General features: G+C 34.5%; 1 protein-coding gene across 1 annotated transcript; it reads left to right on the forward strand.

Annotated features, from left to right (window-relative positions):
* Nucleotides 1-2,096: 2,096 nt before the first annotated feature.
* LOC129951937 (semaphorin-2A-like) lies at nt 2,097-23,578 on the forward strand (the record flags this gene model as incomplete). Its single annotated transcript, XM_056064305.1, has 7 exons — nt 2,097-2,362; nt 2,652-2,988; nt 3,206-3,369; nt 14,190-14,342; nt 15,092-15,200; nt 20,399-20,477; nt 20,954-23,578. Coding segments are annotated over 6 exons (1,101 nt in total), but the record flags the coding sequence as incomplete, so codon positions are not given.
* Between the last annotated feature and the right edge of the window lie 48,511 nt (nt 23,579-72,089).

Consider the following 72,089-nt stretch of genomic DNA (forward strand, 5'->3'; position numbering starts at 1 on the left):
AGCTTTGCTTACCTCCGTATGTTTATACAAAACTATTTTTTGAAGAAACAAACTTTTTTGATGGAAGCAAAACTAAGAATATTTTAAAATGCTTTGCGAAAAAAGACAATGCAACACACGTCTACTTCAATAAAAAAAATTTTTTCGAAAAATTTTAAAATACTCAACAAAGCCGAAAAAGCCTTTAAACAGATAATTTGTATTTCATAGCCTACTTTTAAATGCACATAAAGGAACTGCATTTTGCTGTACTCTAAAAAGGATAGTGGGGGAGAATGGGTTAACAAACAAAACTGTACTAGAACACTATTAAAAATAAGAGATGGGCGGTTTAACACCGATGCTGAGGGAATCTGTGATGGACTTAGAACACAGCACTTCATACCCAGTAGTATTTTTTAACTCACTTGAAATGAGGTGTACCAGTTAAACTTTTAGAAATTTAAATGTCCTTCGATTAAGACTTAATGCCACACAACTTTATCGAAACATTTTTAGCGCTAATATATGAACCTTCGGTGTTAGAAAGGATGATATTTTAAATCCCAATAAATTCTACAGATTTACCAATTCAATTCAAAAACTTCAATGTCCTATTAAGGTTAGTTCCCTAAGGTATATGGGCAAACACTAAAAAAAAAGTGGGTTGAACTTTGAAAAGCGGTGTTTTATCATTTAAGCAATAGACATCGTTACTTTTGGTTAAAGTTTGTTCCTTTTAACTGTGAAAAGCTTAACAACTAGTTCACTCATACTTGTCCCTAGAATATCTCTGTCTGAAGTTTTCATTTTCTTATATCACTCAAGCAAAGCTGCGGGTATCAGCTAATTGTTTCCATTAATGTATGGTCCTGGTCTTAAAAAACTTCAAACTATGAAAACGATAAAAGGTGTCCAACATTTGGATATAAGATAACTAAAAGTAATGAACAATGATTGAGCTGCTTTTCAGTACTTTCACTAAAAATATCCAATATTAAGTGACGCTGAAGTCAATGAAGACTTATTCGTCGATCCTCAGATAAAACATTTAGTTAAAGATGATAACTATGACGCACTTCTAGAAGGTAATGACAGCAAAGCGTTGAATGAATTTTGACATGTCGCAAAAAACCTGGACACTTCGGAAGTTTGCTACCATCATTCTAAAAACTGGGTTGCTTTTTGTCCTTAAAAGTCATCACAGCACACATTCCCACTTCTACTAACTTTCCGAATCGTTACGGTTCTTTTGGCAATGATAATGCTTCCATCAGGATATCGCAAACTTGGAAAAACGTTGTCAGGGACATGGAATAAAATAAAAAAAGCTACTTTTCATAAGGAATCGTTTTTTCAAGTCAACATTTTAGACTCATTCCGATCACAAACCAATATCATCTGTTTGAGCATCCTAAGGTTATAAGCGCACTTATCTAGCTTTCAATTTCAAAAAATATTCTAGAAATAACTTACTGAGCCGACTTCCTTTAACTCGTGTGAGCGAGGTGACGGATAATGGTCTGCTGATGGGTTTAACATAGATTGCGTACAATTTGTCATTGCGTTTTCTTGCGTCTTTCTTCACGTACAGTTTGTAGAATCTTTAAGACCCTCAAGGCTTCATTCCATACATATGTCAATCATTTTTTCTTAAAATACCAACTTAAAGGTTGCGATAATGTTTCTGTGATACTTCTCCTCAAGTTCTTTCATCGCTTCCTGATTATTTGACCAACTTTATATGTTTTTTTTGTGTTGGATTTTAATACGTACCCTCAATCTTGATGAAATATATGTTATAACTTGGCGAAGACATTTCTAAACAAATAACATCAACCACTCAGAACTCATACCAAAAGAAATAAATCGCTTAAACATTTTTCCCATCATAAATCTCTCAAGCTAAAAACAAACTTTACATCTTTCAAAAAACCCAACCTACCGAATCTACCACAAACCTCATCTACTAAATGAAACCATAAATATATTATCTTCCCGTTGCATCTCCTCCCATCAGGACCTTTGCCAAATAAAAACCATACCAACCAACTTACATTTCGAATAAATTAATTTTAAATTTCAAACCAAACCAAAAAAAAATAAATAAATTAAATTACAACAAAATAACAAACATCTTTTTATATTTTGCAGGAAAATTCAAAGAACAAGCCACATCTAATTCCGCATGGTTGCCTGTGTTGAACTCAAAAGTTCCTGATCCACGTCCTGGCACATGTATCAACGACACTTCAGCCCTTCCGGACTCGGTGTTGAACTTTATACGAAAACATCCGCTAATGGATAAAGCTGTGGATCATGAGTTTGCCAATCCAGTCTTTTTCAAACGTGATATTATCCTTACCAAATTGGTGGTCGACAAGTAAGTTATAAGTCTTGGCACATGTATCCTCACAGCAGGACTATGTACTATCGCTTAAGTGTTTTCTCTTTTCGTCCTCCATCATCCTTGTACTCTAGAAAATAGAATTTAATAAAGAAAAAAAAAATTAGAAACAAATGGAAGAAAAAAGAAAACCTTAAGGATAACGTGTTCCTCGTGTGTCGATAGGGCTCTAGAAACTTTAAACTGATAGTGCACACGTCAAATAATCGTTTTTCATAACAAACAATCCTTTTTTCTGTTCTGTTTCATTTTTAATTTTTTAAAGGATTCGAATAGAAAAACTGAATCAAGAATATCTGGTATATTTCGCTGGCACGAATACGGGTAGCATTTATAAAATCGTGCAATTCATTAAGTACGGACAACGCCATTCCAATTTGCTCGATATCCTGGAGATAGCGAAAAATGAGCCCATTAGAGAGATGGATCTAAGCCAAAAGACCGGCTCTCTTTATATAGCGACAGCGCACAGTGTGAAACAAATCGACTTGGCAATGTGCAATCGACGGTATGACAGTTGCTTCCGTTGCATCACAGATCCGTATTGCGGCTGGGACAAGGATGTGGGTGCTTGTCGTCCATATCAGTTAGGATTGCTTCAGGTGCGTTTAAATGAAAATACAAAAATTCAAAGACTAAGATAAAATACACTTAGCTATAGACAAAAATATAGCTATCAGAGAAAGGTGGTCCTTTCTGATGCTCTATCTGGTCTCTGTCGATTTGTCAGGACCGCTAAATGTTCACTAAACGTTTTCAATCTCTATAACGTAGTATTTTTTTTGTTCTTCTTCTTTATTTCTATTTTTCCTGCTGCAGGACGTGGGCAATGAAACATCAGGCATTTGCGATACGAGTGTCCTGAAGAAAAGGATAACAGCCTCGTATGGACAAACATTGCATTTGTCGTGTTTTGTTCGTTTGCCGGAAGTTCTGCGACAGAAAGCGATACGATGGTATCACCATTCAACGGAAAAGGGAAGGTAAGTGAAAACTGATATTCTATATACATATACCTACGCTATAAACAAAGATACAAAATAATACACGAAAGAGCTTTTCATACTGTTGTTTTGATAATTTGGTGGTTTTTCAAAAGAAAATTGTTGGTCTTGTTTTATTTTTACCAGAAATCGAATGTCACATTGTTTCTTATTTTGTCTTTTTCGAAACCGGAGAACAATCAGATTTTTAACTTTTCAAATGCAACAATACAATAAGAGTACTTCTCGAGACAATTTAATCGTAAAGAGATAAATTTAATGAAAAGTGCAAACGTTGGAAGAAGTTTAACTTTCTCAGATATTAAGATATTATCATAGACTAACTAATAATAAAGACGGGACACTTCATAGAAAGAAAAAGAAACCAATTTCAGATTGCCTCCACCGAGATTGCCTCCACAGCATACATGTTTTGTTCGAAGAGCGATAATTTGTTTGTTGTTATGATTAAAAGTTGCAAGTTGCAATGAATGATCGAACCACACACAAGTCAAAATAAAAAGAACACAGCGCAGACGCAGATACATACATATTCACTTTCACAGTTCGATCCGTCAACTTCACAACAACAAAAACACACGCAACGAGCTCTGTTTTCTGCATCTATTTCATTGTGCTATCACAGCGCAGACGCAGATACAGACATATTCACAGAGTGATGTACTCGTAGGTATCAACTTCACAAAAAAAAACACACGCAGTTTTTTTTTCAGTTTTAATTTTTGTTGTGTCTTTTTTTCAAGATTGCGATATGCCTTTTTATTTGTTTTATTATTCATTAGAATTTCGTTTTCAATTAATACAAAATAATTTATTAGAAAACGAATTTGGGAATTTTAAATTCCATTCGTTAGCTGTAAAGGTTCTCTTCAAAATAATAAAAAATGGGCACGACTGGATCGCACAAACTTGCTCTCGTAGCTAACAACTTTAACGCAGCTAGAATTTGATGATGATATTAATTTGTTCAAAAATATTGTGACATTATTAAAAAAAAATAAGAAACAAAATTAGATAAATTGATTAAGTTATTTTAATGGCTAAAACCTTAGAGCTAAAAATAAAGAAATCCATCTGATGTGTTTGATAAATATGAATTTAAGAAAAAATAATTTCAAAAATTGTTGAATACAATTTTACATACAATACAAAAAAATATTCATTGGCCCCTTTCCAAGAAATTGAATTTTCACAAAAAAAAATTCAATATTTTTGAAAAATCCAAAATTTTTTTGAAAATTTGTATATGCAAAATTGTTTAAATGGTAAAGGAGAACTCGCATAAGATTTTTGGTTGAAATGAGTTGACGAGAAATTTGAAAACCAAAAAATCGGTTTATATGACAGGTCCCGTAGTAATCGTTATTGATATTTTTTTTATAAAAATATTAACAAAAACTTTAAAAATAAAAATACTTCTTTTTATAAAAATTCTTGGAGGCATTTTTGAGGAGGTACCGTTATTTTTGGTCCTAAAAAAAAATTTAAAAAACGCCTGGGCATATTAGACAAACAACATTATATACCAAATTTGAAGAAAATCCCTTCAGCCTTCTTATGCTTCTAATATTTTTAGCTTCCGGTGTTGCTTCAGCTCCTTTTTAGACGTTGTAGGCTTTGCACTCTCCCAAACACTAAACTTTTTAAGCATACAAAGAATTATATAATCTAGAATTAAAATGTGGTGAGAGCTGCAAACGTTTTGGAATCCTATTAGTTTCTAGAATACACATTTCTGTAATTGTGGATTTAATTTTTTTTATATGTGGAGTGCTGCTGATGACTTTTTAAAAAAACTTGTACATGAACCTTAGAGATTTCAAAGAAAAGATCAGTTGGAGCAGTTATGCTACCGAAATCTGATGTTTTTAAGAAATTTTTGTGGAACAAAAATGTTTCAGAAGACTTTTTTATTTTAATAGATTCCCCACATCTTTTCATATCAGTTGGGCATAATTTACAAGATATTTTTTTAGTCATCTTCAAAATTGCGGCACCGATGAAATACCTTAGAGAAAGGTCCTCTATCAAAATATCCTCCTCTATAATATTAAATTCTGGAAGGTCAACATCTTCATCTTCACCTTCTTCTATGACTTCTCCAGGCAAATTTGGATTTTCTCTATCATTTTGATAACTACTATCAAGATTTGATTGGGAAAATACATCTTCTGATAAAAATTAATCGGTTTTTTTATAATTCAATAAAACTGAAAAAAAAAATTTGTCACCTCTAAAATTTTACGACTGAAATATGATTTCATCTCTAAAACAATTTTGTGCAACGAAGAATAATGTTTTTGGCATCTGATAAAATTTTGAGACAGTTTTTTTTATAAGAAATAAAAATTAAAAAAAAAACATTAAGTTCGTAAAAATTGAATATCGATTCAAATATCTTTTAAAAAACTTGAAATTTGGGCTTCAATATTATTTTATCTTATAAGAAATATTGTTTTCAACATTTTGAAAAATGTTGAGAAAAATCGAACTTACAGTTTTTTTTACAAAAAAAATAAAAACTAAAAAAAAATTAACAAAAGTTGGTAAAAAATGATTTTCGACTCAAATATCTTTAAAAAACTTTGAGGTAATAGCTTGTAATTAATTTTTTCTTATAAGGAATATTGTTTTCAACATTAGGAAACATTTTGAGAAAAATCGAATTGACAGTTTTTTTACAAAAAAATAAAAACCTAAAAAAATGTATAAAAGTTGGTTAAAATTGATTTTCGACTCAAATATATTTTCAAAAATTTTAAATATTGGCTTCAAACTAATTTTATCTTATAAAAAATATTGTTTTCAACATTCAGTAAAATTTTGAAAAAAATCGAATTGTTAGTTTTTTTACAAAAAATAAAACTCTAAAAAAAAATACTAAAACTTGGTAAAAATTTACTTTCGACTCAAATAGCTTTTCAAAAATTAAAAATATTGGCTTCAAACTTATTTTATTTCACAAAAAATATTGTTTTCAATATTCAGTAATTTTTATATAAAAATCCAACAGTCCGTTTTTAAAAAATAAAATCTACAGAAAATAGTACGCAAATTTGGTAAAAATTGATACGAGTACATATAGACAAACTTTTAAGCAAGACAAATCAAGACGGGATGGGAAGTTATCAGTGTGGGTCGCATCCCAGCCTCTTTTTTTAATAATGTATTGCGTACACTTTTAATGAGATGACAAGAGTCATACAACGCGAAAATTCCTTGACAGTTGTGATAAAAGATCGGCTTTTCTAGTCTTATATCTAGAAAATTGAAGCACCTTCTATTATTCGAACCTTGATCGCATGTTAAACTTCTGACCCGTAGCCCAATGTCTTGACAATAATTAAGATTGTTTATCAGATATGTTTGTAATTTCTTACCACTTATATAAATAAAAATAATACAAAATTATTTTGTATTAATTGAAAACGAATTTCTAATGAATAATAAAACAAATAAAAAGGCATATCGCAATCTTGAAAAAAAGACACAACAAAAATTAAAACTGAAAAAAAAACTGCGTGTGTTTTTTTTTGTGAAGTTGATACCTACGAGTACATCACTCTGTGAATATGTCTGTATCTGCGTCTGCGCTGTGATAGCACAATGAAATAGATGCAGAAAACAGAGCTCGTTGCGTGTGTTTTTGTTGTTGTGAAGTTGACGGATCGAACTGTGAAAGTGAATATGTATGTATCTGCGTCTGCGCTGTGTTCTTTTTATTTTGACTTGTGTGTGGTTCGATCATTCATTGCAACTTGCAACTTTTAATCATAACAACAAACAAATTATCGCTCTTCGAACAAAACATGTATGCTGTGGAGGCAATCTCGGTGGAGGCAATCTGAAATTGGTTTCTTTTTCTTTCTATGAAGTGTCCCGTCTTTATTATTAGTTAGTCTATGATATTATCCATTACATTCGAAAACATGGGATAAACGACCTCCAAAACAAGAATTACATAAACTGTAGATTGATATTGAATGTGTGGAGAGAAAAGGTTAACATTCCGTTGGTTTTTTAATAAAATGTTGCGAAACAATGATTAAGGCTCTTTCTGATAAAAAAGCAGTTCGAAAATAAGTAACTCGAAAAAACTAATAACAGACATTCAGCTTTTCGAAAATGTAGTTTTATTTAATTCTGGTATTTGAAATAGAGTTTTCAGGAATTCTGGTTATCTGACAGTTTCAATTTAGAAGAATTGATAAAAACACCTTAATTTAAAAATTGAAGCACAATTTAGAAGAAACTAAAAGCAATAACATAATAGCGAAAATAAAAAACGGGAGCTTTTTAAAACAATGTTTTAGAAGCTTTAACTTGAAAATAAGTTTTTAAAAACAAATTTTGAACAAAAACTTGAAACAGTAACAATTATTTTGTACTATATGTGATTTATAATAACTTTAACATTTCTCGAAGATCTTCCTTCGATATTGATTTCCGGTTTGCCTATGCCCAGGTTTGTTAATTATTTCCAGAAAAAAATCTCTAAAAATTCTGTAAAAGGATATGACTGTTTAAAAACATGCACTTGGTACATTTGGATCCCGTGACGTAAAAGAGGGTTTAGAATAGTCTTATATAGAGGCCGACAAATAATTTTTTTTTCATAATGCTATACAAATATCGAGCATAGCTTCAACTGTATGGCACGTAACGTCGTCCTGTTGAAACCAAACATTTCCAATATCTTCCTGCTCATTTCATGAACAAAAATTCGTTCAACATGTCATAACGATGGCCATTGACACTCCTTGCCCCAAATGAAACAATTTGCTTGTTTGAGCTTCATCTGAAAAGATGAAGCGTTTGAACATATGTTTGAGAATGTGAGGAGATTTGTAACGGTTGATTTTTTTTCACAAAACAATTTTTCTGTTCGAAAATGAGATTTTTACTAAAAAATGCTACACTTTCACAAACAACCTGTTCAAACAATTTGGGAATGCAAGAAAGCTTTGCAATGGGCCTGTAAATGTTTATATCCCACTTGTTACCTTTCTTGAAAATTGGTGTTAGAAATGACTTCTTCCATTTACTGGGAAATTTGCCTGTTTTTAAAGAAAATTTGAATAAGAACGTTAGAGGTTCAACTAAAGTATTACTACAATTTTTTAGTACTATGGGGAAATACCATCGGGACCGGCTGAGCAGTCATCATTCAACGCAGATAAAAGATCAAGGACGGTACTCTGTAGCACAGGGATATGACTACAGCTAGGTTGCGAAAAGGAATGACGATTATGAAAATATACTTTATCAACTTCTTGAGGGCTATTAAAAAATGACTAGCCGAAATTTGTTGCGAAAGCGTTACAGATATCAACAGTTTTATCTATCGAAAGGTTCTTGTAAATGAAGTTAACTGGAAAGCCATCTGTTTTTTTCTTTGAGTTTACAAGTTTCCAAATTTTTTTAGGATTCTCTTTCAAAAAGGTGCTCATATCAGTAACATAACAAGCGTATAAAAAACTAGAAAGAGACTTAAATTCATTAAAAAATTCAACATAAACAGAGAAGTTGATTGGAGACAGAGTTTTGAAATACGTTTTTCATGCCTTATTTCTTTTGTTTCGATGTAAACGCAATTCTTCGTGTACCAAAGGCATTATATCTTGACTTCTTAAATGTAGATTTTTTTCCAAACAATTATTAAGGAATTATTGGCGGACCTATATTTAAACTGATCAATAATGTTATTAAGAAGTTGTAAGCAGTTGAATCAATTTATCCACCAAAATTAATTTTTATCAGAATACTTGAAGCATGTCGCTTACAAAATTCTAAGAATTGTACAATCGGTGGTTCAACTTGACCCTTTTAGCTTTTCTATTCGTTGTAAAACTTAATTATGAAATTAGATGAATGAAGTACACTGTCGATTCTTAAGACTTCTTTATCAATTATAGATTTGCCTATCGATGCTGTCAGTTTTTGACATGACATGATCCCATATAATCTAAACGTACCTACATAGTTTTGTGTTCTGTTGATTTCTATTGACTACGACCATGCCTCTCCTGGGATCATTAAATCTTTAAAGGAATACAAAGTGGAGAACCCTAATAAAATGCATAATACGATTAGGTCGAATTTTCTGCGCTTTTGAATTAAGACCATTTTTCCACCAGTTTTGCCCTCAAGAAGAAGAAGTGCCAATAGTTAATTGTAATGAAATGTTTTATGCCTTTTTGAAATGAGTCAATGATACTAATAAACAAAAGAATTTTTTGAATTCACGTATTAAAACCTATGTAGGTATGTGTATTTTAAGACTGATTTTTTCATTACAATTTTTGAGTAAAACATTTGAATGCCATAATAGGGGCGAATATCTAATTTTCCTAGACTCTTATACACATTAAGAGTGGTACATATTTCATAACTTGAATAATGTTGATTTTGAATTCGCCTAGAGTACCGTTATTATTTACATAACCACGGTCTTTCACGTAGCCCTCCCGAATAAAATCTAACTAAGCCAAGTGATCTTGGCGGAGAAAATGTAAAATAACCAAATATGAGTCCTGTTTAGTGCCTTTAGTTGGAACCACTTATCGTATCGTCCAAGTAATATTATTCAATCACTGACCAATTGAGAAAAATATGACACGATCAGGTGCTCCAAACGTCCGTCCGTTGAGATAACTGATAACTTACCATCCCGTCTGTCGATTTGTCTTACTTAAAAGGTTTGTAAGAAGTACTTCTTAAAAATTTGTGTTTCTTCTATAAACAAATACAAATTGGATAAATGGAATTAATTTGAAGTCAATATATTCTATTATTATGATGAGTATTTTTGGTGTGTTTTAATCTAATATATAAAATTCTACTGTCATAGTGTTAGTTGCCATACTCCTCCGAAACGGCTTAACCGATTTCAATAAAATTTTGAATAAACATTCGGAAGATCTGAGAATAGGTTTTCATCTATTTTTTATATTCCTAAGTGATTTTGTTTAATAGCATCAACATCGTAAACGGTGAAACGATCTTACGATAGTATTCAGTGACGCTATGTTCAATGAAGCATTGATTGCTATTGAGGATTTCTGCATTATCATTGCCAACTTACCACTCAGTCATTTCGGTAGGCATTCACCAAATCGAAATCTTATTTAATAGACACTAAATGGAATCGTGAACTTTAATAAAATACTGAAGAAAAGGCAGCGATTGTCGCTCGCAATGTAATGAATAAAGAACAAAGAACCATTTATGACCACATCATGCTCACAGTTTCTGCATTTTTTTTGCACCTGGTGGAACTGACAAAACATTCCTTATTTCTCTTATTCTTGCTAAAATACGATGAAATAATGATATCGCATTGGCTGTTGCATCTTCTGGCATTGCGGCCACTTATTGGATGGAGGCAGAACAGCTCATTCAATATTTCAACTGTCACTAAATATTCAAAATAAAATCATCGCCACTGTGGCGTAATGTCGAAAACTTACAACTGAAATGAAACATATTTGTTCAAATGCTTCAAGATCCATCCGCTGAAACATTCTCAAAACAATTGTTAGATATAGGCGACGGAAAAGTTAGTACAGGTGAAACTGGATGCATAAAATTACCGGTCAATTTCTGCAAGATTATTGATTCACAAGATGATCTTATTGACCAGATATTTCGCCATGGAAACAGGCAATATACAAATCATGAGTGGCCGGCAGATTGCAAAAGCAATTTTGGCAGTTAAAAATGTGGATGTCAACTAATTAAATCTCAAGATGCAACATTTGCTACCAGTAGACTTGATGTCAAATATATTGATACAGTTTGTGATACTATCGAAGCTGTAAATTATCCAACTGAGTTTAGTTTTTCAATCATTGGATTTACCAGACATGCCACCGCATAATTTACAACTCAAGGTTGGATTTCCGGCAATCTTGTCTCGTAATTTGAACCCACCACTGTTGTGCAACGACACGCAATTAGTAATACAAAAATTAATGAAAAATGTTATCGAAGCCATAACTCTAAATGGCAAGTTCCGAGATGAAAATATATTATAACCGCGAATTTTTATTATACCCACAGATGTGCCAATTCAATTCAAACGCCTTCAATTTTTAAATCAGATTGGCATTTGCAATGACTATCAATAAGTCTCAAAGCCACACGATGCCTGTCTCGAGTGGACAAACCATCCAGTTTGTTTATATTGGGGAAAAATTGGGATCACAAAAAACATTATACACTCTGTTGCATTAAGGGATTGATATTTTTCTTTTGTGGCACAGTCACAATTTTAAATTTAAAAAAAAAATATTATCTAGAAATTATTTATATGACAAAACAACGTGTGTCGGGTCAGCTAGTTTTTTTTTATAAAAAAACTGTTGGATATTAAAAAAAAAATTTCGGAATGTCCAAACCAATATTTTCTGTGAGATTAAAGTATTATTTATTTTTGAAAAGACATTTGAGTCAAAAATAAATTTTTACCAAATTTCAGTAATGTTTCGATTAGGTTTTTGTTTTTTTTTTTTTAACTTTTAATTCGATTTTTATCAATATTTGACTGAATGGTGAAAACAATATTTTTTATAAAATAAAATTAATTTAAAGCCAATATCTCAAACTTAAAAAAAATTTGTCGAAAATCAATTTTTACCAACTCTTAGAAAGGTTTTTTTTTTAGGTTTTTATTTTTACCAGATGTCAACAACGTTATTTTTCACTGCACAAAATTATTTTGAAAACAAAATCAGTTTTTGTTCGTTTAAATTCAAGGTGACAATATTTGTTTCAGTTATTTCGATATAAAATTTAATTCAAATCCCTACCATTATTGGTTCGTGAGATATTTTGTTTTTTAAATTGCTATGGTCAACAAAAAAAAACACCCTCCTGTCATAGTGTTAGTTGCCATACTCCTCCGAAACGGCTTAACCGATTTCAATGAAATTTTGAATATACATTCGGAAGATCTGAGAATAGGTTTTTATCTATTTTTTATATTCCTAAACACCCTGAGCCCTGTCTGCATCTGCATCTGGTAGCCAAAATTGAGCACTTTGCTTGAAAATTTTCATTAGTTCCTTAGCAGGCATAGCGTCGTAATCTTGTTGACAGTTTGAAACTCAATAAAATCACTAATCTGAATGAAGGTAAAAGGATCTCTAAAATTAATGTTAAGCAAGATACACAAACGAATCACTGCTAGTTTCGGGTGCAGATTATCTAAAAAGGTGAGAAGAACACTTTCTCAATTCTAAATCGCATTTTAATCATTGACAGAATTCCTATGCCTAATAGATCACTCAAAGTTACAATCTACATATATGGACTTTGCAATCACACCTCAACATATCGAGGAAAGCAGGAATCGCGAAGCTAAAGGCTAAATCTATTAAAAATAAAAGGATTGGACTAAATTAACTTCCTTTTGAATCAAAGTCAATAATTTAATGGAAGAACACCCTGAGCCCTGTCTGCATCTTTCTGCATCATTATCGTATAACAAAATGTATTTAAAGTTGATATCTCTACTGTTTCTTAAGCTATAGACAACAAAAAACTTCGAGAACAGCTTTTAACTCATATTTTAGCGCTTAAAATGACAGCTTATTTTGAAAGATGCCAATTGCCAGAAACAGCAATTAGAACCATCAAATAATTTACACTTTATTAATTATTAAATTTGTCAAAGAGTCAAACAATTACATTGTAGGTTATTTGTTTTCATTATTTGAAGAAAAATAATGTTACAATTTTATGACAGTTTAAAAAAAATAAAAATAAATAAAAATATATTGAAAATATAATTTGTATGCAGATTAAAAGTGCTTGATGCAGTTAAAACTCACCCTTCTACAATTATTAATCCTGTCTCTAATCACTTCCCTGCCAACCTACATTTTTCATAACAATTATTTCCCTTAAAAATTTATTATTTATTCCTTGACAAAAGACCACCCTAATTGGGTGACTAATAAACCAGTTATTCAAATCAAAATTCTAAAGAATGAACACATTCAAAAATGTACCTTACCAACATTACTCTTGATAAAAATATAAGCAATTTTAAGTCATTCCAATAAAAATAAAAAAAACATGCAACAACCCCCACGAAGTAGGTAGGTAAAAGTTCCTTCCTAAGCAAGAACTCTATAAAACACTCAATTTTTGAAGTAAGGAACGTTATTATATATTTGCGAGCCCTTTTTTCAAAATTAAAATATATATCATTCAAAAACATCTGTTGTCTCCATGGAATCGAAGGTAGCTTGGTTTAGTATAGTCGAATAGTAAGGAAGGCGATGTTTTTACAGGAGTTACAAAATATACCACCCACCCTATCTTCCTTCTATTCAAAACACATAGGTACTCGTATATACAACCCCTTATAGAAAAGTGGAAAACATTTTTGAGGTGTGAAATTGGAAGTTGTGTATATGGCGTAACAACTTTTACCCTTCGTCCTGATTTGGAATAAAATAAGAAACAATGTGTTTTTTTTTTTCTGTTATGTTGTTTTCCCAGAAAAATATCCCTACATGAACCATTTTCAATTTGAAAAATCATCCCCCAACGGGGGTTGGTTTGCTGTGCCAAACCATAAGAGAGAAAGAGTGTGGGCGAAAGAGCTCTCTATAAACTTTTTTGAATGTCGGCGAAAAAACTAATTAAAATCCGATGTTTATTTTTGTTTATTTTACCCTCACCACCTCCCCTCTGCACCGGCACTTACACATATTACGAACATCGGTTTTAATATCTTTTTTTTGTATTTTATTTTTAATTTCATTTCTTTTCTTCTATTTTATGCTTAGATACGAAATCACTTATACACCATCGAAGTATATTGAAACGTCAGAGGGTGGCTTGGTCCTGATATCGATAAACGAGGGCGACAGCGGTCGTTATGACAGTTATTTGGATGGCACGCTCCTTTGCAGCTATAGCGTGAATGTCGATGCGCACAGGTGAGTTTTTTGAATATCCTGTTTTCGAGCTTCTTTTTTTTGTTGCTTGTTTTTTGAATTCTTATCCACATACACATCTAGGATGGAGATATCCTTTTTTTTTTGTTGTGTATATGTGAAGTCCTTGTCTATTTTTCGTACATATATATTTTTTAGGGTATAGACAAACTTTTTTGGCAGTTTTCCTATGGGTTTTCCAGCTTGGGCAATTGAGATAATTTGAAAGTTCATTCATTTTGTCACAGTTTTTGTTTTTTTTTTTGTAAATTGTTTTAACTGTAACTTGACTTTTAGAGAGATTAGAGGTCGTTAAAGGTAGATATTCAGTGTTAGTTTTTTTTTTTAAATTTTAATCCTAGACCTAGATGGGGTCCTTAAAATTGTCAATTCTCGTTTTTCAATTAAATCGAATGACCATGGTGATTAAATTGATTGCCAGCTCTAACGTTGCGTATAAGAGTGCTAGAGCTAGGGCTGTAATTAAATTCCATTTTTCATCTCGTTAGCTGATACATATATATGTTCATATAACCTGAAGAGGACAGGTGTTTTATTATATAGACGAATAATATATACCTACACATTCTTTTGTTCAATACCAAAATTGTATCAGCTTTCACCTCTGCCATTTCTATATTGATTTTTATTTTATTCCGTTTTTATTCACAAAAAAAGATTTTGATTTGTTTTATAAATTAAATTTTGTAACTTTAAATTTAAATTGTTTTGTTTTTTTTTGTTTTTTTAAGGTGTACACCGCCATCGAAAAAGAATGATTACCAGAAAATTTATTCACATTGGTGCAACGAGTTTGAAAAATACAAGTCTGCGATGAAACAATGGCAAGCGACGCAGGAGGTAAGTTTTCTGTAGAAAATAATTGTCCTTAACTTTTTTTTAAAAGAATTTTATTTTCCAATAAGAAGTTTCATTTTGAAGACGGCGATTATTTGAGATCTTTAAGGCTTTTAATAGATTGTCGAGCTTTAATATAGAACTTGTCTTTCACTTGGTCTTAAATTAAATTTGAGATGTATTAAACTACCAGATGTACATAAGTAGCCAAAATTGAGCACTTTGCTTGAAAATTTTCATTAGTTCCTTAGCAGGCATACCGTTGTAAGCTTGTTGACAGTTTGAAACTCAATAGAATCACTAATCTGAATGAAGGTAAAAGGAGCTCTAAAATAAATGTTTAGCAAGATACACAACCGAATCACTGCTAGTTTCGGATGCAGATTATCTCAAAAGGTGAGAAGAACACTTTCTCAATTCTAAATCGCATTTTCATCATTGACAGAATTCCTATGCCAAATAGATCACTCAAAGTTACAATATATATGGACTTTGCAATCACACCTGAAACATATGGAGGGGAGCAGGAATCGCGAAGCCAAAGGCTAAATCTATTCAAATTAAAAGGATTGGACTAAATTAACTTCCTTTTCAATCAAAGTCAATAATTTAATGGAAGAAGATGGGAGAAGTTTTCCAATACTTTGGAAGTGTTGTCTTTATGCGTTGCAAAACTAAATTGGACACAAGGACCCGTATCTTTAGAAAAGCATATGAGCTGCATTCGAAATACTTTGTAATTAGGAAGGGAGGAAAGGATTTGAAAGGAGATACCGATGCACATTGATTTTGAATGCCGGCACATTGTAATGAGTGGGAAATTTTGAGTCTGGTAAAGAATTCCACATTCGTGCAGTGCGACTAAAAAAAGAATCTCTGTACTTTACAGTACGACCGAAATTGGGCTCAAGGGTAAACTGATTTAGATTCCTAAAAGAACGAGCATAACGGTTGCATTGTTTGAGGGGAGAAATGCAACTGGTTATTTCATTAGAGCATTGCTTATGGAAGTAGCGGTAAAGTAATGAGAGATATGAAACCTTACGACGACGGTGCTCGAAAGATGCAAAAGATTCAGTTAGACAACAGTCACCTATCATTTTTAAAGCTCACTTTTCTATTCTGTCCAAGGACTCAAGTGGGTTATAGGAGCACCTACCCAAATATTTGAAATGCACTCAAGTTTTGGACGAATATAGGCTTTATAAATTATAGCCAGATCAAAAGGGGTAAAAAACTTCTTGCATCGTCCGAGAAAACCTAAACACTTAGCAGCATTTTTGGCGATGTCAAATATGTGATCACTCCACAACAAGTGGTTTCTAATGCACATACCTAGGACTGATAGCTGTTCAGTCTCCTCGATGCAAGTACCACTCACGTCACCACGCTTAAACGACAGGAGACAGCATTGAGTTTTCGAAGCATTAAATTCTACACAGTTTTTGATTCCCCATTGTACAGTGATCTCGAGATCAGAATTTAATGAGCTTATCATACGCTGCCGTTGAAGTTCCACATCCGAAGAACAAGGATGAGAATCTTAAAACGAATATGAAAATCAGGGGTACTGTCATCCGCGAAACAGTTTAGTGGGTTATTAGAAGTTTCAGGATGATCATTTATAAAAATAAGAAAGAATGTGTGAGACAAAACGGAGCCCTGGGGCACACTAGCGTTTATTTTGTGAATGTCAGATTTGAACCCGTGCAATACCAATGGAATTAAACTGTCTAAAAGGTAATTTCCAACCCAACGAAGAAGAGATTTATCAACACCAAATGCACGCATTTTAGATAAGAGAGATTAATGCCAAACCCTATCAAATGATTTGGAAATATCAAGTGCAATAATCTTACTTTCTCCAAAACGATGTAAAGATTTGTTCCACTGTTTGGTGAGATGAACCATGAGGTCACCAGTGGACCTATTTCAACGAAAGCCATACTGCCGGTCATTAAGAAGCTTCCGTTCATCAAGATATTTCTTAAGCTGAATATTGATAAGCGTTTCCATGACCTTGGAAAGAAGGGATGTAAGTGCAATTGCACGATAGTTTGAGGGGGAGGAGGATTCGCCTTTTTTAGGGACAGGCTGGACAAATGCAGTTTTCCATCCACTTGGAAAGCGACTAGTAGAATATTAAAAAGATGGAAAAGCTTACGCAGTGGTTTTGCCAGCGTTAAAATACACCTCTTTAAAACAATAGCGGAGATATTATCTGGGCCAGTGGATTTGTGAATGTCTAAATTTTTAAGTACTCTAGTAACTGAACGAGTGCGAAAGAAGATTCGTCCCATAGAATTGTTTATACTTTCAAGTACAGGCGGATTCATGTCACTCACTGGTAGAATCGAATTAACAGCAAACTGTGCTGCAAGCAAATTGGCTTTATCAATCGAGGGAGTGTCATTTGAAACGAGCGTCGGAACCGACGAAGACTCTTTTTTTACAAATGACACCACATTTTTACTACCAAAACTTGCTAACAGTCCAAAATAAAAAAAAAGATAGTTGCAAATGTTTGTTGATAACGTCTTTGAAACATCTTATGAATTTTCTTACCCAACCACAATGCTACAATGCTAAGCTGCATGTGAGAACGGGTTTGGAACCCATGGACTCTAATAAACTAAGACGAAAGTGACAGTGGATTGGCGATACGCTTTAAAAAACAACAGACTTTTTGCGGGCCAAGAAGTGATACCTAAATATGGCGTGTAGGAGTAGTAGACGGCCTATGCTTCACAGACGTAATAAAGTTTGGTTAAATTTTAAGGGCTGATGTTAACCTAACCTAAATGTCAAGTTGTTTTTCGGTGTTTGATTTGACATTTCTCAACTTCAAACTTACTCAATAAGAACGATGTAAAGATTCACAGTTGAGCAACGTGTAAAAGTTGTTCAGGCTTATTATGAAAAATACATTCCAATCAAAATGCATACCTTGCATTTCGTGTCAAGAAATAAAAATAGGAGATGATCATTTTTTGAAGAAAATCATCTTCATTGATGAGGCATATTTTCAAGTCATTTGATGCGAAAAATTAAATGGCCGTGTTATAGCAAGTGGTGGCGATGTCAAAAGGCCACCAAGATCATTTGGTTATTAAAAAGATAAAGTGAACATAGTTAATCCAGCAACAATTCAAATACTAAATTATTAATTATAATTCCTTAAAAAGCATGTGTTTTATTCAAAATCAACTTCAGCTCTTAAAATTCGACCAACTGTGACCACCTCTTTTTTTTTGAAAATTGAGATTGTTTAGTTGCTTGTGTGGCACGTACCCTCATCCTCGTTTTATTGACAATCTTTTACAGAATCAGAGGTCTTAACAAACCCAGTAAAAGATACAGACGAATCCATGCAAGTTTCAGATGAGAACAAGCTCAAAAACCAGAAAAAATGGTGGCTTTTTGCCAGTGGAGTGAACACTTAACTTGATGTACCTACATATAAATCTATCCTATAAAGAAGAAATCACATTAAACTGAAGAGCAACAAAGTGGTTGGGCTTAATCGTATTCCTCCAGAACTCTTTTGAGCTGCCCCTACAACATAGACAAGCTCCTGCACTCTTCTTTTCAAGAAAGTTTAATAAAGGTACAATTATCAAACTTCCCCAAAAGGAAATCTAACGCGGTGCGATAAAATGAGGACACTATGCGATTTTCCTACTTAAACCAAGAAAGAAACGCGGCAAAAAAAAAACTTAAAAGGTCAGCCCTGAAACTTTCTTATGAATTCAAGTCAATATTTTTTGATAACCGGTAAAAATTGTAGTTGGTTTCCAAAATATCCGAGTTTCGTTGCTTTCAGTCACATCAAAATAACTGCGTTTGTAATGCTGTGGAAAATATGGAGAAACAACGTTTAATAATAGATGCGTTTGAAACATCTTAGAATTTGTTAGCCTAAATGTTATTCCAATGCTAAAGCTTCATGCGAGAAGAGGTCAGGAAACAACGTTTAATAATAGATGCGTTTGAAACATCTTAGAATTTGTTATCCTAAATGTTATTCCAATGCTAAAGCTTTATGCGAGAAGAGGTCAGGAAGCCTTTATTCTACGGAAACGAAAGTAGCAGTTAATTGGCCATAGGTTTAAAAAGTCGATGGGTTTATTGCGGGCTAGGTGATGGAGTCTAACCCATTCAAAGAGGTGGGCAAATAAGTGATTGGACTGTGCACGGCTGTGTAATTAAAGCTGATACACGATGACGCGTAGTTCTTGTTAATACCCAATGCCTCGATAAGGGAATTTCAAGGGCGGTAAAGGTCCACGTACTTAAGCAATCAAGTAAGCGAAGTCGAATCACACCACCATCTAAACCAAACAATGACACGTTGAGGATAGTAGACTTTTCAAAAATCATTTTTGCGCCAACTAAGCATAATATATAAACGTCTAAAACCCATCGTCAACAACCTGATCTTTTCATCGATTTCAAGGCCGTATATGACAGCATCTACAGGGACGAGCTGTATAGAGCCATGTCTAGTTTTGGCATCCCTGCCAAACTTGTCCGTCTGTGCAGGATGATCATGGAGAATTCACGTTGTCCATAGAGGTTTCAAAAAAGGTTTTAGACAAGGTGATGCGTTGTCATGTGAAGATGGAACGAAGAGCTGTACCGGGCTGTACAGTGACGTAGACTTAGCCAGAAGGGTAAAAGTGCAACGACTAAAGTGGCTGGGTCTTGTAGAGCGCATGGAAACTAATGCTCCGGCCTGGAAAGTCTTCGAATCCACACCCACAGGACATCGTAGTAGAGGTAGACCGCGGATCAGGTGGCGCGCAAAAGTTGAAAGTGACCTCACCCAACTTGGAGCTCGAAACTGGAGACATCTAGATAGGGACCGAGCTAGATAAAGAAGTTTGTTGGGTGAGCCCCTAGTTCACACAATACTGTAGTGCCACCTTAAGTAAGTAAGTAAGCATACTAACGTAAGGTTCAAATCATTAAGCACTTTAAGAATGCAGTTAGCGAAAAAAAGACGTTTCTAGTGATCAACCGGTTTCTGTTTTTTGGTTAAAGCCTTTATCACTTTTTTTTTAGTATTGGCGTATAGTTCTTTCTTATAAAATGTCGAAATATAACAGTTATGAAATATCTAATTGGAAAACTTTGTTCATCAAGAAGCCTTAAGGGCTGTCTAAAATATATTTATTTAAATTATTTAATATTTCTTTCAGCAATGCAACGCCAAGGAGAAGAAAAATAGCAAACACATAAACGATGTACTCAGTGACGAGGCAACAGTCTGACCTCCTGGTAAGTTTTTTACGCTCTTAATTGAAATTCATGTTTCTTTAGTCATTAGTAATAGTGCCATGAAATAAGTCCAAGGGAAATAAAACCAACTTCCAAAACTTGGCCCTATTGCAATTTACAAAAGTGAAATACGGCCAATTTTCAGCTATTTGCCATAATGCATTCAATAATGTGAAATAAGGCCAAACTATTTTGAGAAATAAGACCAACTTACCTTTACTGTACTGCTTAGGCACACTTTAGGATTTGGGGTGCGAGGTTCATGGTATCCAAAAACCACACTGTTAAAAGTGTTCGTTTTATTTAAATGAAATAAGACCATATGTTAAAAATTGGCGTTCTTGAAAGTTGGCCTTATTTCCCTGGGCTTTATTTTAAGGAATGTTAGTAATGACTTTTTATGCCACTATTAAAAAAAAAACAATTCCATTCAATATAATTAATCAATATAAACAAATTTTGTTTTATGTTTTCAGGCAGTATAACAACAAACAAAAGACTGACGTTTTAGCTTTTGAGAGACAATATTACAATTTTATTTTCGCAAAAAAAAAATTAATTTAAAAAAATGAAAAAAAATAAATTTAACGAATTCAGTGTAAACTATCATAAAAAAAAAATAAAAAAAACTTCACACTCAATCACAACAACAAAATAAAAATAACACAATCCACACACAGAAAACATTACATAACGCAAAAACGAAACAACCAAAATATAACTAAAAAAATAAAAAAAAACAACAAGAAAACAAAACAATTCCTGCCAATATTTCTCTATATACTTCGATATAAAACAAAGGATTATTTTGCCAACTTGCCTACAGCCTATATTATTACAACAAAAACTCAAAAAAACAAAATATATTACAAAAATACAAACTCTCTTAAAAAAACAACAAACAAACTCAATTGACCCACTGCGCATATAAATAAATTAACAACAATTGAAAAAACCACATCGGAACAGGAAGCACCACCTTATAAAATAAAAAAACCTACAAAAACGTTTTCAAAACATCAAAAGTTTAAAAACAACAAAAACCTAAAACCCAAAAGCTGCATCTTCACACAATATGATCATCCAACAACAACAACCACAACAAAAATCTACATAAAAATCAGAGAAAAATATGATAAAAAAAAGAATTTATTTTTAAAATTAACCTGTAAGTATATTTAAGTTTTTTATTTAGATATTTTTGCAAAATAAAATTTAAAAATTAAAAAAAAATTAAAATAATAAAAACAACAAAATGTATAAAAACAAAAGTGGACCCTAAGCACACGAACAACAGAAAAACAAATATTTCTTTTCTTTTGTTTTTTTTTTTAATTTGTTATAAACTTTTAAGAGAAATCTCAATGTAAATAGAATAATTTTATTTTTAACATTAACTCTTAAGCTTAGCAATAAATAATTAAAAACAAACAAGAACTTATAAATGTTGTTGCGAATTTTTCATTTAAAAATTTATTTTACAATTTTATTTTTTTGATTGTACAGATTTTTCAAAAATAAAAAAAAAAACATAAATAAACGCGCAATAAAAATTTTAAAAATAGCAAAATGAAACAGAGAGAGATTATGGAAAATAGAAAGTGACACAAAAAATCTATATATATATTATTATTATTATAAAACAAATCTAAGACATAAGAAAGCATTTAAAAAATATTTTTGTGAGTTAATTTGTATAATGTTATCTCGTTCATGTACAATTGCTGGCAAATGGTTATTCAATACTTTGGTGGATCGACTTTTAAAATTAAATAAAATTACAAATCCAGGATAAAATTTTGCTCAGTTTTACGAAAAAAAAAACAAAAAATTTAAAAATTTACATAAAATATAATTTTGAAATGAGATAATTGAAACAACAAACAAAAACAAATCAAGATTAACCTCCGTCAAAGTGATGGATGATTCCTTTGCATACGATGGCAATGTAATGTTTATGATAAGCAATAATAAATTAAATAAATTTCATGAAGCTTTTATGAGTAAAAAATATATATGAATAAAAATATATGTGTAAAATACAATTTTTTCAAAAAAATAGTTACTAGCAAAACCTGTTATTGTAAATTTGCCAAAAACAATAGAAAATATTTTTTAAAAAATCGAATGAGGTTTTCACTTATTTCATTTATTTAAAGTAAAATATTTATCGTCCTTAAATTTTGTTTTAAAAAACCTATTCTCACTTTTTTTAAAAACCTACAATTTAAAGTCTATCATCTCATGTAAAGTATTATAACAATATTTATTTTAAATTAATTTCTTAAAAATTAAATTTATATTTCTTAATAAATTTTGTTTTCATCATGAACCTCATTCCATCCAAAAAGAATCTAATTTTTCGAAAAACCTTCAATAAAACAATATATAAAAAAATACAAGAAATCCGTACTAGAACTAAATAAAAGATTTAAATTTAAAAAATTTAAAAAAATGATTTTTGTACTTAAATATAAAAAACAAAAAATAAAAACTTACTTCATAAATTAAAATAAATCTTAATATAAAAAATCTTACATATAAGTACATACATATTAAAAAAATAAATAAAAAGTAAATATTTTTTTCTAGGCGCTTTAAAATGTGTATAAATAATAAAACAAAAAATTTAAGTATTCAGATATAAATTTAAAAAAAAAAAATACTGCTAAAATTTATTAATTAAGTTTTTATTCTGTGGATGTTTTAGTCTTGGTACGAATGAAATGAATTAAAAAAAAAATAATTATGATGTGAGCGGCCTTTTGAATGAGTGTAGTAAATGGAAATTAAAAAATAAAAATTATATGTATGTATAAAAATTATATATATATATAAAATTGTATAATATTAAATCTATTGTGAAATGTTTTGTATGACAATCACATGATGGAAAGTTTTCTAAGAAAAAAAAAAATAATTGAAATTAATATTAAAAATAACATGAAAAAAGTGGAAAAATAAAATTATATAGTTAAACATAATAAAACTGAAGAAATATAAACAGAAACAAAACAAACACCTAACAAAAATATAACAAAAACCAACAAATAACACAAAACAAAACAAAAAAAAACCGAGAAAGTTTCATGAAAACGGGGGGGGTAAAAAACAAATTTTAAGAATTAAATAAGAAAATTAACAAAACACAAAAACAAAACAAGATGAAAGATGGAATATGAGTAAGAGTAAAAAATAAAAAATGCAAAATCAAATTAAAAACAAAAACAAAAAACACTTTTAAACTAAAAAAAAATGTCAATAAATGTGATAAGATTCCTTAAAAAAAGTTCGTTGGTGTTTTATTTCAAAGTTTTTGAAGATTTTACTAAATATTTCAGGTTTAGGGGAGAAGACTGTTGTCGTTGATTGCTTACATTTTAAAAACCGATGGAAAAAGTCCATCGCACACAATTTACTACTTGAATACTAAAAGTGAAGGTGGTGGGAGCTGCTTTCCAGCAAAGGTGAATGTTAGCATTCGAACCAACCACGACCTGGAAAACAGAGCCCTACTTTATCACTTTTACCTTCGAAATGATGTGACACAATGGCGATGTGAGAACCGCGGTTTCATGCGGTACAATGACGATTCCTTGGCAAATGCCATAATCGCCGAGCAAACGGGACCAAGTCCCTTGTTAGTGACGAAGGTCGAGCTTCAGTTCATTTTCAATTCAATAAAAAACAAAAAGTCAGCAGGTGTCGATGGTATAACGTTGTACTAAGACATTTACCGATGGAGGCAATTGACATTTACACCACACTCTTCGTCTTCAACAATGCACTTAATAATGGATATTATCCAGTGCATTGGAAGGCCGCTGTGGTTCATCCTCTCCCGAAAAAGGGAAAGGACAGGTGCTGTTCTGGTTGATTTAGAAAATACCTTTGACACCGTATAGTTAGAGGGTCATTACCTAAAACAGAGCAGGCTTGGCATAATCAAGCCATTGTTGTATATACTGTAGGATATGCTTAACGGTAGAAAGTTTGTTGTCAAAAGTGGCAATGCGACTTCTACCACAAAATTCTCAATTAAACATGGTCTTCATCAGGGAGCGGTGAGTTCGCCGATTCTCTTCAGCATTTACACCAGTGATCTGATAGGTAGTCTTACAAAGGCAATTGCGTACAGAACGGCCCGAAAGGTTGAGGTTATTAGAATTCTCTTGCAGCGGGATTTCGACAAGATTCAGCGATATTGCGACGACTGGAAACTGAAAATAAATGTGCCGAAGTCTGAAGAAGTCGTTGGCTAGGGCCACGAGGGATACGTGCAAGAATTGGCGTAAGATGGTCATCGTTGATCTTCACGGGCAGCCATAAGCGAGCAAAAGTGTAGTGAAGTACCTCGGTATCTGGTAAGATCAGTATTTATATTTCGACAGACATTTAAATGCTGCTCTGACCAGGTCCAGAGGAGAGCCTTTTCTCTGACGAAACGACTGTTTTACAGCAGTCGGCTTGACCCTAGAGTGAAGGTAATTTGCTACATGGCCCTTAAACGGCCGATGATCGTTTATGGTTGTCCTGTGTGGTTCAATGATGCCCCTTCCCAGATGGAGAAATTTCGGGTGTTCGAGCGGCAGTGTTGACGACGCTGTACTGGCTTATATCGAACAGCCGGTTCTTCCAACAAGGTCCTATACAACAGGCTCGAATCAGCAGAATTGACAATTTCGTGATAAAACACGTTCGAGGTCACATTGCAAGAGCTATGTCTTCGACCAACAATTTAATTTTAGGGGCGTTCTATCCGAACGACGAGTATTTTGAGAGTGCACGCTTCAGCGGCTTTATTCCACCAGAGGCATTCCTCTTTTTAGATAGATGCGGTCTGATACAGTATAGATTGGCAGTTCCACTAATCTACCACGTCAGTCGACGAACCGTGGATAGGCGTCTCCTATACAATCGGGACGTCATGGCTCAAGTCGGAGCAGAGCTCCTTCGAGAACCAGTTTTGGTGGCTTCAATCGGCACTTGATAGTGGGTAGTCGTGATAAAGTTTTAAGCCTTGGCCGGCTTACATGCTTGTTTTATAGTTTTAGGGTTTAGTTTTAAGTAGAATAGGCATGGTGGCACAAAAAGAAATAGACAAAAAAAAATAACAAAACAAAAGACAACAAAATATGAAAAATAAAATACGTTAGACAGTTAGATTTTCTGCTGCGATTGTTCCAGTTTTTAGGTAGAATAGGTAGTTTAAGTTAGCTTTAAGTTTTATGTTAAGGACCTTATTTTAAGTAGTTTTTAAGTATAAATAAAAAAGGATCTTGATATTAGTTTTTTTCAAAATTTTCTAATAAATACAAAAATAAATAAAATTTAAATTGAAGTAAAATAGATCTTAGGGCCGAAAGGCTTTAGTAGTTAGTGTTATAGTTTAACTTAGAGTGTCCGTACGGGACCATTAAGTTAGTTGTAAGTTGTGGATAATTAGACTAGTTTTATGAATTTTTGTCCCGACCACGCGTTGCTGTGACTAACTTTTTTTTAATATAACATTAACATAATATAACTATTTAAGGGGAATAGTAGGAGAACATCAGATATGGGATGGGCATCTTTATGACTGATTTTCTATCACCGTATTGTATAGAAATGTATTGGGTTGGGATATAAAGGTGTTGGACAATACACATAATTGATACAAATTTTCGCACAGTTGATGTAAAGCAAAAATCAATAAAAAAGAGGCTGGGTTGCGACCAACACTGATAATTTCCCACCCCGTCTGTTGATTTGTCTAACTTAAAAGTTTGTAGGTTTTCGTGTTAGCTTAAAAAAGTTGTCCGTTCAATTATTCCTAAAAAAATTTAAAATTTCCAACATTATTTTTCGTATAAATAAATCGTTTAGTTTGAAAATCTAGTTTTGTTAAATAGATTTTTAGTCGAAAACAAATTTTTACCAATGAAATTAATTACAGAGATATCGAGAATCGAACATCAGTTTTTAACAAATTTGCGTACTAGTTTTTTGTAGGTCTTAAGTTTTTATGAAAAAAACGGATTTTGGAATCTTATAAGAAAATTACTGAATGTCGAAAACAACATTTTTTGTGAGCTACAAATTATTTAAAGGCAATATCTTAAAGTTTTAAAAAAATAGTAAAATCGAAAATCAATTTTCAACAACTTTAAATAATTTTTTTGTTTAGCTTTTTATTTTTTGTAAGAAAGAAAACTGTCAATTGTTGAAAATAGTATTTCTTATAAGTAAAAATTAATTAGAAGCCATAATCTCAAATTTTTGAAAAGATACTTGTGTCGAAAATTATGATTTTTACCAACCTTTGCTTAATTTTCTATTAAGTTTTTATTTTTTGTAAGAAAAACTGTCAATTTGATTTTTCTCAAAATTTAACCAGAAGTTAACAACATTATTTTTCGTTGCACAAAATTATTTTGGAGATAAAATATTTTTTTTTTTCGTAAAATGTTCGGGGTGACACAATTTTTTTTAGTTTTTTGATTTATAAAAAACCCTAAATTGGAATTTTTTTCAAAAATATGTATGTTTAGTATCACGTTACAGTATAAAATATAAAATTTAATTCAAGTTTCTAACGTCATTGGTTCGTGAGATATTTAGGGTTAGCCAAAATGTTCTACTTTTTTTTAAACTGCTATGTGGAAAAAAAACCACCCACACAATTCCCTTAAAAGCCCTTTCTGCATTATTATCTGTATAACAATGTGTCAATTGAAGCTGAAGCAGGTTTATCTGTATAGGCATAAAATTCAACATACATAGCTCCATAAAAAATAGTCTAAAGGCATTAAATCGCACGATCTAGGCAGCCAATTGGACGGTCCCGAAAGTGAAATAAATGTTCACCGAACTCGCCTCTCAATAAGTCCATTGTTGCGTGTGCTGTGTGGCATGTAGCAACGTCTTGTTGAAACCATATGACATGTAAGGCAAGCTCTTGCATTTTGGGCAGCAAAAATTGGATATCATCTCCCTGTAGCGCCCACCATTGAAGAAGTACGGTCAAATGATGCCACTGTGACCTTTTTTTGATGCATTGGTAGCTCTTGCAATGCTTCTGGCTGATATTCACTCCAAAATCGGCAATTTTTCTTGTTTACTTAAATCAACCAACATGCGTCTCCAGCCAGCTCAGTCCCTAGCTAGCTGTCTCCAGTTTCGCACGCCAAGTTGGTTGAGGTCCTCTCCCACACGGGTGCGCCACGTGAGTTGCGGTCTTCTTCTACTGCGCCGTCCCTCGGGATTTAATTCGAAGACCTTCCGGGCTGGAGCGTTGATGTCCATACTTTCTACATGACCTAGTCATCTAAGCCGTTGGACTTTAATTCTGCTAACTAGGTCGCTGTACAACCCGTACAGTTCGTCGTTATATCTTCTCCTCCATTCTCCATCTATGCGTACGGGACCAAAAATCACCCGAAGAATTTTTCTCTCAAAGCATCCTAAGACGCTCTCATCTTTCTTTGACAGGGTCCAGGCCTCAGCGCCATAAATGAGAACCGGGATGATGAGTGTCTTATAGATGGTGATTTTAGATGCTCGAGAGAGGACTTTACTTCTCAATTGCCTTCTAAGTCCAAAGAAGCAGCGATTTGCAAGAGTTATTCTTCGTTTGATAAGATCTTTTCCGACCTTGATAGAGCAGCGTGCATTCTCCATCGTCATTCTGCACAAATGGATAAGTTTGATATTGATGCCAAAACTAGACATTTCTCGGTAGAGCTTTTCTCTATAGATGTTGTCATACGCGGCTTTAAAATCGACAAAGAGATGGTGGGTATCGATTTGAAGATTCTGGGTTTTTTTCCAAGATCTGCCGTAGTGTGAATATTTGGTCGACACTGATAAGGACCAATCAGGTTTTTGACGAATGGCTTCAGACGTTCACATAACACGGCAAAGAGGATCTTATACGCAAAGTTAAAGAGGCTGATGCCTCTGTAGTTGGGGCTGTTTAGAGGGTCTCCTTTCTTATGTATCAGGCACACTATGCTGAGATTACCCTCATCGTGCATGCTTTCTTCTGGCCATATTTTGCAGATGAGTTGGTGCATGCTCCCTACCAAGTCATCGTCTGGTGCTTTGAATAGTTCGGCAGCGATGCCGTCAGCTCCAGCAGGTTGAGGTCGCCAAGGTTGAGTGGTTCTATCTCCCCTACAGCGAAATTCGGTTCGTCATCGCCGTTATATAGTTTGGAGAAGTGATCTTTCCATATTCTCAGCATCGACTGCGGTTCCACTACGATGTTCCCATGATCGTCTTTATAAGCTTAGGTTCGTGGCTGGTACCCTTGGGAGGTTTTTTTTACCTTTTGGTTAAATTAACGAACCTCATTCCTGTTGTGACATCCCTCTATCTAGTCGATCGCGCGCTTCTCATGTTCTTTTTTTCCATCTAAGAAGCCGGTATTCCTCTCTCCTCTTCTGCTCGTAGAGCTCACGAGCAGCTCTAGTCCTTTTGTGCAGCGTCGTTTTGTATGCCTCTTGTTTCACTGCGTGCGCTTGCCGGCATTCGTCGTTAAAACCAGGAGTTTCGCTGTGGTGGCCGTGTGAAACCTAGCACTCGCTCGCTCCCGCCGTTGAAACTCAAGACTTTTTGCCTCTAGTTCCAAAAACAAATCCACACCCAAATAGAAACTGTCTTTGTTCTCGGTAGCAGTCACCGTAGACATATATATCGCAGTCTTTTAGTTTGCGTTTGCCCGGTCCATCCCATCGCACTTCTTGGATGGCTTTTATATCTGCCTTGCAGAAGTTAAGGGCTTCCGCTAATTGTTCGGCTGCACGTGGTCTGTTAAGGGACCTAACATTTCACGTACATATCCGAAGTTCGTTGTCCTTATTTCGTTTGCGTGGGTTGTCAACAATTTTTCGGTGAAAAAGTGGATCTTTGGCCAAATTTCCAAGAGCCCGTTCACCAAAAATTGTACGTTGCAGTAGGTCGTTCGGCTTCAAATCTTGCACCATTTGTATTTTGAAAGGCATCACACCTAAATCCTTCCTCAAAATCTTCCACGTTGTTGAGTAACACAACCGCCATCGATTCATAATTGATGGTCATCTTTTACACTGGCCGATACAGCTGCGATATTTTCTTCAGTTCGCACTCTACGTAAGCGTCTTGGTGGTTTATTTCCCAACAATGTAAATTTATTGCAAAATTGAGTCGCATTAGCCGGAATAGGTCAATTAAACTGACCATAAAATGGAAGAAGCGCGCGCTGAACTTTCTTAACACAGCACGCATTTCGATAATAACATTCAATATTTTGCAAGCGTTGTTTGTTTGTAAGATAATTCACAATAGACCAATCTGAAGATGTTTGACATTGAAACAAAACAGGAAACGTGCGGCAGTTGTTTAAACCAGTGTTGCCAAAAAGCTTAAAAATAATCTAAAAGTTCATTGTTTTTTACAGTTATTTTAACGGTTTATGTTCTATAGAAATAGCTTAATGCGTTCATGCTCTAAAGCAGTTCAAGCGTGATCTCGAAATCATGTTATCCTCGAGCCCAATTTCAAACACTCTCTCCTTTTCCTAATGCTCACACAGTGCCTCTTCATATTACAAGAAAAAAAGTGTACTAATGCAAAATGGACTGAGTCGAATGGACGTTAGCATTACTATTTCAGCACCATCTTCATTTCACTTTTAAGGCATGGAACCAATTGTAAGACATTAGCATAGACCTTATCTCAAGTGGCCCAAAACAACCTTTAAAAAGGCGTTCAATCACAAGGTTTCAGTCAGAAAACTGTTTTTTCAAAGCTGCCCAAATAGTTTCTCAAAATTGGAAACCTGTAAACATATCTTCCCTTCAAAATTATACTTAAATTTAAACACATAAAGCCTATAAATAATACTTAAATTTTTCAAAATTTTGAAAGCTGTTTGAAATGTCATTCTTTCCACAAGTTATTTTAAACAATAAAGTTGCAATTAATTGCATCGTTATATTTTCAAATATCCTTGATTTATGCCTGGATTCACCGTGTCAATTTGGTAAAACAATTTTTGTGTCTTTTTATTTCCAGATTTCAAAAAAAATTACTCTCTTTGAATCAACACCAATTTATATTCAAAATTAAAATTACTTTTATAATTTTTGTTTGATTTTAGAAAATAAAAATAATTTTTAATTTTTTTTTTAAAACACAATAACACATTTTATCTCAGGCAGAATCCACTTAAGATAAAGTTACCTTCGCTTTAATGATAGACTTAAATTTGTATGGCGGGCATCCAAAATGGTCACTCGATTTAATTGCTTCAGTGAGAGATGTTAAATTTTTCGGGCATCTTAAGATGGAATAGTAAAATTTCGACTTAGTCACCACTAAACATTGAGTCTTCACAATTGGCCTAATTTTTTGAGTTAAACTTTTTTGCCTTAGCATGACTAAAAAAATAAAAAATCTTATGAGATTAATTTTCAATTTTATCTTAATTTTGTTAATACAAACATCAGAAGTCTATCATAAGTAGGAAAGAATAATTATTTTAGGTTTAAGGGCTTTTACTGAAAAAATAGTCTTTAGCATAACAAAGAGCAGCAGCTAAGGATTCGTTCAAGAACAATAAAAAAAAGATATATGTTAACAATAAACTGTTACAAGTTAGGTATCAAATTATCATTAATCCCGGAACATCCTTAATATCCTAACCAAACAGTTTCGAATAAAATATTAACTCTATTTGAAACACTATACAAATAAGAAACTATAAAGCCCTTCTACGTCCAAAAATCCATATTTGGCCAGGTTTCCCAATAACCTATTTTAGTCTCATGGACAGTAAATAAAATTGGTCTTTTAAAATCATAGTCGACATTAACATTTAACATTTCCTACTTTCTAGTCTGCTATTTATGTTTTACTTGTACTTCTAAAAATCCCCATCGGTTTATTCTTGGGCTCAATTTTAAACGTATATTCAAGACAGAGAATCTTTTTAAGCCGCACTACACGAATGTGCAATGCTCTTTCACTGACTATAATGTACAGGCTTTTATGTATACTATATAATTTAGGTGTTATTTCGATACTGTTGTTTATGAAAATGATTTTCACTATATCACTATTTTGTTTGATGAAAATTCTCAAAAAATCTGAAACGTGAGAAGATGCATAGTATTGTCTTTGATATAAAATTTTCGAAATTAAGTAGGTTCTTTAAAAAATCCGTAAAAAGGACATGAAAGAATTTGCTTAATTTCTTATGGAAACATTACTCTTACTTTTGCGGTTAACCATCTTATTCAAAACTTTACCCCAGTAGTAAGAAATACACACTAGAATGTATATTCAATTTATCCGTCCAACTATAAACACAAGTTGTTTAAACTTGCATCACTTAAACATTTTAGCGTTTTGGTTAAACTTTGCTCCTGATGTAAATTGCTAACAACTTATGTTTTTCTCAGAAACATAAAAACATTTTTCAATCATTATTATCTTTCTTCTAATTGCAGTTTTTGTTGTTAAATCAGGAAAGTAAACAAAACAAATTTTAAAAAATGAGCGAGACTCTGTGTCCTGTGAGATTTATTTTCAGTTTTGGCAGCAATAATGAGGCAGTTAAAAAGTTTTCCATAATACACTTTTTTGTGTTGCGCTTGCTGTTTTTTTTTGTGTTCCTTATTTTCTATTTTTGTTTTTATTATTTCAACAAAAGTTTATAAAAGGGTAAATTGCAGTAAATATATACATAAGTTGAATGGACTTAAAGTTTTTTGGACTATACGCCGAACAAATCCAATTACTCATAATTATTTGGTACACAAACTGAGGCAGTAAGCCAACAAACCAACATCACTTCTGAACCAGACAGAAACTAAAAGGGAGTATGAAGAGGGTGGTAACTACTATGTTCTTACTATATATAGTTAATACTCTTTAGTCGGTTATTATGCTGACGATGCGATGATGATGATGATGATGCAATGTAAACTTTCCAGCCCCATCATTTTAGGATTCCAAATTCCGGAAGCTATTTGTGTGTCATTAGTGCCTTCGATGGTTTTATAAACGAGTCCGCTAGCAGCTAAAGCGGTTTTGGTATAAAAGTTTTTTTTTGGAAATGAATTAAGTTGAAATTGTTGTGGGCTTTTAAGTTTCTATATGTGTGTGTCTACTTTTAAAATTGGGGAAAAAATCGTCTGGTAAAATTAATTTGTTGCTGCCAGATGCGAGGAAAAATCAATTTTCCAAATTTATAAGCGATTTTAATTAGGCTTGTTACAATTTAAGAGTTGTCAATAGTTACAAATTACCTATAGATTTTTTTTGGAACAGGATTACCACAACAATGAGGCAACCCTAATTATGGCCGAAAAACTGAATTGTTTTTCATATACCTTCTTGCTTAAGACTTAAGGTTTGAACATAGGTACTTTGTTATTAAGTTTTTACTTTCCAATAATTGGTTTCGTTTTGATTTCCTCTGTACAGAGGATTTTCAGTGATAATTTTGGATTTTCCAAACCTCAAATGCAACATTTCTGTTTTTTTGTTTCTAAAATTGTTAAGCGACGTTCTATTTTTGTTAAGCGACGGTTTAAAACTTCTTAATTTTTTCGGAATCCGACTTCAAAAGTTTCAACATTTTTCAATTTTAATTCGTTGAGTATTTTTCACGCACTTTTTAGTAATGCCGCAGATTTTACTTGTTAAATGTCGTACTATGACAATTATCTCATCCTTTAGCTCTTTCGTTGTTACTAGCTTATCCACGATCAACTTTTTCTCTCTTAACTTTTTCTCTCAAATAACATTTGGACGATAAAATTGACTGAGAAAATCACGAAGTGCACAATATGCATTTTGATTTGAAAGCAGACTTTCACAACAGGCCTTAATAAATTACGCCTGGATAGATAAGTAATTTATATTATAGTATCGCCGATATACTAAAAAATATATTCTATCTGTTCTCCACCGGAGAACAGAAAATAAAAGACAAAGATTTTTATTTAAAAATCATTACTTTATTCAATTCTGAAGCCTCAGATCCCTTACCGCTGGTGGGGGGAAATCTTTAGCTTATACGACGAGATGTCAACAAGATCTGACTCTGTTTAAGATCGAACGATCCCTTTTTATACGACTTACTTGCTAACGCAGCAAATCTTAGTTTGTCTGCGGATGATGCAATAATTAAAAGAATATTTTTTATTATATACAAAGAATAATATTCTTGGTTAGGCCAAGAAGTGTTGATACTGCATCATCTCTTAATAGTTCTCATCCCTTTTTTGTTTACATTATTTGTACGGAGATACACAAGTGTGTTCTCATATTAGTTAAGATTTATGGGGACGCACAAGTGTGCTCTGATATAACTAGTATATGTGTTATCTAGTTAACCAGGGGCGGATCAGTATACAGATTTTCACTAAGGCATAACATTAGTGGAAATCTGATATTAAAAAGTTCAAATTGTCTTATAGGTAATTGTCCGCACTATGTTTCGTAATTTTTGAATATTGGAATGTTTGGTGAATTCAGAATGGATTTCAGCAACATTCGTGGTCTTAGCAAATATTTCTATGCGACATTATGTCCACACTGAGACACACAGGCAAGCCGTTTTGGCATTAAGTGAAACTCAGAAAGGTGAATACTCCGATCATATGTAATTTAAACTAAATGGGAATAGATAGTGTATAGCTTAGTGCCATTATTGTTTTTCCACCATTTAATTTTTTTTACACTAAACGCACACTCAAGGGGATAATACTACCCTTATTATGTCGACACAGTGTGAGCACTAGGAAAGGGAGAGAGGGGTTCGAATCTCTGTACTTGACAGTACGACCGAAGTTGGGCTCGAGGGTATATTGATGATTATTCCTAGAAGCGCGAGTATTACGGTTGAACAGTTTAAGGGGAGGAATGCAGCTGGCAATTTTCTAGAGCATGAACCATTAAAATAACGGTAAAAGAGGGGGAGACAAGAAACATTTCGACGATGTTCAAGTAACGTAAATGATCTTATGATGGTAATATCATTAATCAATCTAAATGCTCTACGTTCAATACTATCCAAGAGGCTTAAGTAAGTTGCAGGAGCACCAGCCCAGATATGGGAGTTATACTCAAGCTTTGGACGTATATATAAGTCTTGTAACAGCCATATCAGAAGTGGAGAAAAACTTCTTGCATCGCCTTAGAAAACCCAAACATCTTGCGGAATTTTTGGCGACATCGCGTATTTGATCGTTCCACAAAAGGTGGTTGGTGATACACATACCGAGAATATCGAGATGTTCAGTGTCCTCGATGCAAGTGCCATTTATGGATAATGGCAAGGGGGTATATTTCGCTTTAACAATACAAGACACCATTGTGTTTTCGAAGCATTAAATTCCACGCGGTTTCTTATTCCCCATTGTAAAATGCTGTTTAGGTCGGAATATAATGAGCTTATCATCTTTTGTCGTTGCATTTCCACATCCGAAGAAGAGGGGTGTGAATCTGAAAAGCTTAGAGTACTATGGTCAGCGAAACAATGTATTGGATTAAGAGTTGCAGACAGGAGATCATTAATACTTACTTACTTAAGGTGGCGCTTCAGTCCTGTGTGAACTAGGGCCTCACCCAACAAACTTCTCCATCTAGCTCGGTCAGTAGCTAGATGTCTCCAGTTTCGCGCTCCAAGTTGGGTGAGGTCACCTTCCACTTTTGCGCGCCACCTGATCCGCGGTCTTCCTCTACTGCGCTGTCCTGTGGGTGCGGATTCGAAGACTATCCGGGCCGGAGCATTGGTTTCCATGCGCTCTACGTGACCCAGCCATCTTAGTCGTTGGACTTTTACTCTTCTTGCTAAGTCTACGTCGCTGTACAGCCCGTACAGTTCGTCGTTCCATCTTCTCCTCCACTCCCCTTCGATGCATACGGGACCGTAGATCATACGAAGAACTTTTCTCTCGAAGCGACCCAAGGTGCTTTCATCCGCTTTTGTCATGGTCCATGCTTCTGCACCGTATAGCAGGACGGGGATGATAAGGGTCTTATATAGCAACACTTTGGTCAATCGAGAGAGGACATTACTACTCAATTGCTTTCTTAGTCCAAAGAAACAGCGGTTAGCAAGAGTTATTCTGCGTTTGATCTCAGCGCTGGTGTTGTTTTCTGCGTTTACAGCGGAGCCTAGGTAGACGAAGTCCTTGACTACCTCAAAGGTACGTCTGTCGATTGTGACGTTTTGACCAAAACGTCGGTGTTGTATGTCCTTTCTAGACGACAGCATGTACTTTGTTTTGCCCTCATTAACCGTTAAACCCATTTTTGCCGCCTCTGCCTCAATACTCGCAATAGCCCCATTGACATCACGCTGAGTTCTTCCGATTATGTCAATGTCATCAGCATATGCCAGTAATTGGACAGACTTTTGAAAGATAGTGCCTCTAGTGTTGACGTGTGAGCTCTGCACTATTCTTTCAAGCACGATGTTAAAAAAATCGCATGACAGCGCATCACCTTGTCTAAAACCTTTTTTGACATCAAAAGGTTCTGTTAAGTTGTTTCCAACCTTTATGGAGCAGCGTGAATTCTCCATGGTCATCCTGCACAAACGGACGAGTTTGGCAGGGATGCCAATACTAGACATGGCTCTATACAGCTCGTCCCTGTAGTTGCTGTCATATGCGGCCTTGAATTCGATGAAAAGATGGTGGGTGTCGATTTGGTGCTCTTGAGTTTTTTCCAGGATCTGCCGTAATGTTAATATTTGATGAACTGTGGACTTTCCTGGTCTAAAACCACACTGATAAGGACCTATCAGGTTGTTGACGATGGGCTTTAGACGTTCACATATTATGGCAGAGAAGATTTTATAGGCGATGTTAAGTAGACTTATTCCTCTATAGTTGGTGCAGTTTAGAGGGTCTCCTTTTTTCAGGATCGGGCAAACAATACTGAGGTTCCATTCATCGGGCATGTTTTCTTCCGACCATATCTTACAGATAAGTTGGTGCATGCTCCTAACCAACTTATCTCCAGCTGCTTTAAAGAGCTCTGCATTCAAGCCATCTGCTCCAGCGGCTTTATTAGACTTCAACTTAGATATGGCAATCTTTACTTCGTCTAAGTCGGGAGGACGGGATTGTTGGCTTTCGTCGTCTATATCGAATGGGTCATCCTGCTTGACAGCGGGATTCAGTTCTTCGTCGCCGTTATGCCGGAGATCATTAATAAAAATGAGAAATAGTGTTGGAGACAAAACAGAGCCCTGAGGCACACCAGCATTTATTTTGTGGTTTTCAGACTTGAATCCATCCAATACCACTTGTATTGAACGATTCGAAAGGTATTTACTAATCCAATGAAGAAGGGATTCATGAAAACCGAAAGCACACATTTTCGATAAGAGACCCTGATGCCAAACCCTATCAAATGCTTTTGAAATATCAAGTGCAATAATCTTACTTTCTTCAAAACGATTTAAAAATTTGCTCCACTGTTCGGTGAGATGAACCATGAGATAACCAGTGGACCTATTGCTACGAAAGCCGTATTGTCGGTCATTAAGGAGCTTTCGATCTTCGAGATATTTCTTGAGCTGATAATTAATCAGCGTTTCCATGACCTTGGAAAGAAGGGACGTAAGTGCAATCGGTCGGTAACTAGACGGTGAGTAAGATTCGCCTTTTTTGGGAATAGGATGTTACTTCATGTGGTTAAAATTCACGGTAAAAAAGCACATCATCCAAGCATGTTTTTTATATCGATGTCTAAATCTGGACAAAAATTCAACTTTTAACGAATTTGATGCTCTGCCTGACTCCATTCAAAGAATTGTTGCCAATTATCCTCACACTAAAATCATCATTGCGGGTGATTTTAATGTACACAATTCTTCTTGAATTCGTTATTTTGGCCAGTCAACCCCGGAAGGAAGGTATGTTGAGATCTTTTCTGAGTTAAATCAATTAACTTAGCTTGTCGATGAGCAAACTCAATGCTCTGACGTTGCAGAACTGTTTGGCATTATGAGAAAGCTAACTGGGACGGTCTCAGTAAATTTGTCAGGAACTCTAACTGAAAACTATGTTTCTTCGATAGTGACGTCGATTCCAGCACAGATATGGTTACAAATTTAATTCTTTGTGGAATGAGACATTTTACGTAACGTACGAAACACCACGTCATTCTCAGTTCCTAAGCTTGTCCACAATGACACTCCCCATGTGAGCTCGATCGATAAAGCCAATTTGCTTTGCTTAACAGTTTGCTGTTAATTCGATACTACCGGAAAGTGTCATGAGTCCTCCTTTTCTTGAGAGCGTAAATGATTTCATGGGACGAATCTTCTTTCACACTCATGCAGTTGCAAGAGTACTGAAAGACCTTGACATTAAAAATTCCGCTGGCCCGGGATAGTATCTCCCCAATTGTTCTGAATAGGTGCGCTGGAAAAACCACTGCGTTAACTTTTCCATCTGCCCTATTCTACAGGTCTCTTTCCGAGCGGATGGAAAAGAGCATTTGTCCAGCCGGTCCCTAAAAAAGGTGAATCCTCCTCCTCCTCCAACTATCGTCCAATAGCACTCACGTCCCTTCTTCCAAGGTCATGTAAACCCTAATAAATTATCAGCTTTAAAAATATCTTGAAGAACGGAAGCTTCTTAGTGACCGGCAGTATGGCTTTCGTTGCAATAGGTGCACTATTGATCTCATGGTTTATCTCACCGAACAGTGGAACAAATTTTAACATCGTTTTGGAGAAAATATGATTATTGCACTTGATATTTCAAAAACATTTGATAAAATTTGGCATCAAGCTCTCTTACCGAAAATGCATGCTTTTGGTATTCATGGAATTGCTTCTTCGTTCGATTAGAAATAACCTTTCTAACCGTTCAATACAAGTTGTATAAGATGGTTTCAAGTCTGAAATTCATAAAATAAATACTGGTGTCCCCCAGGGCTCCGTTCTGTCTCCGACTCTCTTTCTTATAATCATAAATGATCTTTTGTCTTCCACTTCCATTCCATTTAACTGTTTCGTCGACGACAGTAACCTCAGCTTTGCATATACGTTTCTAGATTCACACCCTTGTCCTTCAGATGTGGAACTTCAACGGCAGCGTATAATAAGCTCATTAAATTCTGATCTTGACAGCATTGTCCAATGGGGAATCAAAAACAATGAAGAATTTAATGCTTCGAAAACTCAATGCTGTCTCTTGTTGTTAAATTGTAACATACCCCTGATGCCGCTATCTATGAGTGGAACTTGCATCCAGAAAACTAATCAACTGTCATTAATCGCATATTTCATATTGCCAAAAATGCTGGCAGGTGCTTAGGATTTCTCCGACGGTGCAAGAAATGTTTCACCCCTTCTGATCTGGCGGTAATTTACAAAGCCTTCATTTGTCCAAAACTTGAATATAACTCGCACATTTGGGCAGGAGCCCCTAAAAGATGTTTGAGTCTTTAGATAGGATACAGAAAAGAGCTGTGAAAATGATAGACGATAGAACTATAACCGCAATATTTACTTTCTTTCGTTGTTTTACAGATACTTTTACAAGAAATGTTCTGTTAAATTAGCCAGTTGCATTCCCTGCCCCCCCCCCCCGGCTCACACAATTCAGCCGTTGTACTTGCACTTCCAGGAATGCTCATTAGTTTACCATCGAGCTCAATTTCGGACGTACTGTTAAGTATAGAGATTCATTTTTTAACCACTCATCGAGAATGTGGAATGCTTTAACCAAATGTGTTTCCCCCCCCCCCATTTTAATATTCAAAATGTTAAGACCAATTGCACCGCACCGGTATCTCTTCTTAAATCTTTCCCTTTTTTCTTATTACTCGCACTGTGTTTAATCGTAAACGTGTTAAGGGTGTTAATATTCTCTTGAGTGCCTGTGCTTTATAAACAACCAAAAACTAACTTTTAAGGCTTTGTTATATTGTGTTTCTTTCCATATTTCAAATTGAATCAGTCTGAAACTGAGAAATGTCTAATGAAGTGCAGAAACACATTTGACGCTTAGGTGTGGTTGACATTCAACATCGGCTCTTAAAGTTTAACCACCCCTTATATTTCAGTAATTCAAAAATACTAGTTAAGTAATTTAATTTTTCGCGTAGCTCAAAATAACTTTTGTTAAATTTATGATCTCACAATATTAAAAATTATTTTTAACAGTTTTTGGTTCGCTACCAACAAAAATATAAATTGCTAATTGTGAAGGGCACCATTTTTTAACTAAATATTAAAAAAGAAAGTATTTATCTTCTTGTATGTAGTGTACAAGGCCTCTTTCAAAAACGCTGTCTTCATTCAATACAAATTAGTCGTGATATTGTGGGCGAATAAAAATGTTCTTTTGATAGAAATTTGAAAAGATGTTAAAAAAAGAAGATTTTGCACTTCACATCAATGCCTATTCCTGATAAGATAATAATTCCCACGCACGTAAACATGGAGTATAAAGAAAAATACGTAACGTAATTTAGAATGTTGTTTTTCAATCAGTGTTTAGCAAACACACGTTTGAACCTTTCAAAACCTTGAACTTTATGTTGAAATAATCAGCAAAGCTTCGTCCTCATTAAATTTGTTGGTCCTGGATTCTGACGTCATGAGTCCTCGATGGTACTCGTCCTCATTTTGTAATTTTCAAAACACCTTGTTTCTTGTTTGTATCGTTTTCAAGCGATCCGCAATTCAATTTCAATTTAAAAACAAAATTATAAAAAAAAAATAAAATACAAAAAAAGAAGCGTTTATTTTATTTCGCTTTCTTTCTATTTTATTTATTTATTTATTTTACTTTTTCTTTTCTTTTGTGCTGAGTTGTGTTGCTTAAGTATTTATTTTTCAGATTTTAATTTCCCTCTCTGTTTCCTGGAAGAAGGAAAAATCACAAGAAAAATAATACAACCAAAAGAAAAACGTGGAATTTACAAAAACTGTGCAAACATTGCTCCTGGCATAAGTCTCATACTCATACTCGTCCTGGAGCTGCAACATGTTTAAGAATCAGAGTGGAGGTGCTTCTTTATATTTTTTGTTGAGGTTTGGTCCTTGCAGAAGAAGAAACAGATTAGGTGAGCGTTTTCGAAGCAACATCTTCTGTGCAAGCAAACAAACTGTTGCAAATTGGATTCCTCTTTTGTACCAGGATCAGAAAACCAGGATAGATAGGACGCAAGGACGTGTATTCATTGGTTAGCTCTTGTGGCAGCTACACTGTGGTCTTGGTGTGATAGCGAGTGGTGAGGTATAGAATAGAATAACGCCAACATCGCGTCGTTGTTCGGCGTCGTCGTCGCTCATCGTCCTTCAGAAATAAAAACACTCCAAAAATTGGTAAACAGTAACAGCAGAAGGTAGGAGGGTATAAGGTACCTTCACTCTATGACTGTTGGCAATACTGTAATCAGTATAATATGCACGTATTATGTGGTAAATTGAATGAATGTTGGTTTATTTATTTAATTCTTTTTTTTTTTCTGCGTAAATATTTAGTTTTTTTTTAATATTGTTTTATTTTCATTTATAAAGAAAATGTGAGACGAATGTAAAATGTATATTTCCTTCAAGGACACAAAAACTACGGCTGATATTATGGCCATTAGGCTTTAAAAATTAATTTAAACTATTGATCTTATATTTAATGTTTAAACTGAGGAAAGTGTTCTTGGAACTGTCCTAATAGTCTAAAGGCTTAATTGTTTAGAGTGGTTTAAATTGATTATATGATTTCCAACGGAACTAATCAAATAGACCAAATATATTTGATTAGCAATATATCCTTTGGATTATTGAATTAAAATGTTAGGCGTACGTACAAACGCATTATTAGATTTACCAGCAGCAATTCCTATGGATTAAAGACACTGTGTGAACAAACTGGCCCGAAGCGCGAGACACGAGAGCACTTAAAGCTTGGGTCCTTGAAACACACAACAAAATAATATTTGTATCTGTTTATAAATATTTAAATGACAGCGATAAATTATAACTTATTTGTTTAAAAACTAAAAACAGAATATTTAAAATGTAAAAACTGGACGAAGATAAGATTAATTCGCCCAAGACTATAACGACAACATCCTAAAATGTCATAAAGCTCAAAATTGGTCACAATACCCAAAAAAGTTAAAAAAAATGTCAAAAAACACTATAATATAGCAATTGTGGTAAGTCCCAAATAATTTTTAAATAAGAGAGCGCTCAAAATGTTAGTTGTCATTTTGACAAAATTTGAATTTGGGTTTTATGACATAGGGTTTGGGCTTGGTGACATTTATTTTGGACATAAAGACGATCATGATTTTTATCGTTTTTAAAAAAGAAAATATCTCTAAGAAAACGTGAAAAAAGCTCCAATAAAATGTCATATCATCCAAACTAAATTACAATGTCGTAATGCCTAAACATAGAAATTCCTTAGCGCTCAAATTGTTTTATTAACTTCCCATAGGAAGTTATTATAATGGGTCCGATTCGTCAAATTGAAAATTTTGACATTTCTCGACGTTTCAAGGTCCCTAGAGTCGATTTTTAGAAATATGTCCTGTGCGTGCGTGTGTAGGTACGTTCGAACGCCCGGACGTTCGCGACGTTTTTCGTCCTCCATAGCTCAAGAACCAGAAGAGATATCGACTTCAAATAAATTTTGTTATACAGATAATAAGGCAGAAAGGGCTCTTAAGAAAATTGTTTTTTTACCATAGCAGTTTGAAACAAGTAAAAAAGGTGAAAATTTTGGTTAACCCTAAATATCTTACGAACCAAAAACGCTAGAGACTTGAATTAAATTTTATTTAACATATTGTAGCGTGATATCAAAGAAGTATATTTAAAAAAAAAACATTTAACGGTTTATTTTTTTTTAAATCAAAAAAACTGAAAAAAAAATTGTCACCTCCAAAATATTACAAATAAAATATGATTTCATCTCCAAAACAATTTTGTGCAACGAAAAATAATGTTTTCGACATCTGATAAAATTTTGAAAAAAATTGAATTGACAGTTTTCTTACAAAAAATAAAACTCTAAAAAAACAATACTAAAACTTTTTTAATTTTTGAAAAGCTATTTGAGTCAAAAATTAATTTTTACCAACTTTTATTATTTTTTTTGTGCAGGTTTATATTTTTTGTAAGAAAACTGTCTTTTCAATTTTTCTCAAAATTTTACTAGATGTTAAAAACTTTATTTTTCGTTGCACAAAACTGTTTTGGAGATAAAATCATTTTGTATGCGTAAAATTTTCGAGGTAAAACATTTTTTTTTAGTTTTTTTCGATTTATAAAAAAAAACCGTTGATTAGATTTTTTTCCAAAAATATGATGATTTAGTATCACGTTACAATATATAATATAAAATTTAATTCAAATCTTTAGCGTTATTGGTTTGTAAGATATTTAGGGTTATCCAAAATGTTCACCTTTTTGTTTAAACTGCTATGGTAAGAAAACACCGACGCAATTCTCTGCATTTTTCGCCTTATTATTTGTATAAAAAAATTTATTTGAAATCGATATCTCTTCTGGTTCTTGAGCTTTGCAGGACGAAAAAAAACGTCGCGAACGTACGGACTTACGAACGTACGTACGCACGCATGCACAAACATCTTTCTAAAAATCTTTTATATCGAACCTAGGGACCTTGAACGTCTAGAAATGTCAAAATTTTAAATTTGAAAAATCGGACCCCTTACAATAACTTTCTATGGGAAGTTAAAAAACACTCTTACGATTTTTAAATACAAATTTTGAAACATACAAGTTTTTTTTTGAGGAAAAGAAACTTATTTCGAAGCAAATTTTTTACTTTAAAATACAGGAAATATAGTTTTTAACTGACTCTTTGGATAAGGGAGCAAGTTTGGGCGGCCCAGTGGTGCAAATTTTTGTAATTTAAATATTCATTCGTTAGTTTGTTTTCAAAATATTCAAATCAAATAACAATGTTTGCCAGATTTAAAAAAAATTACTTATATTGCCAATATGACAATTAAAATTGAGTAACAGCGTCGTTTTAATGAGAACATCAGATTATTTTTAATCTTCTGCAAAAATGAAACTAAAAAGGGGCTGGGATGCAACCCACATTAATAACTTCCCATCCCGTCCATCTATTTGTCTTGCTTAAAAGTTTGTAGGTTTTAGTGTTTTGATAAAAAAGATGTCAGTTGATTTATTCTTGAAAATTACCAACATAATTTTTCATATAAAAAATAGTTTGATTTTGAAATCTATTTTTGTTAACGAAATTTTAAGTAGCATTTAAAAAAATTATTTCTTATATTACTTACTTACTTAAGGTGGCGCTACAGTCCGGGCGGACCTGGCTCAACCAACATGCGTCTCCAGCCAGCTCGGTCCCTACCTAGCTGTCTCCAGTTTCGCACGCCAAGTTGGTTGAGGTCCTCTCCCACCTGGGTGCTCCACCTGAGTCGCAGTCTTCCTCTACTGCGCCGTCCCTCGGGATTGGATTCGAAGACCTTCCGGGCTGGAGCGTTGATGTCCATCCGCTCTACATGACCTAGCCATCTAAGCCGTTGGACTTTGATTCTGCCAACTAGGTCAGTGTCGCTGTACAGCTCGTCGTTATATCTTCTACGGGACCAAAAATCATCCGAAGAATTTTTCTCTCGAAGCATCCTAAGACGCTCTCATCTTTCTTTGACAGGGTCCAGGCCTCATCGCCATAAATGAGAACCGGGATGATGAGTGTCTTATAGATGGTGATTTTAGATGCTCGAGAGAGGGCTTAACTTCTCAATTGCCCTCTAAGTCCAAAGAAGGAGCGATTTGCAAGAGTTATTCCTCGTTTGATTTCAGCGCTGGTGTCGTTGTCTGTATTAAGAGCGGTGCCTAGGTAGACAAAGTCCTTAACTACCTCAAAGTAATAGCTGTCCATGGTGACGTTTTGTCCAAGACGTCGTTGTTCAGTGTCCTTTTTTGATGACAGCATATGCTTGGTCTTGGCCTCATTGACCACTAAACCCATCTTCTTCGCTTCCGTCGCAATGCTCAAAAACGCTCCACTGACATCAGGCTTTGATCTTCCAATTATGTCAATATCATCTGCGTATCCGAGTAATTGGGTGGACCTTTGAAAGATTGTGCCTCTAGTGTTGACGGTTGAGTTTTGCACAATTCTTTCCAGAACGATTTTTTTTTTTTTTATAATAAGCGCACACTCAAGGGGATATATTACCCTTATTATGTCGACACAGTGTGAGCACTAGGAAAGGGAGAGAGAGGTTGAAAGGAGATGTCGGTGCACATTAGTTTTGAATACCTGAATATTGCAAAAGCTGGGAAAGGCAGAGTGTGGCAAGGCATTCCACATTTGCATAGTACGGCTCGAATCTCTGTACTTGACAGTACGACCGAAGTTGGGCTCGAGGGTATATTGATGATTATTCCTAGAAGCGCGAGTATTACGGTAGAACTGTTTAAGGGGAGGAATGCAGCTGGCTATTTCTCTAGAGCATAAACCATTAAAATAACGGTAAAACAGGGTGAGACAAGAAACATTTCGACGATGTTCAAGTGACGTAAATGATCTTATGATCTGAATATCACCAATCAATCTAAATGCTCTACGTTCAATACTATCCAAGAGGCTTAAGTAAGTTGTAGGAGCACCAACCCAGAGATGGGAGTTATACTCAAGCTTTGGACGTATATAAGTCAGATCAGAGGGGGAGAAAAACTTCTTGCATCGCCTTAGAAAACCCAAACATCTTGAAGCATTTTTGGCGACATCGCGTTTGTGATCGTTCCACAAAAGGTTGTTGGTGATACACATACCAAGAATATCGAAATGCTCAGTTTCCTCGATGCAAGTGCCATTTATGGATAATGGCAGGGGGAGTATATTTCGCTTTAACGATACAAGACAGCATTGCGTTTTCGAAGCATTAAATTATACGCGTTTTCTTATTCCCCATTGTAAAATGCTGTTTAGGTCGGAATATAATGAGCTTATCATATTTTGTCGTTGCATTTTCACATTCCAAAAAGAGGAGTGTGAATCTGAAAATGAATATGAAAAGCTAAGAGTACAACGTCATTGCGTCAGTTGAAGAAATCGCATGACAGTGCATCGCCTTGTCTTAAACCTTTTTTGACATCAAATGCATCGGTAAGATCTTTTCCGACCTTGATAGAGTTGAGTGCATTCTCCATCGTCATTCTGCACAAACGGATAACTTTGACAGGGATGCCAAAACTAGACATTGCTCGGTAGAGCTCTTCCCTATAGATGTTGTCATACGCGGCTTTAAAATCGATAAAGAGATGGTGGATATCGATTTGAAGCTCCTAGGTTTTTTCAAAATCTGCCGTACTGTGAATATTTGGTCGATAGTACACTTTCCTAGTCTGAAGCCACACTGATAAGGACCAATCAGTTTGTTGACGAATGGCTTCAGACGTTCACATAATACGGCAGAGAGGATCTTGTACGCAATGTTAAGGAGACTGATGCCTCTGTAGTTGGCGCAGTTTAGAGGGTCTCCTTTCTTATGTATCGGGCACACTATGCTGAGATTCCACTCATCGGGCATGCTTTCTTCCGACCATATTTTGCAGATGAGTTGGTGCATGCTCCGTACCAAGTCATCGTCTTCTGCTTTGAATAGTTCGACAGCGTTGCCGTCAGCTCCAGTAGCTTTGTTTCACATAAGTTTAGATATAGCTATCTTCACTTCGTCAAGGTCGGTTAGGCGGAATTGTTGATTATTTCTTATATAAAAAAATACAAATTGCATGAACAAAATTAATCTGAAGTTTAATATCTTCTATTGTTTTTCAGTTTTTACCAAGTTTCCGTACTATTTTTTGTAGATTTGAATTTTTTATGCAAAAAAATTACTGAATGTCAAAAACAATATTTTCTATGAGATAAAATAAATTTGAAGCCAATATTTTTAATCTTTAAAAAGATATTTGAGTCGAAATAAAATGTTTACCAAGTTTTAGTATTGTTTTTTTAGGTTTTTATTTTTTTTTTTTTGTAAAAAAAAATTTTCAATTCGATTTTTCTCAAAATTCTATCGAATGTTGAAAACAATATTTCTTATAAGAAAAAATTAGTTTAAAGCCATTTTTTAAGAGATGCATGATTCAAAAATCATTTTTTACCAGATTTTGTTATTTTTTTTTAGGTTTTTAATTTTTTGTAAGAAAACTGTCAATTCGATTTTTTCCAAATTTAACTGAATGTTGACAACAATATTTAAAAAAAAAATTAGTTCAAAGCAAATATCTCAAGGTTTTGAAAATATATTTGAGTCGAAAATCAATTTTTACCAACTTTTATTCATATTTTTTTAAGGTTTTTATTTTTTGTAAAAAATTTCTAATTCGATTTTTCTCAAAATTTAACAGAAATAAAATCATTTTTTATTTGTAAAATTTTCAAGATGACAAATATTCTTTTGCAGTTTTTTGATTTATAAAAAAAATCGTAAATTGGAATTTTATCCAAATATATATAAATATATATTTTATTAAATTCAACCAAAATGGCAAAACAACCACTCACTCAATTTTTGCGAGTCCTTTTTACATCTTTCTGCATTGTCATATGTTTAACAAAATTTATTTGAAGTCGATATCTCTACTGGTTCTTGTGCTTTGGACGACGAACAAAATTAGTGAACGTACGGACGTATGAACGTACGTACACACGCACACACAGACATTTCTCTAAAAATCTTTTATTTCGACTCTTATATCCTTGAAACGTCGAGAAATCAAAATTTTCAATTTGACAAATCGGACCGATTACAAGTTAAAAAGTGGTGTAAACACAAGTTGCTTAACAGTGTTTAGCGTATTTAACGTCGAGACTTCTTGACAGAATTTAACTTAAGAAAAACAGAACTACTTGAGCAAATTTATGCGGTTAAAAATAGAAAAAATGCCGTTGTTTTTTTAGACGAAAAACACAATCAGTTTAATACCTTGAAGATACAATTTTGTCATTGAACATTTCATGACAAGATTATGCTATTGCAACTGTAGCATTTTTCTGATATATTTTTCCATTGTTAATAAAATACATTCAATGTTAATAAAATAATTGTTTATTATAAAATTCACATTCATTTATTTCCCTCAATAAGTACTCTTAAAACATCTAGCTGAAAACCCACATATAAGGTATTCTATCCAACCATTTTATAAGCCTCTAGCCCTACTTTTATGTCTAATTTTTGGTTTGACTGATTTCTTACATAACAAAAATTAAGAACTTATTTAAACTGACGAAGTACAATCTCCATTTCAATTCTTGATGTAATTCAAAAAACAAAGAAGGATTAAAATTAAATTCTAAACAAACAAAAAATTAACTTAGAAAACAAGTGTTTTTTGTCCTCAAAAACCTTATGTTGAATTAATTAATAAGCAAATGTCAAGAGGAACCAGAAGATGGAGAAAGAGGTCTCATTACAGTTTTCATATTTTACAATTTACAATTCAATTCAATTCAATTTTCCATCATCACGATTATTATGTCACAAACATAACCATCACAAACTCAAGATCTCTCTCCCTTAACAACCAAACAACTGTTAGCGTTAGGTTAGGTTCAAGACGCGTATAGTACGAATTAGTGTATAACTAAATTAAAATGTCTGTTTCTTTATATTTTAATTTTAACAAGCTTATTTCTACACAAAGTCAACATCTCCTCGTATTCGTCGTTTATAGAAAACAGAAAAAGCCGCCGCCGCGCTTTGAAACCTTCGCCTCGTAAAGCCTGCACTTTATAAAGAACTTATATCTTATAAGAAAATCTCTATGAATAACATCGTTAACGAATCCATTTTGGATAAGACAGTAGGGTATGTATTAAATGAACTAATCACATTTACCATAACATCTCTCTCTCCCTCGCTTTCGCTGATGACGATGAGCTTATCCTGGATCCTGAAGATGAAGACACGAGAGGAGTAGGATCCTTGAAGAAAACAAAAATTTTATTTCAAATGAAAATACAGAAAATATGTATATGTAGTTATGCATGAGGGATATACGAGTGGGAAAGAAGGATATGAGGAAGAATGCCTTCGAGGATTAAATCAGTTTAAATGATAACGACACTTAGGTTCATACAGACATAAAGACAGCACAAAATACACAAACCAAATTAACACGTTCATTTGTTAGGTTTTCAATGCGTCTTGTTGTCTATTAAGATTCGAGGTATATACTCGTCCTTGTAAACTGAACTCATATCGTACATTAGAGGACTAAGAGCAATTATCCTTACGCTTTCTCATTTCCTCAATTCTATTCAATTTTATTTGTGTGATGTAAAGGATCTCAACCAATTAAACGAAATTTTCAATAAAACCCGAGTGCAAATTACCAACGTTATTTCTGACAATTACGTTTAGAACTTTTAGCCTTTGGCGGTGTTCCTTTGTCTGGCTCTTGCTCTGGCTCTGGCTCTGGAGTAGGTATCTCTTGTATCTCTTATGGTTGTATAGCTTTGCTTGTACCGATTACTCCTTTCTATTTGAAAATCATCATAATCGTCAAACAAATAGGACTAATCGACGAAACACAACTACTTTCTCCTTTATCAAACAAGAACAACAACAAAACAGAATAGAAAAAGAAAAAATAGAAGAAGAAATATTGAAGGATTTTCCTCGAGCTAAAAGAAGACTTAATTATCCCTACAAAAGAGACGAAATTGTTGTTGAACAACCCGCGCTCTGCCACCTGGCTTTAAACTCTCTGTAGGTACTTCTACTGTATCAGCGATGAGGTCCACATTGAAAGGATATACTGATGGGGGTGTAGCCTGCTAACCTTTATACCAAGAAGTGAGGTGAAATGTAGATTGTAGAATTTCTATTTCACAAGATCCTTGACAAGGGCTTTGTTCGTTCGTTCGGTAGTCGAGTTGTATAGTTGTAGTCTCAGTCGTATAGTCGTTCGAAGACAGAAACACACTTTACTGATGTTAAGCCTGAAGGCAATACAATTTTTGTATCAAGTTAGGATCTGCATCTTCATCGTTTTATCTTCGTCCTTTCTTCATTTTTTTTTAGATTTTTGCTGATGTTAAAGGATTTCAATTTAATTTTTTGTTAGCTCTTCTCTTTTTTTCTCATCATTAGAACTTGTTTGTTGTTTTATCACACTTTATTTCAATTTTGGCAGTTTTTAGTTTGAAGTTTATTTTTAAGTTCAAGAGGTCAGTGACCAAAATGATGAATGTTTAACGCAATTATCATTTGAAATGTTTTTTTAATAACCGCAGAATGTTACTTTGTTTCGACATATTCTTCTTTATTTTTTTTTAACTTTTCCTATTTTTTAACTTTGAAGAAATAAAAAGTAACCATAGTCCCTTTTAAACATACGAATTATTATTACCGCATTAAATTGCTCTTTTATCGAAGAGTTTGTTTGAAAATAGTGTCTACATTTTAAGATTTAAAAATATTCTTTCAAAAACTTAAGTGTCGTTTAATTTCACAAAAAATAGTTTTGGTATTGCTTAAAAATAAAAGTTTTATTATTGAATTTCGTTAAAAACTGTTGACCTGTTTTTGAGATAAAATTTTTGAAAATGCAGAAAGAAAAAAGTTATACATTTTTGATCATAAAATATTTTTTAAACACTATAATGGCTTGTCCTGAAGAAAGAATATTCTAATCGGTTTATCACAATCAACAAGAAAATTTTGGTTTTTAAACAAACTAATATCACCAAATTTGAAAAAAAGCGCAGAAGAGAATAAAAGTCAGGTTTGATTCCACCCTTTTGCCAGATTTTTGATAAAATTTGTACAAAAAAGTTAGATGAGTTTTTTTTCGATATAACATCTTAAAAAGAAATTCTCTGTCCATTTTCTGAAAATAACCGAAAATATGTTGCATATGATGAAATAGTTTAAATTCAAAATCTATTTTTGTTAACAAGATTTTAAGTTGTTAACCAATTTTTACCAATTTTAGAAGCATTTTTTAAAAGTTTTTATTTTTTAAATAAACAAATACAAATTGAATAAATGAAACTTATTTAAAGTCAATATCTTCTATTGTTTAAGATATATCTAGAACCGAACATCAGTTTTTGAAAATTTTGCATAATCTTTTTAGTTGGATTTTTATAAAAACAATTACTGAATGTCAAAAAAAATATTTTCTGTGAGATAAAATAAGTTTCAAGCCGACATTTATATTTTTTGAAAAGATATTTGAGTAGAAATTCAATGTTCACCAACTTTTAGTAATGATTTCATACGTTTCTTTTGTTGAAAATCCGTAAATTCGTTGAATGTTGATAATAATACTAAAAAAAAAATTGAATTAGTTTAAAGCCAATCCCAAAGTTTTGAAAAAAAAATGAATCGAAAATCAATTTTTACCAACTTTTATTGTTTTTTTTTAGATTTTAATTTTTTATAAAACAAACTGTCAATTCGATTTTTCTCAAAATTTTACTTGTTGTTACAAACCGTTATTTTTCGTTGCACAAAATTTATTTGGCGATAAAATTCTTTTTTTCAGTTTATTGACTTATAAAAAAAAACATTTATTAGCAATTATTTAATAAAGTTGCTCTACTATCGTTAACGTCTTTATTTTATCAATAAATATTAAAATTAAAAAGTGCCATCTCAAATTAGCCGTTCGGTTTTGGCATATAACCTGTAGGTCCCCTCCATCCCTGCAATTACTCGCACACAGGAATGGTTAAGTGTTTAAGTCACTAGGCCCTATTTCCCTATGGACTGTTGGGCCATCTAATTTATTTTATTTATCTTTGAAGCAGATTTTTCTCAAAAAATACCTCTGTCTATCAACTCCTACTCTCACCTCCCCGTGGTGAACTTGGAAAGTTGTTGGGAGCAGCAAACGAAAGAGGGAGGGGGGGAGATGAGTTTCCACTAAGGCACCTCTCCTTATCCAGACGGCAGCGGAAGAATTCCCGAGATGGAATCAACGGTGGCGTCTACAGTTCCAGTAAGGTAGAACTACTTAGTGAACACCTTCGAGCTTCTTCGACTTATTCGGATCCCAGGCCTATAAGGAGAGGTTTTATCCAGCTCCACACCCTTGGAGTTATACTTAGGATCTCGCCCCCCAGATTGGGGGTTGTGCCGTTCCGGTGACTTCCTGGCCACTTAAAAGCTTCATAGTTGCGAAACACCAACAAGCATCGGATACGGTCGGATTTACTGTTGACAACCAACGCAAACGAATTAAGGACAACGAACTTCGGATATGCACGTGGAATGGGTCCCTTAACAGACCACGTGCGGCTCAAGAATTAGAGGAGGCCCTATAGACTGCTATAAAGCAGACATCATCGCCTTCCAGGAAATACAATGGGATGGGCCGGGCAAACAGAGGATGAAAAACTGTGATATTTACTATGGTGACTGCTACCACGAAAACCAACAGCGCTTATTTGGATGCGTCTTCGTCATTGGAGCCAGACCTAGGCAAGAAGTCTTGAGCTATAGGTGCATCAATGAGTGCCTCAAGACTTCAAGGCTAAATTCGGCAACGTTAGCCTGATCTGTGCGCACGCCCCCACAGAAGAGAAAGACGACAACACCAAAGATATGTTCTTTGAGCTATTAGACAAAACATATGAGCATTGTCCTAGCTACGATATTAAAATTGTCCTGGGCTGCAAGGACGAAAGCGGAAACATCATAGTGGAACCGCAGTCAATGCTGAGGATATATAAGGACCACTTCTGCATACTTCTTCATACGGCGACGACGAACTGGATTCCGCTGTCAGGCTGAATGATCCATTTAACATAGACGACGAAAGCCAACAATCCCGTATTCTCAACTTAGACGAAGTAAATATTGCCATATCTAAGCTGAAGTCTAATAAAGCCGCTGGAGCGGATGGATTAAATGACGAGCTCTTTAAAGCAGCTATAGATAAGTTGGTTAGGTGCATGCACAGAGGCAGAGGCGGCAAAAATGGGTTTAAGGGTTAATGAGGGCAAAACAAAGTACATGATTTCGCCAAGAAAGTTAATACAACACCGACGTCTTGGTCAAAACGTCACCATCGACAGACATAACTTTGAGGTAGTCAAGGACTTCGTCTACCTAGGCTCCGCTGTAATCGCAGAAAACAACACCAGCGCTGAGATCAAATGCAGAAAACTCTTGCTAACCGCTGTTTCTTTGGTCTAAGAAAGCAATTGAGTGGTAAAGTCCTCTCTCGAGGGACCAAAGTTTTGCTATATAAAACCCTTATCATCCCCGTCCTGCTATATGGTGCAGAAGCATGGACTATGACAAAAGTGGATGAAAGCACCTTGGGTTGCTTCGAGAGAAAAGTTCTTCGTGTGATCTACGGTAACGTATGCATCGAGGAGAAGAAGATGGAACGACGAGATGTACGGGCTGTACAGTGAAGTTGACTTAGCCAGAAGGGTGAAATTAGAACGAATAAGATGGCTGGGTCCCGTAGAGGGCATGGAAACCAATGCTCCGGCCCGAAAAGTCTTCGAATCCACACCAACAGGACAGCGAAGTAGAGGAAGACCGCGGATCAGGTGGCCACCGTGGAAGGTGACCTCACGCAACTTGGAGCGTGGAAATGGAGACATCTAGCTAGGGACCGAGCTAGATGGAGAAGTTTGTTGGGTGAGGCATTAGTTCACAAAGGATTGTAAGTGGGCCTATAATGCAAAACTTTTTAGTTAACTGGATTCCAAAATACTTGAAGCTCGAGTAATCGAAAAAATTATTCAATTTCGGTTGTTGGTGTGCCTTATAGAGCAAGTCAAAGTTGAAGATTTTTTATGGTGATAATTTTTTTTTATTTTTATATTTTTTTTCTTAACTTGGAATGTAAAAACTAGAAAAAGGGCTTCGAAACGCTTTTTGTTTTTGTTTTAATATGCTTTGCCATTGTTTAGATCGATAATTTAAAAAAAAATATTGTTTAATTGTTTAATATAATGTTTTTGGAAACACTACTTTTTGCACACTTTTTCGAAAGTGGACGAAAAAGGACTTCGATAAAGATGAATCAATTGAGGACGAACACAATTCCGAATATGGAATCCTTACACTGCACTCTAGAATACGCGTATACTTTTCGACAAGAAACAGGCGGAAAAAAGAAGAAAACAAGAGATCCAAAGGTTTTTTCGCGATGATCTTGGCCTTGATATGGATAAACCAAAGCAAGGATTTGGAAACACTAACGACGGAAACACTGCAGGAAGATTTTTTTAACAGTCAGATGCCACCGCTCAAATAACTGGAATCAATGGAGAAGTTATAATGAGGCTCAAAGTAATATTGAAAGTTTTGAATTGCAGAGAAGTAGTGAATGCAGATACATTTGGGGAGTACTAATATTAAGAAAACGGCAGAGCTTTTAAAACAAAAGTATCCTGAAAAACTACTCACACCTACTCTACACAAAATATTGGTTCATAATCAAAATATCATTGAATATCAATCACTACCACTTGGAGAACTGTCAGAAGAAGCCCATGAATGCAAAAATAAAGACTACAAGAAATATCGATATCAGAATCCATGAAGTTTTAAGGATTCGGCAGAATAAGTACCTATTTAACATGCTTGCAACCTCTTCGGATCCACTTTATGTGAGAAGCCAAAAAGATCTGAAAGAACAATACTCTCCAGAAATGATCAGATTATTGCACATTTCCCGGAATTACATGATAGTTTTCAAGAAATTAAGTGTTTATATATTAATTTGTTTTGTCTTTATTTCTTTTTCAACTGTTTGACTTTTGATTAGATTGGTTTTTATTTTGATAACGTTGATTTAAATTTTGTTTTATAAAGTTTAAAAACAAAAACAAACAACATGGCTTTAATGCAAGACATAACATAGCTCAATAACATATTTAAAAACTTTCATTTATAATTCTTCTTCTATAGAGAAGAGCTAGCCTGAAGAATTGATATAATTTTGTAACTTCCATATTGTTAAGCAAGGGTATAACTTGATTTTGCGTCAGTATTTCGCTACCAAAAGTATTCCTTCTTATTTCTTGAAGAACTGGACATCTTCCAACAAAGTGTAAAACTGTTGATATATCACCAAAATAAATTTTGTACTCTTGAATACTGGACAAAAAAATGCTTTTTTCCCACTGTTTCATTCAAATTGGTCCTTTTTCCTTTTGCATTACTGTTTTAATTCACTCAGATTACTTAAAAAATTGATTTTGACGATTGAATATTAAAATACGGCTATGTTTATCGCATTTGTTAACACTTCTTATTTTAACACCAATTTCTGAAACATCCTGTAAACAGTTTTTTTTTTCAAAGTCATACTTTTTATAGCCTTGGAAATTTCTAATATCTTTATTCGTTTAGGAGCTATGATTTTTGGAACCAAAAAAACGAGCCACTGTGCGACGAAAGAAGCTATCTAGAATCTAAAGATTTTGGAACAACGTTAAAATTAAAAAAATAGACAATCTGGGCTGATTAGAATTATTTCCAATGGGAAGTTAAAAGCTAAAAAAACTTGCAAGACCATTAAAAAACTTAGTTTTAGCTTTAATATAAAAGCACCCTTCATAAGTTCAAGAGCTCTAACCACTTTGATCTTGTATACGCATCTATTAAGTCTTCCCACCTTCTATGAGTAAGTATACATTTTTTTTTAAGAACACTTAATTTTATCAACAATCTCTTACTTTTACATTATGTCATGTTGTTAGTAAATAAATAAAATAAATCAATTGACATGTGCAACCACCATCTAGGTTCCCACGTATGCATTTCCTTTTCTCAATAACGACTCCATTATCCTCCAACTTTGTTTTAATAATTTATTAATCCTGTACAAGAAAAAAATAATAAAACCTTTTTTAATAAAAGAACAAACGAATAATAAAAAAACAACGAATAAGACCTTTCAACTTTGCAAATATGTTCATAACGCATACAGTATCTAGAATATCCTTGACGATGTCCTTTGTTAACGTGCACCCGATAATTACGTTCAATCTGCCAATTACAAGCGTCAACAACCTGCCAAACGACTTATATCATCTAAAAAGCATACTGCCTTCAGCAAAACTGTTTTTTTTTTTCCATTTAGCTTCTCATCCTTGTAGATTGTATACTTACTTATATAGAAGGTAAGGTAGTGTCCTTTGTCACATCAATTGCACGTAATCACAACCTTTGATGACAATGTGTCCCTCTTAAACAATTTCATTCAGGCTTAATCAAATATTTTCCTTCCACACAGGTAGCCGGGTATTATTTTTCTTTTTAATTTTTTTTTCTTCTTTCCTTTCGTACGCTTTTCTTTTTTTTTTCTTTTTGTATATCCTTGAACCGGGTGTGTATTATGACGTAGAGTATAGAGAAGGTCCTTGTATATTACCTTATTTTCTATTTCATTGTTCAACAGAATTTACAGGAGCTCTTTCCGTTTGGATACACGCGGACTGTTTGTACAAGCGAACACATTAATTGTACATTATTATATCCTGGAATCATTCATTACCGCGATATCCCCGCTCTATAATAATGGGAAGAGACCTTCAGCCAGCGTGGCTTACAGTGGGAGAAAATTGGTGAAAAATTGTAATACAAATGTTTTAGTTGAGGTCATTTCAAAAAGATCAAGGAATTCTTTTTTCAAATCTGTCCATGACCATAAAAACTCATGTCTTGACTTCGTTCCAGCTGCGGGCTTATTCTATTCCACTGTACTTTCGCTAAGAGGAAAAAATAAATATAGTAAATTGACGAGAAAAAATGTGAAACTTTGCGTGTGATAAGGATTGCTGCCTTCCTTGCCTCTCAACACCAAAACCTGGCCTCAACATTTTCTTGTATTGTTGAATTATATAGGTACACAAAATTTTACTGTAATTTCCTATTTGGTGGAATCATGTCGAACATATCCTTTTTGATTGCGTTGCCTTTACCTATACAACAGTTATAATGATGGTTTGTTCTATTTTTATTTCCAGAAGAGAGTAAAGGGTGTCTTGTGTGGCTATAACTTTGATGTTGGTTAAGGACTAAAAGACTGGAGTAGCATATACACAATTTCTCAATTAAAATGTAATTATCCTTTATTAATGAATAAAAAAAAGGATACACTTAGCTGTCGAAAATTTATAACTCAGTTCAATATTTACCTACATTTGTTGATATTTTTCTATTGTTATGCCCTTAATGAACCGTACGCGTACACATAGGTGTACAGAAGACTTTTTTTTATTACTAAAACGCAACAAATATTTAATAATTTTCAAGCTATATTATAACCTTCTTAGAATTTTCAGGCCTAATAAAAGAAAAAATTAATTAAAAGACAGAAATAGACTTAAGTGTAGAAGAACACCAACATAATGAGTACAAGTGAAAAAGAGGCGTTTTATTTATACACTTTTTATTTAATTGTTTTTGATTGATGAAAAATATATGTAATTAAAACAATTCTTTGTTTAATTTTTATTTCTATGGAATTGTGACACACTGCAATTATTTTTCATAGTAATTGAATCATTAAAATTTAAGTATGGATACTTTAAAGGTTAAAATTGATTTTTAACCTTTTACATTATTTGTAAATTATAAAAAATGTCTTTTTTTTTAATTTATTGTTATTATTCTTAACAAATATTGAAAAACTGTACGTAGGTTAGGTTAGGTTAAAGTGGCTGTCCAAGATGGAAACGGCCAGTTTAATGGCCCATTGTGATACCACATGAATCTTGAGGCTTCCTCTTAAGCTCATGGAACCAATTTTAAGTCCCTTACTGAACGTGAGAGGCTGATTATGCTAACATGATTTTGATCGCTTAGATCGTTAAAGAAGAATTCTCCTAGGTTATTCTTGCATTTTCGAGCCAGAGCAGGGCATGTACAGAGAAGATGAAGACTGTTTCCTCCTCTTCCTCGTCCATACAGGTTCTGCTAAAGTCATTTGAGAATACGCCTAGTCTCGCGGCGTGCTTTCCTATTATCGAGCTTACATGCAATCTGCTTAGAGATAGCAAGCACCTTAGGCGTTTTAAATCCAGTGTTTGCCAGATTTTTTGCCCTCCTTAAAGCGTCTGGCATTAGCAACAGTTTACAAGTAGCGATTGGTATGCCAGTATGTGCAAAACTTGGTAGGATGGGCTTCACTGTACCGTTCTTGGCGAGTTCATCTGCCTTACCTGGAATGTCCCTATGACCCGGCACCCAGCAAAGGTGAATATTAAACTGTTGTGCTATCTCCTTTAGAGATGATCGACAGTTATGGTCTGTTATAGAGTTTGTAGAGACAGAGTCCAGTGATTTGCTAGAAGCCTGATGCATCAGATGTTGTTATCACGTTTTTTTTTAAGCCAGGACAAGACTTCTTTTATCGCCGAAAGTTTCGCCTTGAACACCCTACAATGATTGGGAAGTTGGAATGAGAGACTTAATTTCAGTCGTTCAGAGTACACACCTCCCCCAACCCCTTCTTTTGTTTTTGAACCATCTGTATAAAAAAGAATTGACTCATCTTCCAAGAATGTCCTATCCTCCCAGGAAGATCTGGGTGGCATAGAAATCTGGAAATTTCTGTCGAGTTGAGGGATGGTGTAGTCTGTGTGCTTTGGAATTGATTCTAATTACCTTAGAGTTACGGAATGGCCAAAGTTATTGTTAGTCCATTGCAACGAAGCTTTGAGGCGAATAGTAAAGCTTGCAGCTATTTGTTTGCTTAATATGTCAAGTGATGTCAAGTAGAGTAAGGTGTCCAGTGCCACAGATGGGGTTGTACAAAGCGATCCGCTTATACATACCTAGGCAAGCTGAACGTTGGACTTTATTTAATTTATCCCGGTTTATAGCTTTCTCTAAAGCAGTCCACCCTCAAAAATGAAATCGGTGCAAAATTTCAAGCTATTGGAACAATTTACTTAAGGTGGTGTTTTAACTAGGTCTTCACCTAACAAATTTCTCCATTCAGCTCAGTCCCTAGCTATATTTCTTAAGTTGGGAAAGATCAATTTCCAATGTTTTGTGGGCGTGGATTTGAAAGACTTTTTGGGCTGGAGTTCGTTGGACTCCTATCCTTTTGGCTAAGTCTACGTCGCTGTACAGCCAGTTCAGGTCGTCGTTCAATCTTCTGCTCCACTCACCATTTATGCATACAAAACCGTATTTTCACGCGAAGAATTTTTCTCTCGAAACGACCTAAGGTGGTTTCATCCGCACGTACTAGCTTCTGCACCGGGTATTATAAGGGTCTTATAAACGGTGATTTTTTAAGAGCTTGAGAACTTTTAAAAAAAAAAAACGCATACAATTTGCAAAATCTCATCGATTCTTTATTTTGAAGATAATTTCATTTAAATGTTGACCGCGGCTGCGTCTTAGGTGGTCCATTCGGAAAGTCCAATTTTGGGTAACTTTTTCGAGCATTTCGGCCGGAATAGCCCGAATTTCTTCGGAAATGTTGTCTTTCAAAGCTGGAATAGTTGCTGGCTTATTTGTGTAGACTTAAGACTTGACGTAGCCCCACAAAAAATAGTCTAAAGGCGTCAAATCGCATGATCTTGGTGGCCAACTTACCGGTCCATTCCTTGAGATGAATTGTTCTCCGAAGTTTTCCCTCAAAATGGCCATAGAATCGCGAGCTGTAGCGCCATTTTGTTGAAACCACATGTCAACCAAGTTCAGTTCTTCCATTTTTGGCAACAAAAAGTTTGTTAGCATTGAACGATAGCGATCGCCATTCACCGTAACGTTGCGTCCAACAGCATCTTTGATAAAATACGGTCCAATGATTCCACCAGCGTACAAACCAAACCAAACAGTGCATTTTTCGGGATGCATGGGCAGTTCTTGAACGGCTTCTGGTTGCTCTTCACTCCAAATGCGGCAATTTTGCTTATTTACGTAGCCATTCAACCAGAAATGAGCCTCATCGCTGAACAAAATTTGTCGATAAAAAAGCGGATTTTCTGCCAACTTTTCTAGGGCCCATTCACTGATGTTGATGTTGTGGCAGATCGTTCGGCTTCAGTTCTTGCACGAGCTGTATTTTATATGGTTTTACACCAAGATCTTTGCGTAAAATCTTCCATGTGGTCGAATAACACAAACCCAATTGCTGCGAACGGCGACGAATCGACATTTCACGGTCTTCAGCAACACTCTCAGAAACAGACGTAATATTCTCTTCTGTACGCACTGTACGCATTCGTGTGGTTGGTTTAATGTCCAATAAAGTAAACTGAGTGTGAAACTTGGTCACAATCGCATTAATTGTTTGCTCACTTGGTCGATTTTGTAGACCATAAATCGGACGAAAAGCGCGAAACACATTTCGAACCGAACACTGATTTTGGTAATAAAATTCAATGATTTGCAAGCGTTGCTTGTTAGTAAGTCTATTCATGATAAAATGTCAAAGCATACTGAGCATCTTTCTCTTTGACACCATGTCTGAAATCCCGCGTGATCTGTCAAATACTAATGCATGAAAATCCTAAACTCAAAAAAATCACCCTTTACAAGGACACTTTGGTTGCTTGAAAGTGGCCTTTAATACTCAATTGCTTTCTTAGCCCAAAGAAACAAAGTAGCGGTTAGCAAGAGTAATTTTTCGTTAGATCTCAGCGCTATTGTTGTTTTTCGCGTTCAAATCTGGGCCTTGGTAGACGAAGTTCATAACGTTTTGACCCCGAGACGTCGTTGTTGTGGTTTCTCTCTTGATGACAACATGTTCCCATTTTTGCCGTTTCTTCTTCAATACCTACTCACAAAAGCCCCATTGATGTCACGTTGAGTTCTTCCAATTATGTCGGGCTTAGTGCTTGTGTTCGAGGATTATGAACTTGTGCATTTTTTTCATCTGCTCCATAGACATTTCGAACTTCATTTCTGCTTTTAAACCTCTCAATATTTTCGACCATGCTTTCTTTTTTACCTTCTCTCTCCTTTTGTGCTCATAGAACTCATGAGAAGCTCTTGTCCTTTTATGCAGCTTCACTTTGCGTGCCTGTTGTTTGGCTTCATTTGCCTGTTGGAGAGACGGTTTCTTTGATTGCATTTTGGCAATGTTGCCGCTGGTACTTCATTCATTGTTTTGGCTATACAGAACTTCGAAAGAGGTTAATAGTTACTAGGTTGAATAAGGGTTTTGTAATCTCTTGTAGCCGTTCGACGTTGTACTCTTGGCTACAAAGGGGTATTGGCCCCAATCGATGTTAGGTCCTCGGAAGTTCCGACATCTTCTGTAGATTGGTCTCGGGAACACGAAATTCCTTTGTGGAATATCGTGGCGCCACATGCGACAAACCAAACGAAACAATAGCAATTTTGCGACTTTCTTAATCGTCGATCTCTTGATTTTTCATCATTAGACTTATTTTTATGTGACCATGTGAAAGCTTAAGTCTATGGGCCTTACCAAGAATGAATCGCTAAACAAGCGTTTAGGTATCGTTGAGTTAAATTTTAACAGGGAGTTAATTGGCGTGTATACTAATAACCAAAATAAACACGTCTTTTACTAATTAGCCTTTTATTACAATATCTACTACATTCTTTGTCAAAAAGACAGCATTGAATTGCTATGAGTAAATTTTGCAAACATAAACAAAACAAATATATTTGGTTAAAATTAAATTATACAATTATAAAATTTTTCAAAATAATAAATATGACGATCTGCTTCGTTTTTAATTTTGTTTTTCAGCCATTCCTAAAATGATGATATTTATTAGAACAAAATCACAATTATGTATTAAAACAAATATTTTTCGACTTAATTTTTTATAAAATATTACCACGAACAATCAGCAGACAACAATCACAACAAATCTCAACTCTTGTGACCTAAAAAGTATTTGTTGCGTGTGCTGTCAAAATGACATTTAACTCTCCGTTTATAGTTGAGTTAACCTAACTATTAAAATGTTTATTGGTTTGGCAAAATATTTAAACTCAGTTAAATATTTAAGTGATTTTGATTATTGGTAAGGTCGTATGTCAATGCCCTGCAAGGAATATAATGTTGTAGTTAAAGCTTTACTAAGAGGTTTTTAAAATGAAATAAACCTCCAATAATTTCTCTTTAAACAAAAGTAGTATTTGTTTAATACCAATATGAAACCAGTTATTGGAAAATCCTTTATTATAATTGTCTCAATTCTTAGCTTTTCATTCATTTTAAAATTCTTGCACCTCTATCAGCTTACAGCTTAACAAGTATTTGGTCAAAAACAAAGAAAAAAGTGCTTAAATTCATCTTAAAATTTTAGGGTCAAAATCAATACTCCTCCTTCTTTCTGTTATTTCTTATTTTGACTCCAAACGGGCAATCCTAATGATAGTCGTCAAATGTCCTGAAACATTCAGATCACCATTCAATATTTACAAAAGACAAAAAGTCAAGCCATAGAGTCCGTGGAAATGTCAACATAACTATCTCACTCCATGAAATCCCAATTTAAAACTTTCTTCTCCGAATTTAAAATAAATACCAAAAAAAAAACAACTTCTTCTTCTCGTCCTCATCCTTGTTAACATCGTCGTTTATAAATATCGATCGAACAAGGACTAAGTGTATAAATTGTCATCTTGTGATATTCTTGGTAGTTGGTATCTGATTCTGCTTTATAGCAAGCCCCAACAGCAAAAGAATCCTTTTTTCGAAGAAATCCTTTTTTTTTCTTCTAGTTACTATTCAAATAACAATAAAATCTCAAATGTCGCATCATTGTCATGAATCAAAATGAATATTTACACACTGAAATTAAATTAAAACTTGAAACTTGTCACAGAAAAAGGATAATATCAAAATAATTCACCCATTCATTCAATGAGAGAGAAAACCATCACAGTGATGGTTCTGTTGTTCCGCCTTCGACGCCGCTACCGCCGCCGGCTCTCCGCGTTTCACAAGATGCTTTATTTCTCTGTATATATATAAAAGTGTACCAACACTTCTTTATTTTATTGTTGTAAGGATATTATATGTACGGTACGAATTTTCATGATTTTGAGTAACGCTAACAAAATTATTGTCAGAAGCAAATCAGTCCTGTCTAACTGTTAAAATAAACACGACTAGGTGAGGTCGTCGTACTCCTTCCTTTATAGATAGCATCCTTTATTCTTCGTCCTTCATCCCTGCTCAGCCATCTTGCAGTTAGTTACCGGGTGAAAAGTAAGCTAGAGCATGGATGATAACGAAAAAGTTCAAAAGATTTGTGTTTTTTTGTTGTTCTCTTTTTGAAACTCTGTTATTTTTAGCTTCTTCGTCAACCCGGTATCTATCCGAGTCTACCCAAAGGAGGATGTGAGGGGTTGACAACTCTAACAGTTGAATATGAAGGATAAATTCCTAAATTCTGTCTCTTCTTGGATTATTTATCACGTATTTTGATTTGATGTTGTTATTTGGCAAATAGAATGCGAATTTAAGGACTTTCTTTTCGATGATGATTTTTTGTCAATTTTTGTTGTTGTTGTTGTTCGTTTGTCGTTGTTGTAGATTGTTAAAAGGATATATAATCAAGGAAAGGTTGTATCTTCAACAACAAATCACTCTTGTCAGTTTAGAAAAAGCAACAACAACAGCAAATGAAAAAATTGATATTGGTTAAAGCCAAAGGATATACCGACATTTCATTTTGATGAGAAAATCGAATTTCTTATACCTATACTATATCACACATATATACATATATACACATACATACGTCAATAATATATATGAACTGAGATTCTTGTTTAAACGAATTTCCGCTCGAAAATGAAGCAAAACAAATTCCATTTACATTCGAATGGGTTTTAAGATCCTTGCAACATCTGCACAAGATTCAGTGTAAATACTCTTGACTTTACCTGGTAAGTATATACCTAACGGTTTCTATATTTTCTATACTATCTGTATCTATGATTGTACCAATATATCGGAGTACTGGGAGTTCCTTGAAATCTTAAACTGATTTTAAAGGAAAGAAATCACTCAAGTAAATAGAGTTAATTTTTGATATTTGTCATTTGAAATTACATTGAATTACCTTTAATAAAGGGTGATTTTTTAGCTATTATCTTTTTGGCAACACTGCTTTAAACAACTGACCTTTCGTGTTTTGTTTCACCTTCAAACATTTTCCGTTTGGTCTATAATTGAACTGTGAATCGTCGTACAAACGACCAACGCTTGCAAATTATTGAATGTTATTATCGAAATGCGTGCTCTGTTAAGAAAGTTCAGCGCACGCTTCTTCCATTTTATGGCCAGTGTAATCGACCCAATAAAGCGGATATTCGGGCTATTGTGACTTTATTACCCACCAAATTTACATTGTTTGACATTAAACCACCAACACGCTCAAGTAGCGTGCGAACTTAAGAAAATGTCGCAGCTGTATCGGAGAGCATTAATGTTGACTATCAGTTAGCGACTCGTCGCAGTTCGCAGGCTCTGTTACTCATTAGCGTGGAAAATTTTGCGGAAGGATTTAAGTGTAAGGCCTTTCAAAATACAGCTGGAGCAAGAACAAAACCCGAACGACCTACTGCAATGCACAATTTTTGGTGAATTGGCTAGTGGAAAGTTGGCTGAAGATCCATATTTTTACCGAAAACTTGTGTTCAGCGATGAAGCGCATTTTTGGCTCAATGGGTACGTAAATAGGAAGAATTGTTGATTTTTGATTGAATATCAGTCAGAAGCATTGCAAGAGCCACCAATGCATCCAAAAAAAGTCACAGTTTGGTGCGGTTTATGGGCTGGTCGCATCATTGGACCGTACTTCTTCAAAGATGATGCGATATTCAACTTTTTTTGCCCAAAATAGAAGAACTTGACTTGTATGACATGTGGTTTCAACAAAACGGTGCCACATGCCACACAGCACTCGCAACAATGGACTTATTGAGAAGCGAGTTCGGTCGTGCGATTTTTCGCCTTTAGACTATTTTTTGTGGGCCAATGTTAAGGCTCATGTCTATACAGACAAGCCCGCTTCAGCTTTAATTGACGCATTGGAAGGTTAGGTTAGGTTAGGTTATAGTGGCTGTCCAAAATGGAAACGGACACACTTAGGCCAGTTTAATGGCCCATTGTGATACCACATGAATCTTGAGGCTTCCTCCTAACCTCAATGAAACCAGCTTGAGTCCCTTACGAAACGTGAGAGGCTGATTATACCGATATGATTTAGATCGTTTAGATCGTTAAAGAAGAATTCTCCTAGGTAATTCTTGCGTTTTTGAGCTAGAGCAGGGCATGTGCAGAGAAGATGAAGAACCGTTTCTTACTCTTCCTCGTCCATACAGCTTCTGCAAAAGTCATTTGAGAATACGCCTAGTCTCGTGGCGTGCTTTCATATTAGACAGTGTCCGGTTATGACACCTATTATCGAGCTTATATGCGATCTGCTTAGAGAGAACAAGCACGTTGAACGTTTTATATCCAGTGTTGACCAGATGTTTTTTGTGGCTTGACACGTGGAGATGTTGTTCAACCTGGTGGCTGCCCTCCTCGCAACATCTTGCATTAGCAACAGTTTACAAGTAGCGATTGGTATGCCAGTACTTGCCAAAAGTTGTATAGGATGGCCTGTACTGTACCGTTTCTGTCGAGTTCATCTGCCTTACAGTTACCTGGAATGCCCGGCACCCAGCAAAGGTGAATATTAAACTGTTGCGCCATCTCCATTAGAGATGATCGACAGTTATGGACTGTTATAGAGTTTGTAGAGACAGAGTCCAGAGATTTGATAGTGGCCTGGCTGTCAGAGAAAATACGGATATCAGATGTTTGATATCACGTTTTCTTTGAGCCAAGACAAGACTTCCTTAATCGCCAAAAGTTCCGCCTGGAAGACGCTACAATAATTGAGAAGGTGGAATGAGAGACTTATTTTCAGTCGTTCAGAGTACACACCTCCACCAACCCCTTCTTTGGTTTTTGAGCCATCTGTGTAATTATTGACTCATCCTCCAAGAATGTCCTATCCTCCCAAAAAGATCTGGTTGGTATAGAAATCTGGAAGTTTCTGTCGAATTGTAGTTGGGGGATGGTGTAGTCTGTGTGCTTTGGAATTGATTCTAAGTACCTTAGAATTACGGAGTGGCCAATGCTGTTGTTAGTCCACACGAAGCGTTGTTTGATAATTGTTTGAAAAAGCATCATTTTGTGCATAAGTCATTGCAAAGTACACAATAAAATCAAGGTATAGTGTTCGTTTCAACTGGTCAACTAATAAGAAACAGTTAAATTACATTTGATTTGGTTGAAATAAAAATAATATTTTTAATTGCATTAGTAAGTAGAAAATTCTGAATTTTCTGCAAACGTTTTTAAAGAATAATTTTTAAATTTTGGAGCGATTCTTGAGCTTATGAAGCTTAAAATGTCCTATAGAGCAATTGCATGTCAAATGAACTGTTCTGTAAAGAAAGTTTTCAATGCAATTAAGCATTTTCAAAACTTCGGGACTGCTGAAAATGTACCTCGTAAAAAACGGGCCCGTAAGACAAGCTGACAAATAGATCGAGCAATTAGTAGGCTGGCAAAAAAGGCCCAAAAATAAGCTCCACAGAGATACAACGCCAACTATCGGTTGCATTCGATGTCCCGATAGGGCCACGCACAATCAGAAGAAGATTATTGGAAGTTGGGTTGCATGGTCGTGTTTCTCGGAAGAAACCATTAGTAACCGCAAGGCAACGTAAACTTAGAATAGAGTTCGCAAGATCACATGCCAACTGAACAACAAACGAATGGAAGTACAAAGTGTGGAGTGACGAAACTAAAATAAATGGGATCGGCCAAGATGGTGCACGTTATTTCCGAAGGCTAAAAGGAACAGCGTTCCACCGTAAATACTTTTTCCGATAACTAAGCATGCAGGCGGCTCGCTTAACGTTTGGGATTGTTTCTCGTGGTGTGGAGTTGGCCCAATCCATGGAATCGATGGAACGCTGACAGCCATTAAATACATTGACATTCTTATGGAACGATTAGTGGATTGGGCCGATGAAAACATGCCAGTGATATGGAAGTTTCAGCAAGACAACGACTCCAAGCACACTGCTGGAATTACGAAACAATTCTTTAGGGACCAATCGATAACAGTTCTGGAATGAGCATCATCAAGTGCAGACATAAATCCGATGAGCATCTTTGGGCAGATGTTAACAAGGCTGTTGCCAAAAATAACTTCAACAATGATGTTCTTTCGAAGGTATTAAAGATAATACTAAGTTGCTTGGAAGGCTATACCTGTAGAGCAGTGCAGGCGGCTTATTTCATCAATGGAACGAAAATGTCGGGAAGTTTTGATGCAAAAAATGTTTCTCAACAAGGTATTAAATATAAATATAAGGTAAATGATATTATTAAGTTACACATTTTATAATAAGATATGATTTTTCTCTTTGTTTCTAATTACTTGTCCATCAATAAACGCTGTGTTTTTCGCAGAACCTGCCATATGAAATAAATAGTTTGGGAAACATTGTTTTAAGTTTAAAAATGTATTTTGAAAAAAAATATTTTTTTTCAAAAAAAAAAAAAAAACAAAAAATGCAGATACTGCTTTAAAAGTGAATTCAATTTGTGTTTCTAATTAGTTGTCAACAGCTGTATGTAGGTATATATTTTTTCAAAATACGAACACAAAACAGCCAAAAACTGATAAGGAATGGTTTTCGACTCAAGCATTATGAAAACAATGAAAGATATTGACTTTAAATTTTAAATTTCACTCAAAGTATTGTTATTAACATTTTTGTTAAAGTTGAGAGTGGGTCGCATCACAGCGTCTTTTTTAATTTTGTACAAGTGTTTCTTAAAAAAAATTGATTGAAATTTTTTGACAATAAATCCAAATCTAGGATTACAGCACTTTATCCCTTTCATGAAATTATTGTCCATGAGCAATTTGTAATTGTTTGGAATAGACTGTGAAACATTTAACATAGACCTTCTTCTCTATGTGGTACATCTATAATTTGTCCCAACATCTAAAGTTGTCCACCAGCTTCTTCACGACGACCCAAAAACGGGTGTTATAAATTTTAACTGATTGACTATAGCTTCAAAAGTCACAGCTGCACACAACTGGTTGTTCAAAAATGGACCACCAATTCAAAGTGAAGATTATTGCGATACAAACAGCTCCTTTAATAATTTTAACAAAATTTGTCCTAACCTGGATGAACACATTTTGCACTTTTATTTTAATCTTCCAATAAATTACATTTGGCGTTTCCATAATTTAACTCACTAAAATTATGAAGAGTTTTTCAATTGCCGCCTTGTGACGGCCATTTTGTTTTAGTGACATCTGTCAAATTTTTTGTTTAGTATTCAGTTAATTACGACAAATCATCATGACAAGTGAAACGATTGAACAGCACGTTCAAATGACAAAACTTTATAATTAAAATGAGTGTTCGTTAACGCAAACGTTGCGCACATTGCCCCCATTTAACAGTAGACGTATTAGCCCTTCACAATCGACTCTTTAACGTTTGGTGCCCAAATTTGAGACGGCCGGTTCGGTAAACACCCGCTAGTTCAAGGAACGCAAAATCGACCGAGAATATTGGCGCGGTCCGTCAAAGTGTACAGCAGAACCCAAGGTAGTCTGTTACTCGCCATCCTTTCGCAGATTTCAAATTTTGCGAATCTTGCGTCAGGACTTGACTTGCACCCCTACAAGATCCAACTGACCCAGGAGCTAAAAGTTCATGACCATAGAGAACGCCGTTTGTTCACTGACTGGGCTTCGAATTGTTTGGTAGAGAACCCTAATTTTGGCTGAAAATCATGTTTAGTAACAATACGCATTTTTGGATGAATGGCTTTCTAAACAAGCTAATTGGTCCATGGGACAACACCAACTCACATGAGGCTCACCAGGTAATAAAGCATCCTCAAAAAATTACCATTTGGTGTGTATTTTTGGCAGGTGGCAACGTAACTTTCCCGTACTTTTTTGAAAACGACTTTAGTGAGGCGGTCACCTTCAACAGCGATCGCTACGTAACGATGATTACTAATTTTTAATGGCCCAACTTGAACTGCATGTGGTTCCAGCAGGCCGGCGGTACGTGCCACACAGCAAATGCCGCGATAGACATTTTGCATGCAAGATTTGAGGGTAAGGTATCTCTCGTTGGTTTGATGTGAATTGGCCGCCAAAGTCATGCGATTTGACCATGATAGATTTTTCTTTTGGAGTTTATTGAAGTCGCATGTGGATACAAATAAACCACAATCGACTGATGCCATAAAGGTGAACCTAACACAGGGTATTGCTCAAATTCAGCCGGTTCTATGCGGAAGAGTCATAAAAATTGGACCACTCGGATCCGTTCTACCGTAAGATGCTAAAGAGGAAATTTTGAATGATCTCATATTCTACTCTTAATGGGAATGGCGCATATATGCGCTTTTCAAATAAAAAAATAATGTTGTTAATCCTTAAAACCTTACACATTGCTTGTTTTATTCCATTTCAACATCTTCCCGCTCTTATTAAAAAACCCTTCATGAGGACAAATGGTGTTTGACTTTTTCCAAAACAAAATTTTGCTGCCATGAATTTTTTTAAGTGTAGGTCTATCGTTGATATTGAGATATATTTATCACTCCAAGTATCTTAGCCCTTGAATATTGAATAATTTATAAATCATTAGAAAAGATTGGGTGTAACACTAAATTCCATATTTACCACAATCTTTTAAATTCATTACTTCATTTTCTTCGCCTTAAATGAGAATTTATAAACTATTTTTTCCGATAGTATAATTTATGTTTCATCATGCGACAGCCAGAAAACTGACATGTATGAGCTTATAGGTACAAATAATGAGAACCTCGTTATGATATCGACCAACCTTGTTAAAAATAGACCCCTTTGTCTAACCTCATATGTATATTTGCACATTTTATTGTCATATCCTTGTCACCTTTGGGTGAATATGCCAAATACCGTCATAACAAGAATGCGATTTCATCGCATATCGTTTGCAGTTCATTAACTTTTTCCCGCACCATAAGTTCTGCCTGTCATAATCATGGTGGACAATACAACTGGCTAGAACTAACAACAACATCTCTGACCAATGAACCGCGCTCCTAGCCTGTTCTGATGGCCAGTGCCAACTATTGCCAACGCTAACGCCAATCGTGTGTCAATAGTGCATTGCCATTGAATAAAATATGCACCTTTGTCGTCCACATCGTCGCCGCCGTCATTGTTGCTGTTGTTTCTTTGTCCTTCGACGACAGTTTCGTCGCGCCTAAAACTATGCCAGTTGTTATCGTTTTATTGCACATAATTGACAGTTGTTGTCGTATTCCCCTCAACCCCCATTGTAGTCAGGTAATATCTATATGTTTAAAATGAACTTCTCATACTCTTAGAGAGTGTGATTTTCCAACTAAACGCAGATAAAGTCATAAAGAGCTACCACTTTGTATCCATTGTAGTCTGCTGCCCTGCATGTCAAAAGTTTTTCCAAACTTTGAATAAATGAAGTCCAACCAAATAACATAAGAGAAAGAGACCCTTAGCGAATGTTGACCGCTTTGATATGTTATACTAATCAATGAATTGCATGCAGCTAATTATTGGTGAAGTATAACAAAAGTGCAGCTTGAAGCTTTACTCTATAACTTCTTCGAATTGTAATACCCTATAGCTATAACCCTTAAATATATGGAGGGTTTATGAAAAATCTCTAGGGAAAATAGAAATAGAAGTTTTGCCGCCAACCATATCGCTCGCTATCGTATGAACGGACTTACATCGAAACGTCTAATTCTATAGCCTGACTGGTGCCACACACAATACTCGAACAACTATACTGAATTGGGCTAAGGTGAAACTGCCAATTTTGAGGAATTCTTTCAAGACAAAATTATGTGTGCTGTGTAAGGTATATTTTTAAAGCTCTGTTAAAGGTTTCATAAAGCTGCTGATAAAATCAAAATAAGGGTAATTTCAAATTTTTGATGTCCGAATTAGATTTGTTTACGTTATTCTAAAAAAAGGTTTTTAACCCTTAAATTAACAATGTATCAAAAGTGATAACAAAACTTTAAATAAAAGTGTTTTGTTGAAACCAACCACAAACTGAATTTTTTATAACAGAGAACAAATATTTCTAGACTAAAAAAAAACTAAAACAAATCATTATTATTAACTTGCAGTGAAATTAAAAATTTTCTTTTTTATACAAATTAATTTTGTGGAAAGAATTAATCCAAAAAATAAAATCAATAAAGGTTAGTATTTTGATAATATAAATTCATTGTGGTTATATTTTGATTTTGAATTTTCAAATGAAAAACAAGTGTTTTAGTGTGTCTGTACCAAAAATGATACTACGTGCATTAAGGACTTGTTCTGAACTAGATTTGTTTAGGAAAAATCGTGAATGTTTTCTTGTTTTATAGAATGGCACAAAAAATACTTTCCAATAGATATATCGTCAATTATTTGAAGAAATTAGAAAATGGCTATTTGTCAGAGGATTACGATGACTAGATGAAGATGATCTTGGAGAGTTGTTGACTCGTTCGCAGCAAATTGACCAAGAACTTCAATGTGCAAATGAGGAGGCTGGCCTTGAAAACCAATAGCAAATTGTTCCGTTGTTGGTAGAAGATTAAGACGGTCTGCTGCAGCCAGTAATAAACGTTGATTAAGGTCCAAGTAGATGTCGCCGATCTGTGCCTAAGCCCATTGACATTCAACGGCTTATTTGGAAAAAAGAATCGCTTGTGTATGATGAAGAAAAAAATTAAATTACACGGTTGCAACGACTTCCCATCACAAATAATGAAACTCGAAACTCCGTTTCCTTTTTTTATTTATTTTTTGACGTCTGATTTTATCGATGAAAAAGCCACAGCACAGAAACAAATTGATTTTCGGTCCAGAAGCAACCTGATCGTCCTGATTGCGTGACAGCTTGCGTATTGCGCAAGTACATGGGAATTTTGATTTCCATGTCAGTCTATCTTTATTCAAGTGTTCGTTCATATTGGAGTAATAAACATTGGTGAATCGATTTGAAAAAATAAGAAGAATTCTGCATTTTAACGACAAACACAGGCCTGTAAACGACTCCAATCATGACAAGCACCATGAGCTTCGTCCAGTGATAGACCACCTCAACGATAGGTATGGTAGTGTACCCAAGGATCAATGTAGTGTACCATGGATCGACTCTCTATTGATGAGCAAATGTGTACAACAAAAATGGATAATTTCATGAAACAATAATTGCCCTTGAAACTGCATAAATGGGGATTCAAACTGTATGTGCTGTGTTCATTGACGGGATATGCCTATAAGTTCATCATCTATTCCGGAAAAGACAATGATTCCATGTTGGAAATGGTGTGATAAAACTTTCTAGAGCAATAGAAAGAAGAGATCCTGTTTCAAGCACAGAAAGCTGAAAAGAGAAGAAAAAAAAAATTATGTCCAAAAATCGTCATAGAACGGCTTGGGACGGAATCTTATCCCCATGAAAAGTAGAAAATGGTACTTGATACTTTTCTATCGTCTCCTGGACCTTACAAATTTGTGATATACCAAAGTTTTCTCTAATAAAGGGAAAGGATCCAAAGAAGTT

Source organism: Eupeodes corollae, chromosome 3 (assembly GCF_945859685.1).
Source record: "Eupeodes corollae chromosome 3, idEupCoro1.1, whole genome shotgun sequence".
NCBI classification, from domain to species: domain Eukaryota; kingdom Metazoa; phylum Arthropoda; class Insecta; order Diptera; family Syrphidae; genus Eupeodes; species Eupeodes corollae.